We start from the raw sequence: 72,089 nt of genomic DNA on the forward strand, positions 1-72,089 counted from the left end.
TAGTGAAATAAGCAGACAGCGAAAATAGGATGGAGGAAAAAAAGGAAACGTTTATTGAACACTTTTCAAAACTATGTACAAGGGAAAAACATTAATCAAGCAAACGGCAACATATCAGCTGTTCACATGAACACATGAACGACCCTTCTTTAGGCCAACGGACCAGCAGCCGACATGCCGTCTTGCCCCGCCTGGTCTTCCTTTGCAGGCAGTCCTCTGCCTCGTCGACGTCCCACAGCTCTCCCGTGCCTGAACCGCCACTCTCGTCTGCAGGATGGATGGATTCAAGAAAGCTGTCGACGCTCACCTTCAGGTCAAACGCCGACTGGAGAAAGTGGTCCTCTATTGCGTCCGCGACGTTGAAGATGCCGCCAAGTCCGGCGGCGCGCAGGTACGAGGACAGCGCCGAGCTGGTCAGCGACATGCAATGTTTCCCCCTGGCAGTCAATAAGACGGCCTTTCCCGCAAAAGACGGGCAAAACGACAGGGCCCCCTGCTTGAGCCTGCAACCCTCGCACCTGTGCATCACGGACCTCTCCAGGAACTGCATCTGTACGAAGCGGCAGCTTGAGCAGTTCCGCACTGTGCGCACCTCGATGCCCTTTACGGTGGCGCTGAAAAGCGCCGCTGAGGTGTCGTTCTGCTCGCCCCCTCCTTCCCCCGGGACGGCCAAGTCCGCGATCTCCTCGATGGAGCTTGTTGGACCGGTGCACAAGCTAATGAAGCCCTCTCTGTCCCGTGTAGAAAGGTTCGTGAATTCGTAGGACAAGCCTTCCTCGACCTGGCCGATGAAGCTGTCCCAGAGCGTCACCTTGACCTCGCCCGTCCCATCGGAGATCCTCAGCTCGCAGTCGGCCTGGTTAGCCTGAACCACTCTGCACTTGAGACGCACTTGTCCGCGAACCTCTCCCACCTACGGAAAACAAGCACAAACGGCCCGTCATTTCTCCGCAAACACACAGGAAAAGCAACCGCAACAAGTGAGCCGCGACTCGCACCTTGTGCTTGGGACCCAGCGCCTTCACCTCCGCCACGGTCATTCGTCGGCAGCTCGCCGGCGTGCTCCGCAAAAACGCCAGCGTGGTCACGTGCACCTTAGTCCCCCGGGAGCACAGCACGTCGGAGCCATCGGGATCAGCAAAGCCTAAGAGAACACGCAGACGTCCGTCAATCAGGACGGTGCCACCTGAGATAAGCAATGATGAGTAAATCAGCTGACTGGCATACTTATGCTCCCCCGGACGTTCCACAGCCGGACCGCGTTGCCGTTCTTCTCGGCTTCGGTGAACGTCGCTTGCTGATCCATCGAGAATACGACAACTCGGTGGAAGGACTGCCAGTCGCTCTGCAGGACCACCGTAAAATACGGCGAGTTGTTCTTAGACTGCCTTCTGGGCGAAACGTTGTGGATAAACCCCTCAACAGCGTCTTCCCCCTCTTTCCGTACTTTCGCTGGACTGGCCATGTCTTCTTCCTGGTGAATTCGGACGAGTAAACCGTATATGCGACCTCGGGGCCATACTTATACCCTCCATATGCAAATCAGGTGTAGGCTGGCAACTGTGCATTTGCTCGGGCACTTTGAAAAGAAAAAAAACATCACGGCCAATCACAAAAATCAAACAATGTCCGAGTTTAAAAATAACAAGTAGGAGATGGACGGAACGTAAAAAAAGGGTCGGAATAGCATGTACACTGGCCCTTGTCTGGACTTTCCGAGATTTCTGTGCTGCGCAACAATTCCTTTAAAAGAGTATTTTAAACAGTATTAAGCGCCGTCTTAAACACAGCGCAAAAAGACAAAACAATGTGTAGACAAACATTCCTCACATGCATTTTTAAGGAGGCGTCTTTTGTGCTTATGTGCCGAAATGGTCGGAAGCCGTTACAAAATAATTTTAAAGCCTTTAAACGGGCAAAGGTCTGTGGTTTCTGTGTTCCGCAACAATTCTTTGTGCTTGAGAAGCCTATTTTAAAGAGTCTCAAACGCCGTCTTAAACTTAACGTAGAAAGACAAAAGAATCCGTTGACAAATATGCTTCACATTTTTAAGAAAGGCGTATGAACTTTTGTGCCGAAATGGTCGAAAGCCGTTGCAATAAAATAACGAAGGCTTGAAACGGGCAAAGTTCTGTGATTTCTGTGTTTCCAAACAATTATTTTCGTCTTAAGTAGAGTATTTTAAACAGTCTTGAACGCCGTCTTAAATTTTACATAAAAAGACAAAAGAATCCATAGACAAATATGCTTAGCATTAGTAAGAAAGTCTCTGAACTTGTGTGCTTATGTGCCGAAATGGACGGAGGTCCTTATAATAAAATAATAAAGAAATGGGCATTTGCAGTGATACAGCCTGTTGTAGGCTAATTTAATGAATAACACAATAGTTTTCTTTACTGCTCAAACATGCTAGCTCTTCTACTTGAGAAACCTTTACATACGGTAAACTCAATTATTCAATAACAGTTTGTCTTTTCTAAAAGTTTGTCTAAAAGAAAGAAACATAAGCCTATGCTACCATCTAGTGGTCATTTCACAAAACAGCAACTTACATAAAGCCATTCGCTCACTTACGATTTTTCCTGAACTGCTTGCACACGTTATCAAAACTAAACCTTTTTTCAAGACTCTACACACAATTCCCAAAACTGCACACACAAAATGCAAAATGCCTCTCCTTGAAAATGTAACACTGTATTGAAAATGCCAAAAATACATGTCGTTATGAAGCATTTGCATCAAATGGCAAACACTTCTTTCATAATAGTAAATGTTACTATTATAAGGAGTAGGAGGCCTCCACCTCTGCCTCCTACTCCCCTTACTCTGTGTGCATTGTTCCCATCCATTGTTCAAAACCAATAACTTGACCGTTGACCTATTTATTGGCCTCCTCTAAAATTATGATTTGGTTGGGGTTGAGTAAATTCAATTCAATTCAAGTTTTTTTATATCTTGCTTTTCACAATGTGTATAGTTTCAAAGCAGCTTTACGGGGCAAACAGGAAAAACAGAAAAATTAAAACACAGCACAGTGCATAGTATTTATAAAAAGAGTAAGATCATTCTAATGCATAATATGTTATTTCTTAATAAATTAACAAATGCAGTCTCCCGGTGACCTGGCCAACACTGCCCTGCTGAGCAGATCCCATCTGATGTGTCATAGCTGCACTCAAACTGCTGACATGTGATTTAAGTTAAGCATTTAATACCAAATATTGTAACTTCAGCATTAATGTGACAAGTAGTCCGTCTTTGCTCTTGGTTGGGGGTGTAGTGGTCTGAGCTGGGATGGTCCCCCAATGGTCTCTTTGGTGGTGGTGGAATTGCCTTAGATGGAGCTGGGATGGTCAGTCAGTCTGCAGCTGTAGCTGGTGTAATCTCTAGGTGGAGATGGGCATCTGTCGGTCGTCTGCACAAGGTGGAACTTCTTCCTACCTCGGGATGGACTAACTAACGTTAGTGTGATGCACTGATGACTTAGTGCGGCATTTTGATTAGTTATGTTTGAAAAAGGAAATCAATAAAGTTAAAGGTTGAAAATTAGTGTTTGGTTTTGTCGATTGGGTATGTGGTACTGGCGTTTAAATGTCAGGTTTCAGAAATTGTGTGACATTTAAACATTTTGTGTTTAGCAATTGAAAAAAACTGTAAACTAAAACACAAGGTTAACATCAATAATCATTTTAGTAAACAGTGTTTCCTTTTTTTTACCAACATAGCCAACTCAGCCAAAAAGAAACATATATGAGGCTAATCTAGAATGCTTGATAAATAAAGAGCATCATCTATTTTTCTCCACAATGTTAATTTACAGTTTAGGCATTCAATCGCGAACCAACCTTAGAATCTGACTTACAATGTTCTTACTATTATCCAAATTATTTTCATCTTTATTATAAGAATGTGGTTGCACTGTGTACTTTTGAGTATCATGTGTGAATGGCTTCTTCCAGCAAACATGAATGTGAATCAATGTATCCATTCAAGATTAATTCTTCAGAACACAAAAAAAGCTATTTTGAAGAATGTGCATTGCATTGAAAATATCTCTGCACTAGGATGTGATAAAGACACAGGACTTGCTTTTTTTTACTAATGGCTTCGTTTATTATCAATTAACAGCTGCCAAGCCACGCCCATAGCAACCAAACAGATTATTTTAGCAACCTTCAACCAAACCAACGCTGATGAATTCTATGGAGTGTAAATGTAAATAATTATCGAACAAAAGTTGAAATTTCGATTCATGGTTGCGATGAGGCGCAAATACATCAAACCCGGAAGTAGCATTTTTTAATGACATAGCTATATCTCGAGAACTATTTGAGATATGTTCGTGGGGCGTGGAATATATGCGTAGGAACATAACTCCGAGATCACGTTTAAAAGTTGCCGGCGTTTGGACACTAGGTGGCGCTATAACAGTAAAAATGGCAAATTGAGATGTCTTTTTGTTGCCTGAAAAATTGTGTATAACGTGACATTTGACATTTACGCAAACTATTGATATCGTATGATAGCTCTCCTCATTCCAAACAACTTTGCTCCTACAAACAATGCTTTCAATAAAAATAAAGTTTTCTCATTTTGGAATTAAACTCTTCATACATAAAATTGTATATCATTGTATTGTCACTAAACACATATAAGCAATAATAGGTGTAAGCTCAATCATTGTTCATCATGGATTATTTAATAATTCAAAATAACTCAAGTATGACTTTTATTTTAAAACTGGCGCTTGTTTGACGTCACTGATTTGAGATGGACGTTTGCCGGGAAGCAGGTGATTTCTTTCAGCAAAGCGGATTAAAAGGCAAATATAACTACCATCCTCTTGATGTAGATCAATAAAGAAGGGAAGTTTACGTCGGGAGGGCTGTGTGTTATGCTTGAGACCTCGCTCATCCATTTTACTCACAGGACGAGTGTTTGGTTTATCTTGTGGCCAGTCTATTGTCAGTTGAGCTACCGCCGCTGTCATGACTTCCACTACATCGGCGTGAACCGTTGCAGTAAGAGGGGGAACATAATCTAATCATCCTGCTTCGATACCTGTTATATCTACATCCTCAGATGCAGAACATTGCCGAACCGGACTCACTCTCTAAGCAGGAGAAATCGCAGTGCGTGCTCCCAACTCAGCAGAGAGAGAAGTAGAACCAACGGAGGGCAAAGAGAAGCCGGAGCATGTCTCTTCAGCCTCCGTGACGTCCATCTGCGAGCCCCACGAGCGAAGTTTCCGCTCTGCCTCGGCAGAAGCGGGACCATCACCCCGCGGAGCTTGCACCTGGCCGTGCTTACAAAAAATTGCCATGCTGGAACGGAGCTTACGCTTACGCTGTGGTAAAAGTCCACAGGGCACATAGTCAGCTCCCTCGAGAGCTGACTTTGCATGCTCCGCTCCCAGACAGACAACACAGAGATCATGTGTGTCCTTGCTCGTGATAAAACGCGAACAAGGAGCAAAAGGTCTGTAATTCTTATCTGACATGTTAGCAAACTGGCTAACCAAACAAGCTTCTTTCACGCAACACAATTCTTTTAGCTAGACACCACACACACAGAGCCACTTTGCTGAGAAGAAAAGTGCTGAAGTTGACTGTTTCGGATGTGGTTTTGACCTCCTGGTCCATACGTCATTCATGACGTATCGTTTCACTACTGGACGATGTTGACACACGTTCTCAGAGCTGGTCACGCTGAGGCGTTCCCCAAAGTGTTGCTGTGGCGACGCAGTGCGAGTTCCCTCGAAAGGGAACCTCTGTTAAGTAGACTTTTTAGTTCCTAACAAAAGCAGATGACATTGTGGAGCATATGATACCTAAAATTCTTCCAAACAAACCAGAGTTTGTATATATCAAATCGGATATCCAATAACTATGTAACTTTTCAGTTTATTTGGACTTTTTAGGACTCTTGATTGACAATACCAAAAATCATGGTTATTAAAGGTTTACTCCAACGAAACATTAATATTCGGCCATTAATTAATCCCCCTCAAGTAGTTTAACATCTGAATGACCTAAATTTTTCCAAAAAACACAAATTAAGGTAGTTGTGGAAGCTTTTGGACCACTTGGTCTCATGTGCACTCTGACCACACAGGTTCTACATCAGAACATGCATTCATCGAGCGATGATGACACAGGATGCAATGTTGTGTGGCTCTCCAGAAACTAAGACTCAAATCAGTATGTTTTTGTATATAGTCGTTAGTTTTGTTTGTTTGCATACAAAAAGTATCCTCGTCGCATTATAATAAATTATACTGAACCACTGGAGTAGAATGGACAATTTTATAATGTCTTTAAACACTTTCATCACTCTTAAGATTGGTAGCGTTGCAATATGCGGAGGAGTCAGACAGCTTCCAAAACTCATTTGCACTTTGGGTAAAAATGGAGGTCATACAGAGGTTAAGCTTTAATTCGTCTTGATTAATGACGATACTGTTATGACACAGCTATTTGGCAGCCATGGCAGCCTTGCAACATCAGTACGGGCACGAAGTGAAATCACAGCTTTGTTGAACATGGCAGATATTCAATCAGGTAATGAAAAGGCTTTCCAGAGTTTTGCACTCAATGTTGACCTGTTAGTAGGCATGCTGATGTCACTCGAAGTTCCACAGGGATGAGAACTCACAATATGTTCACTTGGGGTTCTCCATTCCCTTCACAACTCAGGCCAAGGTCTTCGTCCAAAAGCTCTGGAGCTCTGCATTAAGCTCTGTTCCAGCTTTAAGTTAAAAGCATCTGTTCATGAGGTCGCTGATTAGCCTCATTAGGGGTTTTATCAGAGTTGGGGCTAAACTCTGCAGGAAAATGGATCTCGCGGGGCGGGGAGTTGAGAACCTGTTCTAGAACGCTGTTCTAAGGTGTTGCATCAGAGGCTTTGCTTTTGGCAACATTATTTGAAGGATCTCTGAATTTTTTTCTAAATAGAACTTTATTTCAACGTTATAAGTGATTGAAAAACGTTAGCATTAAAACATTATTCTTACAACATTAGAGGAACGTTATCAAAACATTACTTCATTAAAATGTTTATTTATTATTTTAAATCGGTCATATTTTTTTTGCAAATTCAACTTCTGAAACACATTGCAATGCAATTAAATACTATTTTATATATTTCATGCCTCTAGTGGAACTCATACATTCAGCTTGATAGGATGGGTGTTTTTTGGAGCGCATGCTCAGTGGCACAAATCAATCAAACAACGCGGGATCAACATAAAGACTCATTTGAGACGGCGCGCCTTTTAGGTGAGTGATAGTTTTGAAAAGGAAGATTAGTTCGTTTTGGAGCAGACGATAATAACGGTTTAATGAAATAACTGTAACCATCAACGGAATGAACTTTCTCTAGAGTTAAACTGCTGCTGCGCTTCACAGATGAGCCGTTACAAAAGGAACAACTAACACGAATGTGTAAAGGCAAAATACATTTATAGTAGTAATTATTTGGACAGACTATCAGTATTGAAATTTAGAACACATTTTTGGCTACTCCAGTAAAACTGACAAGAAAGTTTTAGAGGTTCCTGTAATAATGATAAATCCATTCTTCTGTCTTTGATTTTATATAAAGAACGTTTCTTTTAATGGACTCACGGCATACATTTTCAATATCTCCAGCAGGCAGTTGTTTCGGGGTTGCTTGAAATGATATCTGTTTGAATTTGAAAATTCTGAGAAAAGACATGATACACGTTATTGCTGATACGATGTCACATTAAATGTTTTCTCAAATTGTGCCTAAAAGCATATTTTTAGCTTGATCCACCCAGAGCTTTTGAAAGAGAGGGTTGCTATGAGCTTTGACCTCGTGGTCACATGGTTCATGCAACTCTAAACTGTCAATCTGTTTGAATGGGACTAAGCGGGAAAGACAGTGGAAGCAGCTGTATGATCTGCAGCAATATTCACAAAAAGACAACATCATATGCGCTGTTGATTACATTTATATTAAATGTCTGATGTTAAATAAACAGTGTTCATCGGTTCTGGGTTTAATTTGACTAGGAATGATCTATATTGTGCAATACATCAACAGTATGTATGCATGCCTATGAAGATTTTGTTCCAAAATGAGAATTCCATGTTTAAAAAAACATGTTAAAATTGTAAAAAAATATATGTTTTTAATGTGTTGTATTGTGTAAGTTAGCTTAGTTATTTTTTGTTATTTTTGTTATTTTATAAATAAACCAACTACAGTTAATTGATGTTAATTGGATTGCACAATGAAATTATCTCATTTTGGAACCAAACTCTTCATATGTCTCTCATGCTCCATGATCGGTACATCCCAATGTTGAATTATGTAAGCTCCAATCTAATTTTACTCTTTTATGTAAAAAAACTGTGGTTAAAATGTATGTTGATATGAGCTATTTCTATTAAGTTAGGGTTACCAAGCTAACATAGGACCCACCTCTGGAAAAAGGTCATTAATAACAAACTTGACTGCATCACTGTGAAGTGAGGTGATGAAGACGTCATCTATTTAGTCCTTATCTTCAAGGTTTACAGGTACAAGCATGGTCTTGGCAGAAGGATAGGAAAACATTTCGAGCCACTTTGACTTCTTTTGGCCATTTATGATGGACTGTGTAGAGAAAATTGAGAATGTCATTAAAACATTGTCACTGTAAGTCATATATTAAATATGTTAAATGCATTCGTGAACCATGTACCTGAATGTGGTTATCTGTTCCTCTGGTTGCTACAATGAAGTCCACCAACGGTTGGTTGCATGACTTGCGGTTCCTCTCAACAACAACATGATGTGGCTGATCATAAAAATATCCCGGTAAAGAGGTTGTAATGTCCCTTCAGTCAGGCACCATGGATCCTCGTTCCAGTGGGCAAACCTTTTCCCATACCTAAAAAAAATCTGATTTTTTCCCCAGTAAGGTACGGCAAGGCAAGTGTATATATATAGCACATTTCATTCACAATGGTAATGTAATTTTGTCTGAAATCCTAGACCACTTCGGTGTATTGTATAATCTGAAAAAAAGGGTTAGGTTAGGTATTGATGGAATTTCCTTACCTGAAGAGAGAATACAATTTACATGAGATAGAAAGAGAAAATTGGCATTTATAATTCAGACAAGTTCAGAGAGATTTTTTTTTCTAAAACTTTTTGAAATAAGACAGTACAACTGCATGGTCATTTATATATTTTTTTTAATTATTTCCAAGTATTATTACAAATGAGATCAATGACATCACAACATAATAGCCCGAATTAGCCAGCCAACAACTACTATTAAGAAAACAAGATACAATATTAATTGAGCACTAACAATCACAAACGTGATAAAACCCACATGAGGTGCACACACATTTTAATCCAGATTTTTTTATTTAAATATTCAATGGAAAATATCAAAAAGGTATACTGTATGTACAATAAATAATTGGATCATCTCTTTAACAACTCAAATCAAGATCCATATGGGACTTATGTTTTCAATATGAGTTTGAACATGTTTGTGGTTGTTGTTGCTCAATTATAGATTTTTTTATAAAACCTTGAGTACGTGTGCAGCTAAACTGAAATGGTTTATATATAATATATAATGCAAGTTAACAGGGCCAGAATAATATCTTACCAGGACAGGCCATCTCGCATTGACTACGGAGACAATATGAGAATAAATTATACAACAAAGTGTTCATGAATGAAGACACCCTTTGATAACTCAAAATGAACAATTCAGCAGACCTCTTGTGCTTTCTCAAGTGGGCTGAAAGATTTTTCCAGACAATAAACCCATCCCTGCTTAGTGTCCTTAACTTTGTTACTAAGCAGGCGGCAACAAAAGCACATCATTTTTTTCATTGTACGTGAGCCACGACATCATTATTTTTTCTTCGTTCTTGATTTAAAGGCTGTTTGTAAATCTTCACCCCTTATGATTTTTATGGATAATCTGTGTCCTTTATCTAAACTGGGCCTCTCTGCACTATTGAGCAGCACTCTTTGTCTGAAAGATGTTTTGGCCAGAGTCCTGGGTCATCTTCAAGTGTAACTAAACAAAACAAAATAACACACATAGACCTACACAGGTAAACTCTATTAAAACTATTTTGATACTTTAGAGTGTATGTATACTTTTTTAGTTCACCCAAAAATGAAAATTCTGTCATTATTAACTCACCCTCAGATTTTTCCAAACCTGTAGAAATATCTTTGTTCGGTTAAACACAAAGGATATTAGGATAATCTCAGTATAGTGGAGTAGTCGGGGCGAGATCATGAGTCTAGGCCGGTGAGCAAGTGTTAATGTGTGCAGCTGTTCGTGCACCGGTCTCGTATCACATAGATCGGGAGCATAAGAGAACGAGCAACCGGGCCGTCGATGAGAGTGCATACGCCAGCATTCATGCTCACGGTCGGATGTACTAACAGTGAAAATGACGTGAGAATGTGCGTTCATCCACGTCAACTTTATGCCACATTGCCAATGGCAGAATCCGAGGAGTACACAAACCAAGTTTTTAGGGACCATACTGATTTTCTGGCCCACGATGATTACTGGTTTATCAGCCGTTTCAGATTTCCAAGGGCTATCCTCTTGGTACTTTGTGCTGAGTTGGGTCTGAATTTGGAGAGAGAGACAGCGAGGAGCCACGCATTGCCCGTTACCTTAAAGGTGCTGACAACACTTGGTTTCCTTGCAACTGGGTCTTTCCAAAGGGAACTGGCAGACCGCTCAGCAATAAGCCAGTCGTCTTTGAGCCGCGCAATGCCAGCTGTATGGGACGGGATCATCTGCATGTCTGCATGTCCAGGTATATAAGGTTCCCATACGATGCAGTTGACCAGCCAAACATTAAAGCGCAATTTGCAGCGATAGCCGGTTTTCCTAATGTAATCGGAGCGATCGACTGCACACACATTGCTATAAAGGCGCCATCTGAGGAAGAATTTGCATATGTGAATCGGAAACATTTCCATTCAATAAATGTGCAGTTAATATGTTAGGCACAAATGCGCCTAACAAATATTGTGGCAAGGTGCCCTGGGTCAACCCATGATTCATTCATACTTAAAAACAGCATGGTTGGTGTCATGATCCCGTTCTTGTCTTTGTGTTGTCTGGCTTGGGAGTTGTTAAGTTTGATTTGTCGAGCACGTGCGATCCGTGTTTAGCGGCTAGCACGCGCTCGGTGTCTACGTCATTTACCACGCCCTCGTGTTTTTCCCGTCAGGGCTTTCCCCTCACCAGTGACTTGTTTGTAATTATCACATTCACCTGCTTTCTATTACCTCCCCTTAGAATTACCTTCATAACCCCTCTGTTTTCTCCCGTTCCTTGACTGACCATTGCGTGTTTTTCCCAGCTCAGACTGCCTACGTTCTAACGTGTACTTGACGTCCTAGCCTTAGCCTTAGCCTTGCTTTAGCCCTTGTCTTAAGCCTAAGCCTTAGCCTTGTCACGTCCTAGCCTTAGCTCTGTGAGATAACAACCCTACTTCTCCGTTTTCTGCTGCCCTGCCTTGTAACCTCTCCCGCTACACTTACAACAGATCCCATTGGCGTTCCGGACTGCGATCTCCTGCTTCACCAAGCTCCACCATTGCTCCTGGATTCCACCCGTTACCAGGGGATACCACAATGGATGTTTTCTCCGATGGCCTGAACGATTTGCTGTTGTGACTCCAGAAAAGCATGCGTCAAGACGGAAACGCCGGAGACGTCAGACACAAAGGGCTCTGGCTGCTCCGGAAGGGCGGGCTCTGAGTGCGTGCCAGTGGACGTTCCTGCTATTGCACCACACAAGTCTAAATAAACACAGGCACATGTTAACTGTGATTTCAGTTTGTTGATTATTAATGGGTACACATATTTGGCATAAATGCAAATGATACGTAAAATATGAAGTGTAATTGAGCTAGATTGCATGCATTTTTAAATAAATTGCAGGTTGCTGTGTACCAACGTTAAGCAAATAAATCATAAATTACATTTGTGGCAGTCCTGTAGTGCATCCGAGTCTCCCACAGCAACGGATACTACTCCAGAGAGTGAAGTGTCGCCCATAATAGAGGCAACTCTATGCTCAAACGGTGTGAGTTCATTGACCCCTGTACCACCACCTGTTCTGCCCAAACTTTGTCGGTGTGCAGTAGTTCTCCGCTTGACTTCCACTTTGAAATCCGACCATTTCTTTTTAATTTCATTTAAAGTGCTATTTTCCGATCCCACCACGTTGACGGCATCAGCCAAACTCTCCCACTATTTTTTTCCTTTTGTTATTAATTCCAGAGGATAAAGTTCCAAATAAAATATTTTTTTCTAGCTTCTACCTCTGACAGAAGCACCTTCAATTCACATTCCGTAAATTTTCGTTTCTTGGTTCTTGATTTTGCCAAAGTGGACATATTACCATATTCAAATTCATTTGATTGAGGGAGGAGACAGAGTGCTGTGCATGTCCGCTCAATTTCACGTTAATTGTGATGTTCTAAGAGAATATGCATGGGATCCTGTGTACGAAGATTAATACATCTGAGATTTTTTGTGCGTACACACATTGACAGCTTTGTCCGTACGCAATGTTTTAGTATGAATTCAACGCAACTATTTGTACATAAGACCCTAGTCCTGGGTCATTAAAAAAAATAATTTGTGCTGCTTTAATTGTCTTAATATTAGACATTGAATTATTGGCGATGACATCACCAGCCCCCCGACATGCTCCGAAATAGCCTTAATCGTTTGTGCCTTAAAACCTGAAGTTTGCGCTTCTTTTTTTGTGCTTCTGTGTGTGTTTTTTTATGATAAAAAATAGAATTGGTCATTCCGAGGTCACTCAGTCCAACTGCCGACTTTCTGTCAATACTAATATATTTATTCAATAAATATTTGTCTTCTCTTCATGGGTTCTCTTGTCTTTTTCTTTATTTACACGGAGTAGCCTATCATCTGCTACGCTTCACTGCCACCACTGCACATGACACAATGTTAAACAAGATCCGGTGGTAAATAGTGTTAGTAGAGGAAAAATCCATTATTAAGTTACTATATCAAATTTCTGGCAAATGTAAGTACACCATTTTCACACTGACAGCTGCAATATTATTAGACCTCCTTAAAAATGAAGGGAAGGACATTCAAGAAAGCTTCGATTGTCAATATTTATTCAACCAAAGACTCCTTGCTAATATCAGTATCCGTTATAAAATGCTAATTACAGCTGCACATCTCTAAAATTGTGACCCCAGGCTCAAGTCACATAGCCTATGAGATCATGAGCAACAAAGTTTGATTTCAACCAATAATTTTCACTATGATTTCAATTTGTGATATGGTATTACTTAGTCGATTTTAAAGATATGAAGGTATTTTCACACACTGTTCTTTACATTATGTAGGATAATTTCATGTTAAAAACAGCAAATCACATACAAAACACTTCAGCTGGGTTTTCACAGAAAGGGTCACATAATATTCTTATGTGTAACCCCGCCAGTGAAAACAGAGTTAAAGGTTTTTTTTAGTCATTGTCATTTTAGTCATTTTTGGATTGTTAGCCAACATAATGTAAAGAACAGTGTGTGAAAATATCTTCATATCTTTAAATAAACATTCTGTGAAAATATAACATTGATATATTTAATTAACCAGTTCACAATTTCCATATCACAATTTGAAAATCATAGTTAAAATCTATTTTTTTGCTCATGACCTCATTGTTTATGAGACTTTAGCCTGGTTTTCAAAAGGAGGTTTACATTTATTGTTAGTACATTATATAATCCTAATATTCTGACCAATACAGTTATCCATGAAAATACGTCTATGCTATGAATGACCTTATAGTCAGGATATGTGGGTAATTTCATTTTGCTTATACCAGATGCCCAAGAAACCAGCAGTTGACAGGGATTCCATGTTCACAGTCCTGTGTTCATCAAGAGAGGCAATAGTACAAAATGGCAACATAGCTACTCCAAATCAGAGAATCTGGACAGAGCTTAGTGAGCAGCTAGAAAACAAGATCACCCCAAAGGCTCTATACACTTTTGTGAAATTAAACAGACACAACATCTGGACTGCTTTAGGGCTTACTTGTGAAAGTGAGCATGAAACAAGTGACAGTAGTGATGACACTGACTTTGAGCCAGGGTCTTTTTCCCCCTGACCAAAAGACTGCTGGACTTTTGATCTTCAAGTTCCATTTCAGAAATGGATTGAATTCATGCCTGAAACAGTTGAGTACAAAAACAAGTTCTCTAAAACACAAAAAAAAGAACATACAATTTTGAAGCGTGGCATCTGAACGCATGTGATAAATTCTCATATCTGGCAAGAAGTAAAGAGCTCTTGCACATTTGCCTTTAAAAGAGCTAAGGTCTACCCATCAGACAGAGAGAAATACATTGAAATCAGAGGCAACTGTAGGGAGTGTCATGCCAACATTCTAATAAAATGTGACCGAGAGCCTGAAATGAACACCCCGATGGTGCTCAAGTGTTTTGTCACAAACACTGATGACACCGTGCACACTGGCTGTCCCAAGCGTGCAATTTCTGGGCAATTGCGTGTGCAGATATCCAAAGAACTATGTGAGGGTAGAATGGAACCCCATGTATGGAGGGGATCGGAGCACAAAACTGATGGACTTTGGAGATCCCGAGCCGAGCCATCTGCCTATGATGACAAGGATCCTATTTTGTCACTGCAGATGCTAAAATACAGTGCACCTCACAGTGTTAGCATTAAAGACATTGGACTGAACAAGTTTTTCTGTCACTTTTGGAGTCAAACACAAATTTATCTCTACAAGACATTATCAAAGACATCTACTAACCCCACTGTGAGTTTTGATGCAACTGGCTCAGTAGTGATGAAACTATAGAAACCAAATGGTATGTCTGGTCATATCCTTTTATATCAGGGCATTCTGGCAGTTGACGAAAGCAGAGGTTTCCCAGTGGTGCAAATGCTCTCAGAGAGACATGATGTTAATGCAGTAACAAATTGGATGACAGAATGGTTACGTGCAGGTGCACCAACTCCAAAAGAGGTTGTGAGTGACTTTTCTCTGGCTTTGCTCGGAGCTCTGGTCAAAGCATTTACTATTCATCGGGATCTCAAGACCTACATCAATGAGTGCTGTGGTGTCTTAATTGGGAAACAGTCAGCAAAAGTGCCATCTTGCTTTGTACGAGGTTGATGTGGCACACTGCATCAAGATGATCTCCCACTGGGACTGTTTGCGGAAAAAAACACATCGCATCAAAGATTTCTATGTGAGGTCAATGGCACAGCTTCTGAAGTCACAATCCATGGCCGATGCAAGGGAGATACTACGCAGTATAACTGTTGTTGCTCTCAGTGAAGCAGAGGGCAATGACAGCTCTGGAGGCCCCCTCATATCTGAAAGGTGCAAGAAATACCTAAAAGCCAGAATTGCAGAAGAGTGTGTGATCATTCCAGATGTAGAGGGTGAGGACCTGGACGAACTGGATCCATGTAGACAAACACAGACAGACATAAGGCAGTGGGTGACAGACATATGTGAGGAGAGCAGGTCACTTGCTGTGGCTAATGGTGATCATGATAATATGCACTTCCTCCCTGAGATTATTCCTAATATAATCTGGTTTGCGTGATAATATTGATTTCCTCCCTGAGATTATTCCTAATATAATCTGTTTTGCAAATTACTTACCACTCTGGACAGGGGTAATGATCCCTCACTTCCGTAGCACCAACCTGACTGCAAGTTCAGCTAATGTTGAAGCAGAGTTCAAAAACATCAAACACGGCCATTTCAACCATGAAAACCTGCCTATGCGTGTGGATCGATTCATTGCTCGACATTTGTCCTTCGTTGAAGGCAACATGCGGATTTGTGCCGCAAAACAAAAAGGTGAAAAAAAGGTCAAGAAGATGCAGATCCTGCCACAGTCATCATCACAGCAGCAAATACACCACCCACCACAACTTGTAATATAGAATGAAAACCAGAAATGGATGCGGCCTCTTCTGCAAAGTCAGATACTGTCACAAACATCCATCCAAAAGATGAAGACATGGTGGAAAACTGGAGAGGCTTAGCAGTTCCGCCCAAAAAGAGGAAGTGAAATTCGTACCTCTCTCCTTGTCCTGAATGGCTACAAGCAGATCAATCTGTAAAGGGGAAAAAATTGAAAGTGGAAATGTTAAAAAACTGAAATAATCAACAGTTTGTTAAATTCAGGAACTCAAGAATCTCTGCGCTAAACACCTTTGCTTTTGTAGCTTTTGTCAATGTTTGTGTTGTGCTTTCTGCGATAGTGGCACTTTCAGAAATATAGTTCAAAGTGAAAACGCCAGTAACGTCCTCCAGCTTGTGAAAACTATCACCACAAATGGTCTGAATGCTCAGGTCTACACACAGAGGGCAGAGCTGCTGAGTGAAATATTCAAAGCCGTCAATTTGAAGTCAGGTGCTCTTCAGATCAATGCACAGTGCCACATCTCTACAATCATTGAAAAGTCAATGATTCTCAAAACATTGACTCAAAACATTGCTCCTCTCAGTACTGCGCTCTCAACAAACAGGTAACAAGGGAAATTCCATTTGTTTCTACTTCTGTTGCTGTACTGCAGGCTTGGTATGGCTCATCTTCAGACCGCAGTGGAAGAAGGCCTTAAGCATCCAAAATCCAACACAGTGTCCATCTGAATTCTAGACAGAGTCTACCTCAGAAACAATGCTCTGTGCTGGGAGAGTTTCCCACAGTTACAGTCTAAGAGAACTTCTGTGGATTGACACTGACCGGGGAAAAAGGCAACTCCACAGAATTTCCTTTGTGTGAATTTCCTTCCAGTCTGATGCTCCAAGGAAAGAGATTTACCTTAAGGGCAGTCATTGCTTTCAAAGAAGGCATAACCCAGGATGCTCTTGGACATTATGTGGCCTACTGTAGGAGTCCTCCATGTTTCTGGGAGTTGTATGACGACCTGAAGAGTGGAGTGACAGGAGTGTCAGAAAAAAAAAATATGCCCACATGCTGTGTTATACACAAAAGAATGCTTGCATTGTTTAAAAGTAATTTTACAAGTACAGTATTTTTGCTGTATGCCACCAACCTTTGTGTTCTTAGTCCTGTTTGGAGAGTCTAAATGATGATGAAAGTGTTAGAAATGCAATGTGTTCACTTCTTTGAGCATCACTGTTTAAATGTTTGTGGCTAATATAGTAAGCGCTGGATAGGGGACAATTATGCAGGACCTGTATGATCGTTTTGACTATCAGTGGACAGTCCAGGCCAATCAAGCTCAGGACAAAATTAGAAAAACAACCCTTTGTTTTCAAAATTCTTTCCTTTCTTAAATGTTCAACATTTTCCAGATTCTGCAGTGTATGTAATGACCACCATATATTTGTACAGTATATACAACCAGACTATGTGTTAAAAATGTAGAAAGTGTAATAATATTCTAAAACCTATCTTCTGGTGTGTCTGTAAGATCACTGGATCGCAGCATTCAGAATCAGTTCAAGGGTTTATTGTGAAAAGGTAGATTAACAGGTGAGGGTGGATCTACAATAATAAAGAAACAATTAGAACATGTATTGACAGTTATGGACTAACAAACTACAACATACAATACTATACAATTGCAATATTTTCATATACAGAAGTATATTAATATCTAATAACTTATCATCAGCCTTACAGCAACATGATGTCTAAAAAAAATCAAGGGTACACGCATGGACATACTACAGCAAAACTTCACTGCAATTTCAATAATATAAACTGAGGTGAATGCGCCGAGTGCACTCTCTTAACCCAACGAGTTTAGGTCTTAACGCCCCACAACCATGGAAACATGACATTAACTTATAAAATATAGCTGATTCAATTAATAAATATCTTTGAAGAAACGGGTACTCACTATCATTTCCAAGACGAACACTACACACACATTCATTTGTTATTGCTCACGTTTAAACATGTGCCTCACCTCGCGCCTCTCTAATGATTGACATGCGCGTCTTTATAGTGCGTGTACTTTCACATACATTCATTTTACCACGGCTTTTCACACAACAATGTAAAGTACTAAGTGTTGGACTTTAAGGCGTCCTGCATGTTCAAAAATTGAAGGAAGGCAATCTCTAACAAGTATTGAAGTTTATTGGTCAGAAAGTATCAAAATACAGCGCGCTGGGTTGCTGGACAACACTCCTCTGTCCTTCCCAGGAACAACAACCCCCACAGCACATATTCACAGCATTTATTGTTATTTCACGCCGATCTCTCTTCTGCCGGGGTGCCAGGATCTTCCTTGTTTCCACCAATCACCAACTTCTGCCTTATCTCGTTCCTGTAAAACACTTCTGAAACAACATTCCACATACCTCCCCCAACCCCCTAAACAACTGCAGCCGAAGATGCCCCTTCTCCCCCACAAACTCACATTCCTCTGCTGCAAGCACTTCATTATCAGCACATAGCTTGGGTATCAAATGTATGTATTAAAACTAGTGGTGGGCCGTTAACGGCGTTAACGGGGTTAACGCAGTGAAATTATTATCGCACGTTAAAAAAAATGTCGCCGTTAATCTATTCTCAAAGTTGGCTTGACACGCCATTCGCGTTTGGTCTGAACACAACATAACGTTACTGTGAAATTACCGCATCAAACGTGACGTGCTAACATGGATGCAGCTATGAAGCCGCCGGGTTTGCTTCGGGGAATATTAATTTTTAAGAAGCTTCCCAATAGAAACATCGACAAGACTAAGGTTGTTTGCACCTTATGCAATGCGGAATTGGTTTAAAAAAAAAACTCTCTCAACAGGTAGTGGTCTAGCTTTAGTTGAAACCAGTAACTTTGTATTGAGATCTAATGTATTATGGCTCCTGTATGACATATCGCTTGTTGCTCCCTCACTCTTTGTAAATAGCTTTGTATAAAAGCGTCTGCTAAATGACTAAATGTAAATGTACTGTAGGAGCTCTTCCAGTCTCAAGTACCACCTAAACGGAAATCATCCCTTAGCTAACGCGGAAGTAAACACAAGTTCATCTTATTGAACATAATTTAATTTTCATCACCAATTATCATAGTAGAACAGCTTTCTCAAGCAGTTTGTGATGCATTTTGGAAACAGGAGATGAGCCCTTGGTCTAATGCGCCACCTGGCTTGAGAAACCCGTTCTCAAAGACTTACTTTTAGTCATTATTTGGGTAGCACACATATTCTGAATGCCTTCGGCAGAATTCAAATGAGCCATTTTAATCTAGATTAATCTAGATTAATTTTGGAATTAATCTAGATTAATCTAGATTAAAAAAATTAATCTATGCCCACCACTATTAGAAAGTGTAAGTAAATGATTAATAAACTCTTTGAATGCACATTTATACATCTTATTATTCTGACATATAGTAACAGTTACTTAATTTGTTAATAAATGCTTTTTTAACAAACATTCCTGCTGTAATGATTAATTAAGGTAGTTATAAAACATTTACTAGTTGTTAGAGAACTATTTTTTGTGAGCTCATCTAAAGTGAGGACTATATATGCCTTGTAAAGCATTTACAAATGAGAGTTAAAGGCTCAGTTATCTTCTAAACAGAAAAAGGGGAAAAACACAACACAGAGGGATACAGAACATAGAAATATTTATTTCAAGATGCAAAAGAAATTAAACTATACAACTGTACATATTAATGAATATAAAACGATTTAATATAAAATAAAAAATAAACCTCTGCAAAATTAAAATTATACAACCGAACAAATTAATTGATATAAAATGAAAAATAAACTTCTGAAAAAAAATGTAATTCCTGCACACCTCCAGAAAAAATATAGCTGAGAAGTGATATGCAACTCTCATTTGTAGATGCTTTACAAGACATACATAGTCCTCACTTTAGATGAGCTCACAAAAAATAGTTATCTAACAACTAGTAAATGTTTTGCAACTACCATAATTAATCATGAATTACAGCAGGAATGTGTGTTAAAAAAGCATTTATTAACAAATTACGTGACTGTTACTACATGTCAGAATAATAAGATGTATAAATGTGCATTCAAAGAGTTTATTAATCATTTACTTACACTTTCTAAATGATCTCATGAACCACTGACAACTCCTAACTAACTGGTTTGTAAGTAATGTCATCCTTAATTTAGAAATGATGAATTCATCCTTAATAAAGTATGAAAATTTGATTATTAGGCATATTATATACATGCTTATAAATCAACAATAAAGCATCTATAGCTGTGTTTATAAACTGCTTACTAATGTCTATTAATGTGGGGCCAATGCTTCATAAATGATTAATTAACTATGTAATGATGCTTAACTAGTTCGATTCCCGCTTCCGACTTGTGTGTGTGGAGTTTGCATGTTCTCCCCGTGCCTCGGGGGTTTCCTCCGGGTACTCCGGTTTCCTCCCCTGGTCCAAAGACATGCATGGTAGGTTGATTGGCATCTCTGGAAAAATTGTCCGTAGGGTGTGAGTGCGTGAGTGAATGCGTGAGTGTGTGTGCCCTGCGATGGGTTGGCACTCCATCCAGGGTGTATCCTGCCTTGATGCCCGATGACTCCTGAGATAGGCGCAGGCTCCCCGTGACCCGAGGTAGTTCGGATAAGCGGTAGAAAATGGAATGTAATGATGCTTAACTAATGATTCATAGTGTGCAGTTATTATAAAGTCTTACCCAAAAATCTTAAAATATAAACTGTCAAACAAGACTGACAGATCATAAAAAAACAGCTTATTTGATTGACTGGTCAAAAGACTTGCTTGGGATAGTAGGGGGACAGTCACACTTTGATAAGATTCCAAACCTCAAGTCTCAATTCACCCATTTGCATGATAAAAGCCATAAAGCAAGGAAATAACACTCTTAGAAGAAAACTCCACATACAACATCTATATTATCTCACTCTATTTTAAAACAGCTTTCACAAATAGCATATAGTAAAAGCAAACAAGATGAAAACACATCTTTTCTTATTAGGTAGTGATGAGGGGGGTGTAGGTATTTAGACCCACTGAAGGAAGAGTTGGGGTCAGATGAGACCACAACAACAGTCATAAAATATAACTGTCATCAGGGTTCAGAGGTCATAAAAGTCTCTGCTTGAGTGACTGGTTGACAGAAACTTTGACAGGTGACCATAAATCAATCAAACTTTTGACACACAGTATATGATAACACTACTCACGACACACATGCGCACATGCAGATACACAAGCCAAGAAAAAACTGTTTTTTAACAGACTCAAAAACGTAAAGAAGAGTTATTCCCGTGAATAAGAAACCGGAAAAGCGGATGCTTCGGAAAGCTTCAATAAGAAAATGCGAATAAGAAGCTGGATTAAGCCTCGTCGTCTGGTAGATATAATATGGCGAAGTGCAGCTTGTCTCTTCAAGGTAGGACTCATATTAGAATGGTGAAATGTGCAAATATAGATGTGTAACATGAATCGTAAATTACATTAGATTAATAATAAATGAAACGCGAATAGTGAATTATTGGAAAGGTAAGAAGAAATTAAACGTCACATGCTTTTGTTTATGAGTGTCTGAAGTTAGGCAACAACGATCGTTTCTCTTATGTGACGTCCTCGTCTACACACTTTTTTGTTACCAAGTCAAAAGTATCTACTTTTCCATAACAAAAACAGTTCATACTTTTAGTACGTAATATAACAAGGCCAATTGGGACGTAACAACAGTCTCTCTCATTGGGCAGACGAGAGCATAAGCCCCGCCCCTCTTGATAAAGTACGAGTGGTAGCGGAACAGGTAGAATATATGAGCACCGCAGTTTAAATCATCTAACAATAGATTCACGAAACAAGCGGAAAACTCGAGAAATAAAACTGCTTTTAATGAAGACTGTGAGAAAGTTAAACTTTATAAACCGCGTTAGGAGACGAGATGATGAGAGACTGAATCTTTACCTCAGAGGAACATTTATTTCTTTGTTCTTTAATGTAAATTTCTCCTCGGTGAGTATCACTGTTTTTATGATAATTGTGTTTATTTAAATCCAATGTTGAAATTGACTATTTAACGGGTATTGAACAGAAACCGATTTAAATTCAATGTATGATGATGCAGTATAGTGAGATGTGCTAATATGTGCTGTGGGGTATCCACCATGTGACGCTAGCTTTGCTAGCTCTGTGCATAGACTCCATTGTAAAATCAAATTGGCGATTAGCACGTTTGATATATGTGTGCTAGTAACGTTAAATTGCGCATGTTTGAAATGTTGTGAATTCATTCTTGATTTAAACTTATTTCACATAATAACTGTAAAAATATTTATATAAATTATAAAACGATACCCAGATAAGTGACTGTTACGTAACGTCAACGTAAAATTTAAATCAAATTTATGTCGTGGCGACGTAATCTTGTGACGTAATCTGCCGGTCTTGGTCACGTCGTGACAACGTAAAAGATATAAAAAATGTAATTATTTTAATATTTTATCTAATATTCTATTGGCGGACATGCAGCAAAACTAATTTAACTTGTCCTTATTTGCTCATAACTATTTTAGAGAATTTAAAAATAACATGTAACGACACAGACTCACTCCTTTCATTTCTATAGATAAAACGATATTAACAGCAACATATCAAATCGCGTTTAAAACATTAAAAACATTAAAATGAACATCAAGTGTTTGTTCAAATACATAACTTCATATAACAGATACTTTATTTAAAACAGGATAGAGCATGATTAAGACAGATCAATAATTACAGAATCATAAATATAACAAAAAACACCTCAAATATACTTCATATGATTGCTGGTCTTTTATGCAGTTATCATTCAGGGGTCTCGACCTTTCTCAACGGTGCGACTAAAAATAATCAGACTAAAAATAATCAGACTAAAAATAATCAGAGCCGTTCAAGAGAAATAAAGTCTCCTCAACACTGAAAGTCTCCCTGTGATTCAACAACAGACACACATTAGGCCCATATTGTAGTCTAAACCAATCAGAGATAGTGAAGAGCGGACCCCCCTCTGATTGGCTGTGGTCCTGATATTCCTTCACGTGTGTGTACCAGAGGTCACATTAACCCAAAATTCTGTGACATTGACAGAATGTTTGTTAGTTTCCTTGTGTAGTGATGATGACAGAGCTCTTGTTCTTTAAGTGTGTCCTGAACCATTTTCCTTACTTTCCTTTTGTTCAAACGGTTTTGTTCAGTATTTTTATAGACTTCAACATTACGAAATGTCATTTATATTAAATTATTATACGAGTAAATCTCTTACCACTATAAAGTGACTTTAACTTGTGATACTGGACTGTTGTGCTTTTATTTTCATCACTTAACTTTAAACACGTTTCTCTCCAAATCCGTTACTGAACATCTTAGCGCTTCAGCCGACCTCAGCCATAACTTTAGTGAAATCAACCATTTTACTAATAAAAAATGAAATGTATTTCAAACTCTATATTGGACTTAAAAATCTGTCCAAATATTAGCCTTTGAACATTCACTGCATTTATTAGCCGTCTCACACTCTCACATTCACATGTGTGTGTACTGATGAAAGTCCTGTTTGTTCCCGAAAGTCACATTTTTTAATAATCAAATATATTGATTTGTGTGTTGGAGAAAGAAGTGAACTCCACTTTTAAATGTTACTATGGTTGATATGGGATTTTCATATAGCTGAATTGTATTTCAAAAAATGTCCATCTATTATAATGATGACATCATTTCATGTCTCTTTGTGTTTAAGACCGTTCTCCAGACGTGGACAACTATTCTGAAGAAGACGATGACAGTTATTCTTCAGAGCAGGAGGTCAGTGATGATGCCGTTCAGGGTCAGGTCAGCACTTCTCATTATGTCAATCATCACAACAAAAATCCACTGCAGTTTATTATTGTATTGTATGTTTCTGGCAGAATAAATACTGTCTTGTGTGTTAACAGTGGATATGAACAGAAGTTCAGATGCGTCTATAGCGCTTCACTCTACAGCTGTTGTAAGTATAAATGTGACTATTACACTTTACTAATAGTACAGAAACACAACATATAGATATAAATGACACAATGATTATGATCACTGAACTGAATCCACTGTACTGTGACTCTCTGTCACACATCAGTTCACATGTGTTATCGGTAGCTTGTTTCTGATGTGTCTAAGTGGTCTTTATCACGGCTACATGTCGGTTTCTGTGGCTGTGTGCTAGTGTTTATTTGTGTGTGCAGGAGCAGACGGCTGGGGGGGATGTCACATGTGACGGGGATGTGAACGCAGACAAATCAACAGCAAACATCGGCAAACTCTGCAAGGCCGAGTCTCAGACTCTCATGTCGTGGAGACGCTGTGTCTTTCGTTAAAAAAAGTAAGACCCTTTGTTTAGCCCGGCTAAATTGAGACAACTGAAAACGAATGGTTCAATTATATTTACAACACTGTTCAAGTTTGTGCGGCTCATTTCCAGACGACTGCTTCACGAACGCTTTGGTTAAAAGTGGGGCTATTCCAACCATTAAAACTTTACAAGGACAGTCTGGCGCTTCTGATTTGCAGCCTGTAAGTATATTTTCATTGTAAAACACTTTGTTAGGGACTAACTTGAGTTGACTTTGTCGTATGTTTGTGATCTGCAAATGCAGACATGCGCGCAACGTGAAAAAAGACAACATGAGTCCTAATAATGAGTAATAATGTTCCACTAGAGGCAACAAATGTTGTGTTTATATTGTCTTTTATTGAGTATTTATTTAGGGTTTATTGTCTTTGTTGAGTTGCGATGAGATGTGGCCTAACACTGGTTGATCAAGAAGGGCAAAAGCGCTCGCGTAATTTTATTATGTTGCTCGCGTTGTTTTATAATGTAACCATTCCCTGCTGTAGTTTGAGCTTTTTAACATCGTATATAAAACAGGGTGTCTGCGGATCCTTAAAATGTCTTAAAAAGTCTTAAATTCCATAATGTCAAAACAAGGCATTAATTAGCATTACAGTTTTTCTCAAATGCTTTGGCTCATTTCTTGAAACAGAAATTACATTCTCAAAATTCTAAGATCATTTGGCAAAACAGTCTTACAGTTCAGCACAACACTATAGCTCACTTGCTAAAGCTAATATCTCTCCCAAAACTTTTCACTCATGCCTCAAAACTTAATTCCTTTCCCAAATAAAGAGTCAGTGCCACGAAAATGACAAAGATCCTTCTCAAATGCTTTGGCTCATTTCTTGAAACAGACCGGACGCTCTCAACACTCTTGGTGCTTTTGCCAAAATAACGTGGATGGTTCGGCACAACACCATGGTTCACCTGCAAAAACTCATACCTCTCTCAAAACGGTTCACTCATGTGTCAAAACTAAATTAACTTCTCATTTAAACAGTCAGTGCCCCCAAAATGCTTCACCCCTTTGGCATTATGTAAGCACTATATCAAAAAGTCAAAATATTCAGATGTTTTCTCACTATGGCAGAGGACCATTGAAACATCCCTCATGTCCACCTTTCAGTCTTGGCCCATTCCTTCATTGACAATAGTTACTGTTCTGTTTTTTGTGTAGCTAACAGAATGCAATTGTGTATAAAACTGAAAAAAAGAAATAGGATTTTAGAGTAAGAGTAGCCTCCAAGGTTTGACATCACACATTTTAATCATTATCTTTCACACATAGTTACGTCAATACATAAGAGTAAAAAGAAAATGTATACACCATAGTAAAGTGTAATATAAATACACAAATAAAAAACTATTCAAATTATATGCAGCCTAGAGTGCTGTAAATAAAGCTGGAGTTTCTTCACTGGTCGCTGTCCTCACCCTCCCGCTCCTGGGCATCATCCTCACCCTCCTGTCCATCATCCTCACCCTCCTGTCCATCATCCTCACCCTCCAGTCCATCATCCTCACCCTCCTGTCCATCATCCTCACCCTCCAGTCCATCATCCTCACCCTCCAGTCCATCATCCTCACCCTCCTGTCCATCATCCTCACCCTCCTGTCCATCATCCTCACCCTCCTGTCCATCCACACGCTGCTGTCTGTCTGGCCACAGATTCTCGTCCACATCACAGCGTATATTCTCTCTGGCGATGCAACGAGGGAAGAAACGGCGTGCATGTCGCAACCGTCCCCTACACTGATCTCCTGTAATATCCTCACACGCAGTGTCCATTGCATGGAGCAGTGACCTCTGATCTTGAGCCTGATGCTCATACACTCTCTACCTCAAAGCGGAGAAAAACTCCTCAATAGGATTAAGGAAAGGAGAGTAAGGTGGCAGAAACACCATGACCATCCTTGGATGAGTAGTGAACCAGGCCCTGATGAGTGGGCCACGATGGAAATTGACATTGTCCCATACAAATACAAATTGTGGTAGGTGAGGCCCTATGAGACCTCTCTCTTTTTGAGGGATCAAATGAATATGAAGGCGGTCCAAGAAGATGAGGAGCTTCTATTTATTGTATGGGCCAAGACTGGGGATGTGAGTGGCCACACCATTCTCAGATATTGCAGCACACATAGTTATATTGCCCTCTCGCTGTCCTGGGACATCCACCGTGGCCCGGTGGCCAATAATATCACGGCCAGGTCTTCGCTCATTGGCCTTGTTGAAGCCAGCTTCATCCACAAACATGAGGATGTGAGGGGTCTCGTTTCCTTACAATGCCATTTTTCTCTACAATAGCGTAAAAAAAGAAAACATCAAATCAGTCATACAGAAGAGTCATACACTACACCAGGGGTTCTCAACCTTTTGCAAGCTGGGCCCCCCAAAGCTGCTTCATTGCAGTTGGGGCCCCAGCGCCCCCCCCCCCCACACCACACAACCTTGGATGGATGGAAGGATGGATGGCCGGCCGGCTATTATCTTTAGGCCCACATTATTATTATTATTATCATCAGTAGCTGTAGGTAGGCCTATTATCATTACTAGGCTATTGTTATAATTGGCAGTAGAACCAGACTTCTAATGTGAGCTTGCAGACATTATTATTATTATTATGAGTAGTAGTACGCCTATCATCATTACTAGGCTATTGCTATATAATTATATGAGGTTAAATGCTTTATTGTTGTTGTTGTTGTTATTATTATTATTATCATCAGTATAGGCCTATTATCATTACTAGGCTATTGCTATAATTGGGAATTTGCACCAGACCTCTGATATTAATGTATGCTTTATTATGGTTATTATTACTAGGCCTAATAGTAGGTATCATCTGCATTTTGTAACAGAAGCTTGCAGGTACGTGATGTTAATGCGAGACCTGAGCCTGCTTTGCCTTGCAAAGATCCCCAATTCTTGGCTCAATGTTTGATAAACATAGTCTCAGATCATCCTCGATTTGTGCACGATTGCGGTATTTCGTTTTGAGTGCAGTCATTTTTGAGAATCCTGCCTCACACAGATATGTCGACGCGAAAGGAAGGAGAATCTTCATGGCGACGTCACAGAGTTCAGGATATTCCTGCATCAATGCTGCCCAGAATGACGAAAGAGGGCAGGAGTTAAAGAGTTCCTTCAGTCTACTGTCACTCTTCAGCTCAATAAGCTGTTCCTGCATATCAATTGATAGCTCGTTTGCTGTGCACACAAACGGATCTCGAACCCACGCAAAAGAGCGATAATCCTCTTTAAAGTACGTCGCAAATTGTTTTCTCATTGCTGACAGGTGCTCAGACGCTGATTGAAATAGGGATGAGAAATCGTGTGACGTGCCTGCATCAGTGATAAAGTCTGCAAGGCTGGGAAACATGTTGCAGTTCCCTTGACTGATGCGGCCATGCCAGAGGTCTAGTTTTTGTGTAAAGGCGTGCACTTTGTCTGCAAGGATCAAAATATGAGTTCCGCGGCCTTGCAAAGACAGGTTGAGGCCATTCAAGCGGTCAAATATATCGACCAAATAGGACAGAGACGCAAGCCACATAGTGTCATCCAGATGCTTCGCCAGATCTGATTTGATTTCTGTCAAAAACCACTTCACCTCCTCTCGAAGCTCATACAACCCCTGTAGCACCCGCCCCCTGGAGAGCCAGCGAACTTCAGTGTGCAGAAGCAGCTGTTCGTGCCCTGACCCCATCTCCTGGCAGAGGACCCCAAACAAGCAAGAGTTTAACGGCCGTGATTTGATAAGATTTATCATTTTCACGGATTGGTTCAGCACGGAGTCAAAAAGAACCGGCATTTTTTTAGCAGCTAGTGCTTCGCGATGGACCATGCAATGTGTCCATTTCACAAGTGGAGCTACTTGCTGAACTCGAGCAGCTAGGCCACGCTCACGCCCCGTCATTGCTTGCGCACCATCCGTGCATACGCCAACGCATCGGTCCCAAGCCAAACCATTTTCAAGGATAAAAATATTAAGGACATTGAAAATGGCTTCTCCTGTAGTGTGCAACTGAAGAGGCCGGCAAAACAGTACATCCTCCTCAATCGCCTTGTCCCGTAGATACCTGACATAGGTGAGGAGCTGTGCCTGCCCAGCAATATCAGTGGATTCGTCCAGCTGCAGCGCGTAGTAAGGACTCTTTTTTACAAACTCGATCAGTTGCTCTCTGATATCATTGGACATGTCTACAATTCTCCTAGCGACTGTGTCATTGGACAGTGGTACTGCACCGAGTTTGGCTGCTGCACTATCGCCTATCATTATTCTGCACATGTCTTGCGCTGCCGGCAAAATGAGAGTCTCTGCGATTGTATGCTGTTTACCCAGTTTACCGATTCTTTTGGCCACTACATACGATGCCTCCAAACACTGTTTAGACACAGTGCTGTGCACTGAAATGGTTGCCTGTTGCTGATGGAGGCCATCAAGCTTTCTTTTAAAATATTCAGCTGGCTTATTTTTAATGCCAGGATGCTTTGTTTCGAGGTGCCTTTTTAATTTGCAGGGCTTCATACTGTCGTTTGCCAGCACCTCGGCACACACGACACACTGAGGTCTCAGATCAGCCGTAACTGTAAACCCAAACTGCAGGTATGCTTCATCGTACCTTCTAAGCTTTTTTGCAGCTGGTGGTGCGTCGGTTGGCTTGTTGGTCCGCACAAGAAATTTCTCCATTTTTGTTATGTGTTTTAAATAAAGTTTAGGCAATATGTAACTGTGTGTGTGGCTGTGTTGAGAGACGTATCAGGGGCTAATCAATCGGGACTTAGGGACGATCTTTAATTAAACGAACAAAATAATTATTTTGCAGACAATTCAGATTTTATTTGAATACTTAAAGATTGTAGTGTGTGTGTGTGTGTCTTAGTCGTGTGGGTTGTTTTAGCTAAGTGTAGCTACTGCCTAGCAGTTAAAAAAAAATACTGGCAAGGGCTGAGATTTGATCTAATCTTTAACAAAAATGTTTGTGGGTTTAGTCTTTAAAAAGACTGTTGAGGTTTTGTAGTAAAGGCCTATGTAAATCGAGATTGATAACAGACTAGCGAGAGCTGGCACAAGTGAACTTGGCAAGAGACTAGACTAGAGTGAATGGAGAGCTATGTCTTGAGTCAATTTAAATCGCAGTTATTTATTTTTGTATTTTGAGTGAGTGAACATTTACATTTACAACCCGCTCTGCAAGCTAGGGCGGGAACGGCGGCGGCCATGCGCATGCGCGATTCATTTGCAGCCTGGACGCGGAGGGGTGTGTGTCTCCTCTCTGCTCTGAGTGCTGCGTGAGGCTACTGAGAGTCTGACCGCCTTGAAGTGCTTTTGGACGGGAGAGGGGCTAACGGCAGCACCCGCTGCTCGTTGTGAACAGTAGGCCTAACTGCAGAGTGACTCGTGCTTTCGAGTCTCCAAACACCACAAAAGTCTCCAAAAACAACAGTAAAATTCGCTGGATTTGTCACATTGACAAAAACAAGTCGCCAGGAGGATGATTTGTTTGTGTTATAAGCAGTGCTTGAAGTGGGGGAAAAGGTGGCGGTACTCTCTTTGCATTGGCAAATCATTACATTTTTACAGTGAAAAACAAAACTTGGAGATATTGCTGTTAAAACAATTTAGTGTTTTTTATTTATTAACAACATAAATGTATTTAAAAATGTTTTTTTGTGTGCGTGGCTGCGTGTATTTCACAAAAACTAAAGGAAAGCTTTAGCTGTAGCCTATATTCTGACTAGTTTATTCGTTTTATATATATATATAGGCTATATATATATAACTAAATAGGACCTCAGGTTTTATATGTTTGCAATCTCTGAAACTTCCACCCGTCATAAAAATTAATTCTGATGGTTCAATTTTCTGCATTTTTCGCATCCGAAGCAATTATTTTGAGGGTTGTTTTTGACAATTGAGAGCCACCAAATGACGAATATGAAAAAACGAATAAGACAGTTTCGGACTTTTGAGGCTTGCGCAGCTTCTCGAGGAGAAATCAAACAAATGAGCGTCGTTTTCTAAAGTCTATGAGCGCAGCACACACAAATAAACTAAATTGACATAGTGCAGTTAAATGTGGTGATTTTATATTTATAACTTTTGAATGCAGTTCAGCAACATGCATCACACGACCTGACGACCAAGAGAGCTGACAATTGACCGTCACTTAATTTACCATCACCTCACGATTGAAAATGTGACATTGATTTCATATGACAGTTCAACAAACAAGTTATTAATAGTAAGTCACTTACATTTTTGACGAAATAATGACTGTTTTGGTCTATTTTAGCAGCGAAAATAGATCCGATGAATCCAAACAAAGATCACAGCATAGCGCATCTCACAGCAACAATCAATCTTGTTTTGAATGATTCAGTGTTTTGAACGAATCGATTGAGTCATGGATTCAATGACCCATGCACAAACATCTGTCTCATTCTTGATGAATCGGCCGTTTGAACGAATCGTTTGAATGAACGACTCAATGACTCGCTTAATAAAACCGCTTTTCACCTGCATTTGCGCTCACTATCCACAAACCAATCAAATTTGTTCAAAACTCTTTTTTTTTAAATCAGTCCCAACACATTTAAATTTTTATTCAGGAGTTATGTATATACACAACTATAACTTTTTATGAAAGTAGTTTAGTGATAAAAAAAATGTTAAAAAAAATATTTTTTCAGTTTTTTTTTTCTCTCCCATCCTGTAGTCTACTCGCGCCCCCCCGGGAGAGTGTCCGGGGCGCGCCCCACCGGTTGAGAACCAGTGCACTACACTTACAGACAATTACATAGGCACTAATTTCAGGTCTTTGACCCTTTTTCTTATAGTATGTTATATTCTTCAAAATCAGGATTATAATGATAATTTCATCATACAGTAAACTGCAGTTTTTAGGCGAATGTTGAAGTCAGATACGTGCGGCAAATGTGTCAAAATGCAAAGTTAATAGCCAGATAAACAAACTGTAACACCCAAGAAATAACGCTACATGCTAATTACCTTGAATTGAAATGAGGAAGAACCGATTACATTTTATCACCTGTCAGTACAATTGCTTGTGAACATGATGTTCGAATAAATAGGAGGCGTTACATTTCCGTCAAACACTTGCAGTTCAACCAATCACTACGCACTGGTTGATCACAAAACTAAATACCTTTATAAGGTTTCTTTTTAGTATGGGAATTTTGACATTATTTTGTGTTTATATGTCCGTTTCAGTATAAGAAGAGGTGAAGGAGAACTTTCAAGTTTAGTATTTTGTGCTCTGACTCTCTTGGCACGTGCATCTCTACAACCTGTGACACCTGAAGGCTTTTAGTTATTATTCTTCATGAAAGCTGATTTGATGCACGTTTGGCTTCTATCAATATAAACTGACAAATAAATAGCATTTATCGTGATGTATAACATTTTGTATGCTTTGCAGTATTGTTGGAGAGCTTTATACAATAGTTCAGTGCTTAAAGTTTAAACACATGTTTCCTTCATAAGTTTCACAGATATTCAGATGAGTCTACAGCACTGGACTCAACAGTTGTGGTACGTACACATTTTTAATTATGACACATGTATAAATTTGACTTACTAATACGTTACTAATAGTACAGAAACACAACATATAGATATAAATGACACAATGATGATGATCACTGAACTGAATCCACTGTACTGTGATTCTCTGTCACACATCAGTTCACATGTGTTATCGGTAGCTTGTTTCTGATGTGTCTAAGTGGTCTTTATCACGGCTACATGTCGGTTTCTGTGGCTGTGTGCTAGTGTTTATTTGTGTGTGCAGGAGCAGACGGCTGGGGGGGGTGTCACATTTGACGGAGATGTGAACGCAGACAAATCAGCAGCAAACATCAGCAAACTCTGCAAGGCCGATTCTCAGACTCTCATGTCACTTAGGTAGCACGTCCATCCTTCTTCTCCAATCCTCTTGTTATCACTATCTCTCCGAAAGCTGTTTCATCCAATAATAATCATAACTGTTTGATCAGAATAAGGATGATTAGTATTTTTCTATGTTAAACATTCACATTTAAACATGTCTCTTGCTTTTTTATGTTCGCTATGGTCAAATACTTTTGTGTACACATTTGATAGTTTTACCCTTGTCTCAGTTCCAAACTGTCAGAAAATATGAATCCCTATACGACATTTTGAAATCTAATATAATTTTGAGGAATTTTACACTCCACATTAATATTAACTATGGCGAAAAAGACTTAAATTTTGACTTTCCCTCAATACCACAACAAACTAGTTGGGTTTTTCCAAACATTGCTTAGCATTTCTCATCGCTTTAAACAGTGGTTCTTAACTTTGTCCCGCGAGATCCATTTTCCTGCAGAGTTTAGCCCCAACTCTGATATAAAACACCTGAAAAGGCTAATCAGTGACTTCAGAAACAGACGCGCACAACTTAATGCGGGGCTGCACAGATTTCTTGACATGTCGCATTAAAGTACCGCGAGATCGATTCAAATGCGCACGGAGCAATCTGCACTTGAATCACTGTCGCAGTACTTCAATGTCACAAGCTGGTAGATTTTCGCAGCGCCGCATTAAGTTGAACGCATCTATTCCTAAAGACGCCGATTAGCTTGTTCAGGTGTTTTATATCAGAGCTGGGGGTAAACTCGCAGGAAAATGGATATTGTGGCCGGCGAGATCCCATGCATCCCTGGGAGATCCCTGGTCCTCTTTGACACCCACTGGCTCCAGTGCCCTCCACTCAGGCGGCCACTTGGAAGAAGACGTCGAAGAGGAGACCACGACCCCGTCAGCAGCTGCGGCAGAAGCGGCACTCTTGGGAAGATCCCATGGAGACCGAGAATACCTTTAGGCCACCCAGCCATTCCGTCGCGGGCCCTGCCCCGTCCCAACAGCCCACTTCAAGGAGTTTTCCTCTCCCTCTGGGTGTTTTTCACAGCTGCTCTCACCCTCTTCACGACGGTGTTTGGAAACCAGACGTTTCGTCATTGCGAGACGCAACGTTGAGTATACTCCGCAGCCCTCAGCACTCTCAAATCGAAGGTGCGTAGAGCTGAATCGCCAGGCAGGTATGTCAGCAGAGCCGATCTTCTCCCTGGGGGCCTCCCCAACACCTTTGCCCAACACCTTCTCTACAACCTCCGCTTTGAACCGGTGTCAGTCCACGTCTTGCATTGCAACATGTAGGCCATAGGGTGTATGCCTGCGAAAGCACCTTTCCATAGGTGTGTCAGTGTGCTGCTTAGCCTCCATTCTTTCCCCCACGGTGCGAAGAAAAAAGGCATTCCATACATGAATAAGCAAGCACCCCCTGCGGGCGGGCTGGGCAGAGCAGCCCTTCCCCTTAGGAGGGGTACCTTCTGAGTTGTCCACACATAGCTCTAACCGGACACTGTGCTACCGGACGTTGTACCTACCCCACTCGGACAGTTCCGTCTGATGTATTCTCATGATTTGTTCCCACCTTAGTAACTCAAGACCTCCCTAGGTGGACCTCCACCTCGCGGCTAACTACTTCAGTCTGCTTAGTTTTTCCCATGACATATACCCTGACAGTGCGACCGTGTGGGTGTCTCCAAAAGAACTCCTTCCGATGGTAGGAAGTGCTCTCTGTAGTGCATTCCCCATTCGAGGAGTGCACTTACCCATTGGACTTACGGCACAGTGAGGACAGAAGGTAGAGGCTTCCCACCTTTTCTAAATGCTCTGGGACCCTCTGCCTACCTATCCACTGGAAGATTGCAAATTTAACACAAGCGCTCCCGTCTGACACGCCCGGGCCAGTCACCATTGCTTCGCTGAGATTGTGATACGGCACAGCATTGTGGCGGGTTTTAATAGGAACCCCATCTGTCGGTTCGACACAACGCCGAAGAAACAACAGAAAGGGAACATCTTGGTTATCGATGTAACCTCAGTTCCCTGATGGAGGGAACGAGACGTTGTGTCCTTCTTGCTACAAACACGTGCCAGCCGTTGCAGTAGTTGTGGGAGGCTCTCAGGCTCCTCAGAATTAAAGGTGAACGAATGCAGCACGCCGTCTCCCTTTTATTCCCGGATATCCGGGGACGGAGTCCATCCATCCATCCATTTTCTTCGGCTTATCCGGGGCCGGGTCGTGGGGGCAGCAGTCTAAGCAGGGATGCCCAGACTTCCCTCTCCCTAGACACTTCCTCCAGTTCTTCTGGTGGGAAACCGATGCGTTCCCAGGCCAGCCGGGAGACATAGTCCCTCCAGCGTGTCCTTGGTCTTCCCCGGGGTCTTCTCCCGGTGGGACATGCCCAGAACACCTTCCCGGGAAGGCGTCCAGGGGGCATCCGGAAAAGATGCCAGAGCCACCTCAGCTGGCCCCTCTCGATGTGGAGGAGCAGCGGATCTAATCTGAGCTCCTCCCGAGTGACAGAGCTTCTCACCCTATCTCTAAGGGATCGCCCGGCTACCCTGCAGTGAAAGCTCATTTCGGCCGCCTGTATCCGGGATCTTGTCCTTTTGGTCATGATCCACAGCTCATGACCATAGGTGAGGGTAGGAACGTAGATTGACCGGTAAATCGAGAGCTTCGCCTTGCGGCTCAGCTCCTTCTTCACCACGACAGACCGGTACAGCGACTGCATTACTGCAGAAGCTGCCCCGATCCGTCTGTCAATCTCCCGTTCCATCCTTCCCTCACTCGTGAACAAGACCCCCAGATACTGAGAACCATGGCCTCAGATTTGGAGGTGCTGATTCTCATCCCAGCCGCTTCACACTCAGCTGCAAACCGTCCCAGTGCATACTGGAGGTCCTGGTCTGATGGGGCCAGCATGACGACATCATCCGCAAAGAGCAGAGATGAAATCGTGTGGTCCTCAAACCCGGAGACAAATGGTTGCCCTGCCGGAGTCCAACATGCACCAGAATAAGTCTGATTTACTGCCGGCAATGCGAACCAAGCTCCTGCTCCGGTCATACAGGGACTGGATGGCCCTTAGCAAAGGGTCCCGAATCCCATACTCCCGGAGCACCCTCCACAAGATGCCGCGAGGGACACAGTCGAATGCCTTCTCCAAATCCACAAAACACATGTGGATTGGTTGGGCAAACTCCCATGAACCCTCCAGCACCCTGGAGAGGGTACAGAGCTGGTCCAGTGTTCCACGACCGGGACAGAAACCACACTGTTCCTCCTGAATCCGAGGTTCTACCATAGGCCGGATTCTCCTCTCGTGTACCCTAGGACGCATTCAAAGGCTAAACCATGTGGTGCACGAGAATGCGCTTTTGGTATGTTGTCGCACGCCCCTCGCATACACAGTAAGCGAAAAAAACGGCTTCCTACGGCTTTCCTACGAAAAACCTGCATGCAGTTTATGCGCATTCATATTTTTGTGGCTTTTGTGGAAATTTGGGCAAAAACCAGATGCTGTTAAAAGAGAAAAGTGAGATAGCAAAAACATATTCTGTCATGTGTTGTCATGTGACATGTTCATGTCATTCTGCTGTAGGCTTTACGTACATACGAGATCATTTTGACCTCTGACCTCTGCACACAGCAATAGGTTTGTGGTTTTTGCATGTATTGTATGCATTGTAGACAAATGAACCACAGTGATTATTGAATTAATCTTTATTCATTAATAATATCTTTTTATTGAGTATATTTAGTCTGCAATTGATTCATTTTGCATCCATTGGCTGTAATAGTCCACATGCGGCGTGGAAAATCTGCATAGTCCAGAAATGTCGTAGGTGAGCAATCCATAAACTGCATGGAAATTGCGCGTAATCCACAAACTTCGGAGGTGAGCGACTCCCTTCTTTCCAATGCCCGGGGCATAAAAAAACCCCTAATAGGTTGGTTTCACGTGACGTCACGATGCTGCATCGTGAGAGCGCGAAATTCAGATGGAGGGCAGGAAGTAAAATAGTTGAGGATCTGCCAGTGCCGTCTGAAAAAATGCCAATGTTTTGTGTAGTTTACGGCTGCTCCAATCGTTCAAACAGAGAAAAGGATTTTACAGAGTACCAAAGATTGTCACTCATAAATGTGAGAAATGTAAAAAGTTCACAGAACAACGCCGTAAAAAGTGGATTTTTAACGAACTTCTGCGGTCGGGAGGAGCAGAGTCTGTTAATGCCCGTGTGTGCAGCGACCACTTCGTCGGAGGTTATGTTATATAGCCAAATTGTTTTTTGTGTCTGTGTTTATATAGCATTCGGTTTTCGTTAAATGCTCTTTACTTAGTAATTATTATAAAGTTAACGGTAGTCTAATATGCAGTTCATTTGGGCTTTTTTGACTGCCCTAGCGCTTTGGGTGACGTTGAGTCGGTAGATTGGGCTCCGACGGTCAACCTAAGGTCCCCAAAAACTAAACCCAAATCAGAGGCATCTCTCAAACGAGAGCAGAGGATGACGCTCAAGGAAGACCAACAAAGACGGTCGAAATGTACAGAGGCTATGTTGGATCTCCAACAGACAGATGAGAGCCAGGATCTGACACAGACAGCCGAAAGTTCCGAACCGAAGCAGCGTGACTAGTGACCAGTGGATGAAAGTATTACACTTGTGTAAAACTAGTGACGAGGGCTAGTGACTAGTCCAATTGTACTGGCTATATGTATTATATGTAATGAAATGGAATCTAATCTGTTATTGCACACCATGTTCTTATTATAACAATTGTTGAAAAATCTAATATTGTAAATAAACCACCATTTATAATTCTGTCTTCTCAATGGCATTTAATGTTTGCATTTATATTAAACAACAGCCAGAACTTACAAAGACCACACTTATAACAATAGTCAAAATGATAGATAGTTGGTGATGTCAACAGCATCCACTGTTGGCAAATCTTCAAGTTCGACATAAAAGCTCAATCATCTTCACGAGTAACGGGTCACGACCAACATATCTGTTTACTAACTCCTTGTATATTTTGCTTGAAACTGGTCCTAATTTCATACAATACGGACTCTCCGCAACGGTTTCCTCCATAGACGTATTCTCCATATTTACTTCCTGCCCTCCATCTGAAATCGCCCCGCCTTCGAGCGTCATCATAATCACGTGACTGAAACCCAGCTATTCCCACTTCTCTTTTCCCCCATTTCTTCAACATACCGATCGACACGTGTACCATTTGCAAGCGGGATTACGCCCAGCTGAGCCAACACCTCTGGGTGTCGCATGGGGTCAAAAACATGGAAGAGTGGAGGCTGCTCCTGGCACTGCAGTCCGGCAGGGTCAGGGCTGCAATAAAGAGTCGGCAAGGCTGGACCGGCATCTGAAGGCCCACACTGAGCTTACGGTGGCAACGCGCAGGCAGCACGTTAGTTAGATGAAGAGGCTTCTTTGTCTAAAGCAATTGGCTGCACTGCGGGCCTCAGACCTGCAGGTGCCAATGGTGTCGACGCTGGACTTCATGGAAGAGGAGGAGGGAGAGGTTGCTCTGGACCAAGCAGAAGAGTAGGGATCGGAGGAGCAGGAAGAGACAGAGGAGAGTGGGTGTCCAAAAAGAGCTTGCGTCATGGCGAGGGAAACCGTGGCCCAGCTCAACTCCCAGGTGGACACCCTCACGTCCACCCTGAAGGAGCTTTCCAGGCTCTTCTGCATTATGCAACGCCGCTCACACCGAAGGCCTTCGGACTTCAGGCGTCAGGCGAAGCAACTCCTCTCCTCATTTGCGATCGAGGAAGACAACGTGGAGGAAGATGCAGTGCCGCCTCAGCATTCCTCCTCCAAGGCGTCAACCAGCAAGTCCTCTGCGACGCCTGGGGAGCATGGGCTTCCCCAGTTCCCGGACCACGACGCGGTCTTGAGTGAGTGTGACTCTCCGCCTGTGGCCCCTTGAAGGTTATGTGCTGTTTTGTGTGTCTTTGAGTTAACCTGTCTCTTTTTTGCTGTCTCTCTTTCCAGAGACACTGATGGAGCAATACAGGGCCCACCAGGAGGGCCCCGACCCCTCCACTAAGCTGTGGGACAATGTCGCCAGCAATTGTATCGCATCAAGCGATTTGTTGCGTACATGGCCCAGGCAGGGGGCAAGCTCCAGACCCTGGACTTCCTCAATGATACGGAGAGGATGCGAAGGCAAGACCAGTTGCAAGCGCTTTTTGTGACAAAACAGTGTTTTGCGTTTCCCCACTGACTGTCATTCTGTCTCTTTTTATTTTTTTTGTCTATCTGTCTGCAGGTGGGTAAAGACTCTCAGAACCATGGCGATTCGGGAGACAACAATCAATCATTACTTGAAGAACATAGCACAGTTTATGGACTATGTGGCCGCAACACCCCCTCTGAGCTGCCGCCTCTCCAAGAGGGTCTTGTTGTCGATCAGAAGGGAAGTGAGGATGATGCTGCAGTGCATGAATCGCCCCGCCACTTTGCACCAAATGACGGTGAAGCGGGCCAAAGACGGGCAGCTCATCTCCAAGGCCCTCTTGGAGAAGTGCAGGGAGGAGGCCAGACAGAAAATTGCCCAAATTATCGGTAAGTCGATGTCTTCAGTGGTTAGTTGCAGTTCACTATCCTTTACTAAAGCTCCTGTTATTTTGTGTTCCTCCAGATGAGCTGGAAAATACCAAGGCTCAGAAGACCCAGTTCAGATTTTATGGGTATTTGACAGCGTTCCTGGCCTCGATCTATGGTCACCGCTGCGGGCTCTTCCAAAATATGACCATAGAGGGTCAGGAACGCGACCAAGACATCAAATACTTACCTCATCAATGTAAGGGATCTGCCTATGTGTGTGTGTGTGTGTGTCTCTTCTCTTGCTCATTTCTGGACGTTTTCTTGGATTTTGTTCGCAGGTCAACTTGCACAAGACCAACCAGGCCTTCGGAACGGCAGAAATTGCGCTCTCCGCAGAGGAGTACAGCTGGTTCGAGCGGTTCCGGGCGATGAGGAAGGAATTGGTGGGCGGGGTCGAGGCCAAGCTAGTTTTTTTTTACATCTAGTACAAATCCGTGCAAAAATCTGAACAGCCACTTCCAGGCAGCTTGGAAGGAGATGGGGCTTCCAAAATACCCCACATTCACAGACCTCCGGTCGGCCATCGCCACTCATGTAAGTTTGAGATTTTGTCCTTTTTGGTGTGGATATTGTGTCTAAATCCTCTTTTCGTCTCTCTCTCTACAGGCCAGGAACAATGGCACCATTGAGGACCGATCAAAACTGTCCCGTTTCATGTGTCACGACACAAGGACTGCGGACAAGTTCTACGCGTGTAACCTAAATACCAAGGAGGCATGGGAGCACAGGCAGCTCTTCGAGAAGGTGCTGGAGAGGGGCCTGACGTGCCGGACGAGCCCATCGGCAAGGCCGGCAAGAGGTCTTGCAAGCGAAAGCGAAGTGACAATGCGTCTCCGCTCACCTCACAGACCACAACTGAGGATGAAGTGTAGCAGGTCTACCAGGAGTTGGGAGTGTCCTCGGTGGATTCGGAAGAGATAGGTTTGTCTCCTGTCACAGTCATGTCTTCTGTCACAGTCATGTCTCCTGCCTATTGCTAACCTTTGTCTCTCTTTTTTCACGCAGAACTCATCTGATTGCGACCCATCTAAGGCCCAGCCGTCCGTGGCCAGGCCCATGAGCCATTGTCCTGACGCCTCTGAAAATTAGATGGTCCCCGGCAGAGTCACCTTACAAGCTTTCCAAAGAATACCCCTTCAGCGCCTGATCCAGTGCCTGTCCTGCTCCAGTGATCCTTTGCTCCGCACCTGACCCGCGTTTCCCCCGCCCCAGAGTTCCCCGACTACTCCACCCCTACCCAGCTCCAGCTGTTCCCTGTTCTGCCATCCCCGTTGTTTGTTGTTTTTGTTCCTGACCTTCCCAGCTCCTGCCTCACCTCCCCAATACCCCTTTAAGGGGTTTTCCTGTAAATAGTTCCATTTCATGTTTTTACTTGTTTGTTATTGTTCTGATGTTCCAATGTGTTTTTTATTATGTTCAATAAATGTTCCACCTTATGTTTCAAATGTCCATTTGCCTCCGACTCACTTGATTCAACTACGGTGCTAGCTAAAGTTGCTTAATTTAACGAATAGACAAAAATCTTAACTTGAGGTTAACTTAAAGTAAATTGCGGTTACTTGTTTTTTCACACAAAACACTCATCCACAAATGATTCATTTGATTCTGAATTTTTGGCATAACTTAATAATAAAATAACATAACAATAACCACAAAACACCTACCTGCGATGGGAAGACTCAAGCGTCGTCTCCAGCGTTGTCTCCATCTGATTCTTCAAATGGTGCTTACAAATTCTGTAACAGAAACAATAACTTATATAAAAGATGTTAAGTGACAAAAGACTCTATAATTTGTCTCACCTAAGCAAAATGTGCATGCACGGCCTGCATCAAAAGCTTTAACATTCATACTCTGTAAAAAAGGTTTAAGCATGTACATAATCAACAAAAGTATAATACATTATTGAGCAAGTGTTTGCATTCTCATTTGTATCATTCACTACATTCTACACTAATATGTGGTGAATGTATGCAAAAGGCCCAAAAACATTAAATTGTGAAGAGGTCACAGGTTAAACTGAGCTCATATGGATACGTAAAAAGACACAAATGAAAATGCAAACACATGATCTTTAATGTATTATAGTGTAGACTGTGGTGAATGTATGCAAAAGGTAATAATAATTTATGGCATTGTGCAGTGTGTTCACTGTGAGAGGTCAAAGAATGCTCAGGGCATACACCAGAGGCTGAAACATTCAGAACTTAAAGAAACAAAGTAATCAAACCATTTAAAATCATGTAGGCCATAAGTTTTCTCTGTGAACAATTGAACATGCTTTGAAGCTCAGGTGAGAGTGTCTGGAGAGCAAGATGTTTGTCAACAAACTTACCCTAACCACCATCTTATTTTTCAGCGCAACCACACGGTTTTGACCAGACAAGCAAGCATGACACATGTGAGTATATCTTTGCTTTCTTTTAAATGTAATTTTCTTTAAAAAAGTATTTTAATTCAGCAATAATTGTAGCCCAGTTTGCAATGCAATGTATATGTTCATTTTGCATATGCTCATCACACTCTGCACTGTATTACATTAAAGATAATGTGTATGCTTTCTAACATGTGTCTTTAACAGCATCTGAGGAAGGCCCTTTGTGTGTATGAGCTCAGTTTGACCTGTGACCTCTTAACAATGGAATTACATTAAAGATCATGTGTATGCTTTCTAACCTGTGTCTTTTACAGCATATAATGTCTGCCCTGCATGCATGTCTGCTTATTTGAACCTTTATTTTGTCTTCCAGGTTCCAAGGTCTGAATGCCCCCTGTGCCACAAGGACATTACTAATTTTAAGCAGCACCTTAGGTTGATGCATAAAATCACAAATGTTCAGGCGCCAGTTATGGCAGAAGTTGGGAAGGGGCAGAGTCTTCCTTGGAGGACAGATCTGCCCCTTGTGCAATGTGTTTTTTAAACAGTTCGAAAAGCACTTAGAAACTGGCCATCCAGACATCTCTGTAAGTCATTGATAAAACACATTTAATTGTTGCTTTTTTGGTTAGTTTTCTACACACTTAGATGTCAATTTGTCTTTTTCAGTCAGTCAAGAAGAGCAAAATTGTTAAAAGAATGGAGAGAGAGGTCCCCATGGGGAAGTTGCGAGAGCTGGAGGCCAGCAACCCTGCCATCCCCATGGTGACCCTAAAGGATGAGGCGCAAGGCAATTCAGGTAGGTGGTAGGTTGTCAATTAAAAGTGTGTATACTACTCAACTACTCTCTCATGACATAATAAATCTCAAGTGTTGTGTGACTCTCGTGTTCTCCCAGGAAACCCCATCGCTCCTGAGACCCTAAACATAAACACCCACCTTTCTTCCCCTGATGTGCCTGCCTCCCCTTCCTTCAGCTCCTCTCTCACTCCTGAATATTCAAGCCCTCACATCAGCCCTCCTAGCCACGCCAGCCACTCCTTCATATGATAATCGTCCCTTCCTGTCCTGCCTCTACAGCCTACGGGGGAGGCTTATTCAGTCCCCTCCTATTTAGTGAGGAGGAACACAGTATGTTGGAGAACATGGGTGAGTCTTAAGCAGTCACTGACATCTTAGTTAGTCTAAAATGTGCATTCAAACTCTGAAAACTAAACCAATGCTTTATTTAACCACAGACATTCCCACCATCACTCTAGAGGAGGAGGAGGCCATTAGTAATCAAATGTGTAGGTGTTCAATTGTGTTTTCGATGCTTCTATGGTGGAAAAAAAATCAGCAATTTAACAGACTCTTCCTTCTTCTTTCAGACAACATGGAGATTGAAGAAATCAAGGATCTGGGTTTCAGGATGTTGATGGACCTGTAGTTTTTTTTAAATTGTAAATATGTTGTATGAATCTCTTAATATGTTTCTATGAATTTTTTTTCTAATAGGTTTTATGAATCTCTTATTTAATATGTTACTATGAATTTTTTTCTAATATGTTTTTTGAATCTCTTATTTAATATGTTCCTATGAATTTATTTTCTATGTTTTATGAATTTCTTGTTAATTGTAACTTATTTAATAAAATGTAATGTTTCTAAATGCATTTTCTCTTTTATAAGATTCCACACATATTGCTGAAGTAATAGTAACACGTTAGTATTTAAAAAAACATTTATTTATAACAATAAAGGGTCTCTGGTCACATTTGCTCATTAAATATAAAATTAATTGGGTAAGATGCCATATATTTCAAAATAATGGTCCTCTGGGCAGTTTTGCTTATTATAAAATATAAAATTAATTGGGTATGATGCCATATGTCAAAATAAAGGTCCTCAGGTCAGTTTTTGTTCATTTTTTTAATATAAAATTAATTGGGTATGATGCCATATGTCAAAATAAAGGTCCTCTGGTCAGTTTTTGTTCATTTTTTAGTATAAAATGAATTGGGTATGATGCCATATGTCAAAATAAAGGTTGTCTTGTTAGTTTTCGTTCATTTTTAAATATAAAAAAAAATTGGATATTAATAAATTTCCTTGTCGTCTCAGTAAATTGCCATCGGGCACAATAGTGGTTTCGTGGGCATGTTTCCTTGAAATCAATAGAGCGTCTGTGTAAATTGCAAACGGGCACAATAGTGGTTTCGGGGCATGTTTCCTTGTAATCAATAGAGCGTCTGTGTAAATTGCCATCGGGCACAATAGTGGTTTCGTGGGCATGTTTCCTTGTAATCAATAGAGCGTCTGTGTAAATTGCCATCGGGCACAATAGTGGTTTCGTGGGCATGTTTCCTTGTAGTCAATATAGCGTCTGTGTAAATTGCAAACGGGCAGAATAGTGGTTTCGTGGGCATGTTTCCTTGTAATCAATAGAGCGTCTGTGTAAACTGCAAACGGGCACAATAGTGGTTTCATGGGCATGTTTCCTTGTAGTCAATAGAGCGTCTGTGTAAATTGCAAACGGGCACAATAGTGGTTTCATGGGCATGCTTTCCTTGTCATCTACAGAGCTTCTGTGTAAATTGCCATCGGGCACAATAGTGGTTTCGTGGGCAAGTGTCTGTGTAATCAATAGAGCGTCTGTGTAAATTGCAAACGGGCACAATAGTGGTTTCGTGGGCAAGCTTTCCTTGTAATCAATAGAGCGTGTTTGTAAATTGCAAATGGGCACAGTAGTGGTTTCATGGGCATGTTTCCCTGTAATCAATAGAGCGTCTGTGTAAATTGCAAACTGGCACAATACTGGTTTCATGGGCAAGTGTCTATGTAAATTGCCATCGGGCACAATAGTGGTTTCGTGGCCAGAGCAAACATGGTGGCTCAATGGGCAGAATGGTGGTTTCGCGGACATCGTTACCGAAAGGTCCAGCGGCATAAAACTTGCTTTACGGCGCTCATGGCGAAGCCTCCTGGAGGGCCCAAGCAACCTCTGCCTTTCCCGGGCGGAGTTTGGCAAAGTAGTTAGTTAGCGGGCATAATAGTGGGTCTGCGGGCCGGGGGGTGCGTGGGGGTGGCCCATCTTGACCCTGCTCCTCATTGGTGGAGTTTGACAAAATAGTGAGTAAGCGGGCAAAATAGTGGGTCTGCGGGCCGGGGGGGCATGGGTGTGGCCCCGCTTTACCTTGCCCCTCATTGGTGGAGTTTGACAAAATAGTGAGTAAGTGGGCAAAATAGTTGTTCCGCGGGCCATGGGGGGGGCTTGTGTTTCGCGGGGCTCGGCGCGGAGGGGGGAAGCAAGACCTACAGGCCAAACTGGACGGCCTATGCACGGCTCTGTCAAGCTGCGGCATGAGCTTGAATGCCAAAAAGTCTGCTGCGATGACGATCGAGAAGGACGGCAGGTCGAAGTCAATGATTCTCTCCCCGACATCTTACACCTCGACTGGAGGGCCGATTGAGCCGATGGGTATGAAGGACTCTCAGAGGTATCTTGGCATCCACTTTAACTGGAAGGGAAAAGTAATACCGAAGAGGACCCAAGACCTGGAACGGATGCTAGCAGAGGTCAAGGCGGCCCCCCTAAAGCCTCATCAGCGCCTGATGATTGTGAGAGATTTCCTGTTCCCGAGACTGATTCATGGGCTGGTCCTGGGACAGGCACATCGGAATACGCTGAACAAAATGGACATCATGATGATAAGAGCAATAAGGGAATGGCTGCGCCTCCCAAGGGCTATTCCACGCTCCCTTCAACAAAGGAGGCCTTAACATTCCACGCTTAGGATCCATACTCCCCATCATGCAGAAGTAACGCTTCTCTAAACTTCTTGATGGGACGAACGGCCTAATTCAGGTGGTTACAGCTACCAAGGCATTGAGAGTGGTCCTTAAGAGAACAGAGATCCCGATCAGGGTCGGAGGAGCTCTGGTGTCTACACCTGCTGAGGTGAACGAGGAATGGGCAAATAAGCTCTGGTCGTCATGGGATGGTAAGGAGCTATCTGAGCCGGATGTGGACGAAGGGAGCCATTTATGGCTAATGAAGCCACACAGAGTCTTCCCGAGACTATATCTGAGGGGAATTCAACTTCGCGGGGGAACTCTATCAACAAAGGCGAGAGCTTCAGGTGAGAGAGTTACCCCGGGAGAGGATAGACGGTGCAGGGGAGGATGCCCTGACACGGAAAAGTTGAACCACATCTTGCAGCGCTGCGCAAGAACCCACGATGTTCGGTGTGCAAGACATAACAGAGTGGTGCGTCTTGGATGCAAGAAGCTGCACCGGGGGGATTATACCACTTCCATCGAGCCCATCGTCCCATGCTTAAAGTCATACATCAAGCCGGACATTATCATCCATCGCACAGAAAGGTTGACAGTGATGGATATTACGGTGGTATCGGGGCACAGGTTAAAGGAATCCCGGGACTTGAAGATCAAGAAGTATGGGGACGTAGACAGCCTAGAGGCGATGAAGAGCTGGTGGGGGTCCCGAATGGTGTTTGACCACCTGCCGGTGGTGATCTCCGGTAGGGGGCTGATGTTCGGGCCATCGGGAAGAGGGCTAAGACGCCTGGGATTTTCGTCGAGGGACGTCATGGATATATGCTTATGTGCAGTACAAGGATCATTGAACACCTACGATATATATATGAGAGGCAATTAAAGATACAAGCAGCATGAAACCATTCGAGAGAACGGCGAGATTCACATTCAAATCAACGCATTAGCGCTTTGAAAAGGCAGCGCCTCAGCTGAACGGCCGTTCAACTGATAACATGATATAAATAGCCAAATGCCTCGTCATCTAATTAGTGACGCGCATGAATGGATGAACAAGATTCCCACTGTCCCTACCTGCCATCTAGCGAAACCACAGCCAAGGGAACGGGCTTGGCGGAATCAGCGGGGAAAGAAGACCCTGTTGAGCTTGACTCTAGTCTGGCACCGTGGACGGAAAAAGGAGCAGAAGGGGAAAAGCTTGCTTGATCTTGATTTTCAGTATGAGTACGGACCGCGGAAGAGGGGCCTCACCGTCCTTCTGGCATTTTGGGTTTAAGCAGGAGGTGTCAAAAAAGTTACCACATGGATAACTGGCTTATGGCAGCCAAGCGTTCACAGCAACGTCGCTTTTTGATCCATCGATATCGGCTCTTCCTATCATTCCAAAGCAGAATTCGCCATGTGTTGGATTGTTCACCCACTTCGATCAAAGGCAGACAATTCGCGCCCGGATTAAACTGTCCTGTTCCCGGATGCACCGTGACAGAGTTGGCAGACATTTGTGCCGCATACACAAAGTGGATAAACACGAGAAGCAGCGTCTCATCAACACGGCCCGCCGACAGGTGATCTTGTACGAGCTGAGTGCGCTCATGGAGACTTTCCCGGACCCACCGATGGTGAGTGATCTCGATATGTGCGACACATCTTCCGCCTCATCCGCGGATCACATGCACAACGTCACCCGCATGTTAAGCACTTTCGAGCGGGAGAGCTGCAGGCCTCTCCCTTCTGCGAAGCGGCATGACAACGCGCAAAAGGTACCGAAAACTTGTTTGAATTCTGCAGACGGACCTATGGGGCACACTTCTTTGACACCATGCCACCCGCCGATGAGTTGCTCGGCTCTCTCACTGAACTTTACGGTAGAAACTTGATGGTGTCCACCGTGAGACATTATCTGATCGACGTACTTATTTTCTGCTCATATGCAGCCGACAGCTCAGAGAGAGAGCCCTCGGTGACCGAAGCAAAACTCGGTCACCTGAAAAGAGCCTGTCTGTACTAGATGAAGCAGATGAGGGGAGAGTTACAAACTCATCGTGCAGAGAACAGGGCAGTAAAATTGGCAAGGTTCATCTCACGTGAGTCCCGGTGCAAATTTTTGAAAGGAGCTCGAAGTAAGATCCCAAACTGATCAAAGCCTTTGCCAGAGAACAGACTCTAGGAATAATGTTGCTTTTGCAAGGCATGATATCGGGCTTCATGTCTATATTGACAGGACACCCCTGTTGTGTCTTTGTCAACATGGAGTGGAGGTGAGGAGAGCAGGCACCTCACAGGACGGATTTGGGGTCATTTCGGTTGAGCACCACAAGACCGCAGCTTTTTTGACAAGGCAAAGGTGGTTCTCAGCCCGCTCGAACACTCCTGGATCACAGATACTATCAGCCACAGATCCGTTGTATCGGATTACGTTTTTTGCCCTTCCATGGTCATTGCTCCTGCAGCCCATATAGGAGCTACTGGGCTGGTGATCCGAATGCCTTGTGAGGCCCATAGTTGCGCACTATGTGGAGTATCGATGACACAACTGTGGAGGCAAACCTCGGCAGTGCACAAAAGTGTTTCGGTAAGATATATGTGCATCACAGCGGGAAAACATCTCCCGCCCCTCATCCGATCACATGCCACGTCCCAAAGTGCAGGGGCGACCCCGTGGCGAGGCCTCCGGGCCCCATCGTTGTGAAGCATGCGATGCCACGTTTGAGACAAGGAGGGGATGCAGTATCCATGAGATGCACGTCCACCCTGTTGTGCGGAACCGGAAGCAGATCGCATCGCTAATGCCGAAACTCGGCCCCATTGGGGAGACGGTGGAAGCAAGAGCCAATTGGCAAAAATTGGAAAGCTGTGAGGCCAACTTCAAGATTTTGCATGTGAATTCTTATTTTATCATGACAAACATTATATCTGAGTCTGAGTCTGAGACTCTAGAATACATATTTCATCACTGTTTCATAAAGTCTTTTATGCAGAAAGAGTCAAAAATCTGTATTTGACGAAACTAACATCAAACAATGGAAAGCCATGAGGCCAACTTCAAGATTTTGTATGTAATTCTTATTTTATCATGACAAACATTGTGTCTTTGGAAAGGTGTGAGGCACTAGAATACATTTCCCTTTCTGTCGGTCTCTCGACGTTGTGACCTTTATCCAGCTCTATCATCTCAGCTCTTGTCAGGTCACCGCTTCCCTTTCTCAGCTCTGCCATCAGGTCTGGGCATGAACTGCGTCCTGCGGTAACCTTGGAACAAAAAGACAAGACTGGCTGAGAGTAGAGTACTATTTACAAGAGAGTACTGTCAACAAACACAGACTCTGTGCCAGGCCCATCTATAAATTGTCCTCCATTTATAATTTAGAGCCATGAAAAACTATAATTGTGCTATATTTTTATCTCAGGTTATGTGCAGGTGTTTTGTCACTCACTGATGCACAAAAGATCAAACACTGAGTAGTCCATTAAGTTAAAATGTTACTATATGAGAAAATTATACCGGTCTCAATCATTTGTAGTCAGAGCAGCATTACTGTAAATTCATATATACATGTTACACTGTGAACAAAGCATGGTGCACAAGATGACAGGACACGGTGCTGCTGCATAGGACACTTTGCCTCAAATGTCAATTTTTTTTACACAGAGATCCTATAGAGGTCTCAACTGGGCATACTAATCGTAGACATTTAAATTTTCTAGCAACATTTTCTACCATAAATATGTAGTTTTTTCTTTCTTAGAAGTGTCGTTTGGCCGAGTACATGTTTCACATACTCAGAATTTGTGCTCTGCATTTCACCCATCCAAGAGCTCAAGTTAAACCGGAAGAACCCTCATCCGTTTCCGGTTTGCAAGACTTAAAGCAGGGAGAAATGGGAAACTGAGAAAATGTATAAATTTTCCAGATGTCTTACACTGCAGCACACCGCAGTGGTGTATAGAAGTGCTGTTCTGATTTAACTAATTTCTTATTATCCCATTTCACTCTGCTGTAAGTCTTCCCAACTAGAAACTGCAGTGGGTGCTTGCGTTAAACGCAGAAGTCACACATGCTCAAGGGCTCCTTTGGTTGTTGGAACGAGAGTGGAGAGAGTGGTGTTTATTCACTCCCCAATTACATTTTCTGGGGGCCCTAAGACTCACAACTTTCGGGTTACAAGTCCAACTCTTTAACCAATGTCTATCACCTACATTTATCACCTACAAATAACATCAAAACAACGTTCTAAACACATTGTTCTTTGAACATTTCTCTTAATATTATGAAGACCTTCATCTAGAGCAAAAAACCATCAAAACAATGTTACAAGAACGTTGTTCTAAGAACATTTTCCTTTAACATTATCAGAACATTTATCACCTACAAATAACATCAACACAACGTTCTGAAAACAATGTTCTTGGAACGTTTTCTCTTAATATTATAAAAACCTTCATCAAGTATAGAAAAACATCAAAACAACATTACAAGAACGTTGTTCTAAGAACAATTTCCTTCAGCTTTACAAGCGCATTCGTTGAGTAAAAATAACATAAATAGAACGTTTCTAGAATGTTGTTCTAAAGACATTTTTTCTTAACATTAAAGGAACATTACTCATACATTGAAAACATTATAAAAACATCACATAAACATTATTTTAAGAATGTTTTCCCCTAACCTTTAAATACCTTCAAAACAACATTAGTGAAAGTTGTGGGAACGTTCCCTGTTAGCTGGGTCATAGATGAGTTATAAAGTCTTTGTGGTGCCTAAAAATACAGAGCATAGAGCTGACGTCTGTAGTCATAAGACATATGTGACACTGAATCACAAAACTTAAATAGTCTTAAATAGCACGGGAAAAAATACATTGTATGGGTCAAAATTATAGTTTTTTCTTTTATGGCAAAAATAATTTGGATATTAAGTAAAGATCATCTTCCATGAAGATATTTTGTAAATTTCCACTTTAAATATATAAAAACTTTCTCAGCCAGATATTGTTCTATGCTTACAACTCATACATCCATAGAAATCAGATTTATTCTTCTTTCAGATTATGTAAAAACCTCAATTTCAAAACACTAAACCATAAGACTAGTTTTATTGTCCATGGTCACAAATGTGAGCCAGTCTATGAAACCCATGCAATTGAGAAGCTACAAGTTCAAAGTAAAATATTCATTCAGTGAATATCAACAATATCAAGACTATATTATATATGATTATATAATGACTAGAAGGGGAATATAAGTGTTGAGTCAGTGTATTTAAGTGTTGAGTCAGTGTATTTAAGTGCTAAAGTACAAGAGCTTTTGATTGTGTACAGGTGCTGCTCATCATCATCATACTCAGATCTTATGTGTTCTCATTGGTGGAGGAAGAACTGATGACATCACACATCAATTTACTCATTAAACTAGACATTGAAGAGCAGCTGTGTCTCATACAAACACTATTAGATTGAAGCTTTATAAGGACACCTCATAGCACATGTCTGGTTCTTCTGTGATTACATTATTCAACCAGAATTTATAAGTTGTTCCTCTGTCTCAGAACACTCACAACTTTAGAAAGTAAACTGTGGAAAATATGTGATTTCAGTGGTGTCACAAAACACCTGGGCAGGCAATGAGAGTTGCAATTTTGAAGTTTTCCCAAAATGAGTATCTCACGTAGGTATATTTTCCTATTTCAGTACATCCCAATATATATTAATATATGAGTCCTTTTTAAATTTGGATTAAATGGTAACTCCGTTCATTTGGAATAAAGAAACTCTGAGAATTAAGAAGATATACTTGCAGAGAACTAAAGCAGAAGGTGGGATGGGTCTACCAGCCAACAAATTCACAAATGGATCACTATTTTTAAAGAGTCCATGTATTAAAGGAGGAATATCCATATATGTCATAAACTATCACAGTTAGAGTCTAATGTCTCACTACAGCATAAGAGAGCCGTGGCAAGAAGATCTTGAAATAAATATACCTGATATACAATGGGAGGGAGCACAAGAACAGGTTCATTCCTCACTTCTGTGTATAAGACATGGATTAATACCATTTAAAGTCCTGCACAGACTTCATTTATCTGACCACCACGGGAGATGGTGGTCTAGTGGGTTAAACCACTGAACTGGTAAATCAAAGGTTGCTGGTTCGATCCCAGCAGCCACAACCAGTGTGTCCTTGAGCAAGACACTTTACTCCATGCTGCTCCAGGGGGATTGTCCCTGTAATAAGTCCACTGTAAGTCGCTTTGGATAAAAGCGTCTGCTAAATGTAAATGTAAACTAAAGCTCTCGAAGATGTTTTCTTCTGTGGACCCCTCATGTGAAAGATGTGGTATATCCCCAGCATCATTAGGACATATGTTTTGGAAGTGTCATAAAATTTATAACTATTGTAATTCTGTCTTTCAACTATTGGAACATGCAGGAAAAATCAGTGACCCCAGCATGGGATCATATGTGTTGAGGAGCTGGCTAAAACATACATAATGAATGATTGTCCTTTCTCAATAAACCATGGTACACCAATATCTGGCTCCTGTGGTGTTCACAAGTATGACAAACATGTGCGTAATGTGTACTTGTCTCTAGATAAAGTACTGACTCGAGCTTTTGATGCCTGTTTGTTGAATATTAAATCTAACATATGTGCAGCGATCAGACACGGCTCCTGGTATGCAGTGTTTGATCCACATGATCGAAACTCTGACGGGACCATATCATCTGAGGATAAGAATGTAGTGGTTTTCCATCGGGACATCAGGTCTCTGTGCGCGCCAATGAAAGCACATGAGACTGCCTTTGAGGTAACCAGGGTGAATGCAAACATGACTCCTCTCTCTGTGGGCAATCCAGCAATCCTGAAACCTGATGAACCTGCGAAATTTACTTAAGCTGTAAAATCTGAAATGGAAACTGATGTTGATAGGGTGAGAAGCTCGGTCACTCAGGAGGAGCTCAGAGTAGATCCGTTGCTCATCCACTTGAGGATCCATTCATCCTCAATTGTCTCATCGAACAGACGTGGTTGTCAATACAATGTGATTTACCGGAAACATGTTAATAACTGTCATTATGAAGCCGTTGTGTGTGTAAAGAGAAAGATGGTAATTGTTTTTGCATTTGTAAATCATCATGGGAAGGTTCAGAGTTAAAACCTACATCACATCAACGTAGGCTATACAGACAGAAACTACAGGACTAATGATGATTTAAAACAGAGGACTAAAGACAATATAAACAAAAGATATCATGAGGATGAAACTTAAAAAGACAAAGTGATTAAATCTAGCACTAAAAAATATAAGCAATATCAAGAGCATCAAGAACAAGGCAAAAAATATAATATAGGTAAATAGAAATCAAATGATGAGCATCGGGACTCTCTGAAGGAGTATAGCTTACAGATGTATACTACCAATCCAGAACAGTCAGAATGAAATACACAGAAATATGGTGATTGACTACAACACACAGAAATATAAAAATGCTAAGATCAAAAGAAAAGAGATTGACTGTGTGATTGAACAGTTTAAAGAAAAAACCTCTACAGGTCCTGTATATGTTTGTTCAGTATGCCACCAGTGTTGGTAAATAATCTTGCTCTGGATCCTGATCCTGCTGAACTGAACTGTTTAAACTCTCTTGTTCATGGACCAATGACTTGTGTTCCATCTAATGTAACAGATGTGGTGAATGTCTTACCAAGATCAGAAAATGATCAAGATTTTTATGAGACTGGCAATGTGACAATGTGTGAGACGCTTGATTCAGTAAAAAGCATAATGGACACAAACGTGGCAAAATTTGAAAAAGAAGCAGACACGATACAAAGAACTCAAGATGATTTAGAGAGACTTGGACCAATGGAAGATGCAAATGTTCTAGATATTAAAATGCAATTAAACTATAACTGATATTACCGAGCTAGCAAAAAGTCAACGTCCAATTACGGTCCACTGAGGGTTGAAAATGAAAATTGAAAAGACGTCAAATTTGTCCAACTTTTCAACGTTGAAAACAGGTCGATCTTTGACGTTTATTAAATGACTATTGTCAATTCTCAAGTCCACATTAACATGCCAAATAACATTTTATATTAACATATGAATGAAACAAAGCATGTTTGTTTGGGTTAGCTTATAATAACTTTATTAAAACAGCACATTTTAAATAGTGCAAACAGTCATGAAAACCAACACAGATTTCAAATACGAGTCAGTGCAATAAACATAGGTCGGTCCAGTTACCACTTTCCAAGAGTCAACAAAACACAACTCTAAGAAAGAAAATGTACACTAAATTTTCACACTTTGCGACCTCCACCTCCAGCTCTCCCTGGAGCATGTTTAAGTGTCTCAGCCATGGCAGCCCTGATATCCACTTCTGTGGCTGTTTTACTCCACTTCATTACTGCGGCTGCTAAAGAAAATATATTAGATGGTGCATGAATAAACCACGTCTTACATCATTAAGGCACCTACTACACATTGTATTTACATTTTATCAATTAACAGTTGCATGGATTTGCATACCTTCTCAAAAGAAATACAATTGGTAAGCTAAATTAGATATATACAGGTGCTTCTCAAATTAGAATGTCATGAAAAAGTTAATTTCAGGAATTCAACTTAACTGGTGAAACTAATATATTATATAGACTCATTACATGCAAACGGAGATATTTCAAGCCTTTATTTGATTGGCTTACAGCTTATGAAACCCCCAATTTCAGAATCTCAGAAAATTAGATTATTACATAAAAAAAAGATTGAAAATACATAAATGTTGGCACTCTTAAAAGTACAATCATGCATATGTACTCGGCAGGGGCGATTCCAGGATTTAATAAATGGGGGGACCAAGAGAACTAGTAAGGAGGGGCCAGAAAATTCAACTGGAAATAAATAATTTATTTAGAATGATGGTGATTTCAAAAATATTTGAAATGCCCAGTGCCTTAATATAGACACCACAGTTTTGTTTGAATACATAAAAATAAAATAAATTCCGTTTAAAAAAAAAACAAGTACTGAGTACATATGCATGATCGTACTTTTCAGAGAGCCAACATTTCTGGATTTAAAATCCCTGTTTTTTATCTATTTTGATGTAAAATTGAAATTTTCTGAGATTTAGAATTTGTGGGTTTCATAAGCCATAATCAAAATTATAACAAATAAAGGCTTGAGATCTCTCACTTTGCATGTAATGAGTCTATATAATAAATTAGTTTCGCAGTAGATGACGGCGAGTGAACATCGCGCGGTGTTTTCGAGATGTCGAGAGCTCTACGTCCGAGACTAACTTCCACTTGACGCTGCTCTTACATGTACTTTAGTTTTACGTACATTTTCTTACCTGTGCAATAATCAATGTTATATAGTTTACATGATGAAATGTTAGAATAGGATCTGTATGTTACTCTAATGTTGAAATTCCTGCTAGTCTCATACGGACAAACTAACACATAGAATAACATTATATCTTACAATACACAAGTTTAGTTTGATCGTGTAACAGCGCTGCAAGTTTCATTCGTCTAATAAAATGACCTGCGAGTAGTAATTCAACAATTCCGTGTATTTCGGTAGAATTGTCAATTTTCCTTTATATTCGCGGGACTCGCGCCGCGTGTGTCTTGTAAGAGGTTAGCAACCCCCAGCGCCGAAGAAATTTACATATTGGACCTTTAAGTTGAATTCCTAAAATGAATTGACTTTTCCACTATTCTAATTTGAGAAGCACCTGTATAAACATGAAAAATGCAGTTACCTTTTACCACAGAGTAAAGAACGGTATCCTGGAAGGCTTTTTTCTCACTGGGACCCCGCCCCTTCATGTTGAAACAGCCATTAGGCTGTTGGTGAAAAGCCTGAGAAAACATGCAGAAAATCATATAGTGAGGTCAACGCCTACATTCTACAAATATTCATGCATGCTTGCATTATTCCTAATGAATCATCTCTTTCTGCATTTATGCTATCTATGTGCTAAGAGGAGGGCAAACAGAGCAGGCAATGAGTAAAAATTTAACTGCATAATTATATTCTATATTCGGAGCATGTGACAGTTGTTTAATACATGTCCATTACTTTATGGACGCAGTCTTTGTTATTTCTCCCTCCCACCTTTGAGAGCTGGGACACCTGTACATGACACATGAAAAGCCACTCAATACATTATGAATAAACCAATGGTGTCGTAAATATACTGATTGTTGCCAGATCGATCTTAAATGGGAACTAGTCATGTTGACTCATCCATACAGTACATCCTATAAAGCTGTGTGCATGTTAACAGATGCTGCGAAAAGCATATTTTTTGCACAATATAGATAATTTAGACTTTTTTTGAGACTTGGAGGTCTAGTCTTATTGACAGTTTAGTCCAATTTCTGTAGAAATCATACCCTTTGCTCCCAGAGCTTGCGTTCTTTGAGACGTGCCTCTTCTTCAGCAAAATCTTCAAAGGTTTCTAGCCTAGCAACATGGACAGCAGTATTCAGCGGCTCATAGTGCTTTACAATTAATATAGGTTAAGTGAATCGAATGGTGATTAATGACCACCAGTTAGCTCTATTGGATTAGATTCTCATGCATTGCAACTGTTCACATGCGCACAACTACAACACGCCAAAAAGTCTAAAACACAAGTCAAGGGACAAGAGCCCAACTCAGGGAAACATTTCCATGATGGTGACTCGTTAGCTGGGAACTGAAAACATTCAGAAACTAGACATACTTTATTATCAGCTCATCCCTTAGTGGTTTTAAAAACTTGTTAGCTGGAAAGAGTCTCATTTTTAATTAAATTCACCAAATTAAAATTGAGTTTGAATAATTCAATGATATTCCTTGCAAATCTGTTGCCAGTTTTATTGAGTAGGTTCAGTAAATTTGCATACAGTTTACTTTGCTACCTCTATTTATGTAAAATGTAACTTTGCATGGGTAGTATTTACGAAACCTTAAGAAAAAATTTACAGTATACTGGCACGCATGCATTACAAACATTAATGGATGTCTTTGAATAAAAAAATAATTTTGAATGGCATATTTTAACCAGTTTTCTGTTGTTCAGACTTTCAGGTGAAAAGCAGTATTACAAGAAAAACAAAACTTTATTAGGCCTCACCCTCTAGTCAAAACATCTCCACTTCAAAATGATTCTTACACACGAGACAAGGTACCGTTGACGGAGAAGACTCCTCGAACAACAAAACATTAAGACATGCAGAGAGGTTCTACTAAGATCTGAACTTTATTGCAATACAAACATACAAAATGTTTAACGCACCAGCAAGAAACATGAACAGAAACATTCAGCAAAACTTCAACAAAAATACGTACTAAATAAAGCATTTAAAGTACGGGCATTTCAAACCGGACATTTGTGGCAAAGTCATTTGCCAAACATGAACGAACTAAACGGAATCTTGTGAACAAACACTGTACCTCACTCAACGTCTCTTCAGGTGCTGGAAGTAACAATGGCTGTGTGTGAAGAGGGAGGTGGTTCTGCAACCTCAGCAAGTTCCAGCATCTCCTGAAGGAATTCATCGGAGTTGTTTAAAGTCTCCTCCGAAGGGGCAGGTGGCTCAACAGCTCGTTGGATAGACAAAAGGAACCAATCAGCATTGATGGTCAGGTCTAGGCCGGGTAACACCAGAAGGTGATTTTCGATGGCCTCTGCGTCGTTCAACATACTGCACAGGCCGGCCCACCGCAAGTAGATGGACAGCGCCGAGCTGATGAGGACCACATTGACTTCGCCGTTGTCCGTCTCGACTATGGCCTTTCCCGAGAAGGAGGCAACGAAGGCCAGCGGCGACTGCTTCAGCCTGCAGCCCTGCCTCCGTTGCAACATGGACTTTTCAATGAACGTCATCTGTCTGGCTCGGCAACTGGGACACCGGTGTTGGATGGTGATTTCGACGCCCTTCACTTTGGCACTCAAAAGCGCCGTTGACCTCGATTCCTTCTGGCTAGTTTCGTTCTCGTCTTCCGCCTCGGTAAAATCGGTAATCGGCTCGACGACGCTGGACGGGCCTGTGCGCAGGTATATGAACTCGCCTATGTCCCGGGTGCACAGATTTTTGAAGGCGTAAGATTTTATGGCCTTAGTTGCATTCGCAAAAGGGTCCCACAGGGTCACCTTCATGTCGCCAGTCCCGTCGTTGATAACAATTTCCTTAAGCTCACAATCTGAGCAGTTGATGGGCACTACCTTGCTCACAGAACCGTTGAGTTTGACTTTGCCAAAAACTTCTCCCACCTGCAAAAAAGAAAGAAAGTGTGAGGCTCTGTCCATTTCGGTCAATGGACGCACAGAAACATTAACATTTAAGCATTATAACATTTTAAGTTTTAACATTCTCACCTTCTGTTTCGGTCCGAGGGCTTTCACCTCCGCTATAGTGAGCGCCTCTTGGAGCTCGGCGGCGAGAAACGGCAGGCTCGTCACTTCCATGCTGGTAGAACGGGAGCACAAGATGTCGCAACCATCCGGATCAGAAAAGCCTGAGGAACAAGCAAAAGATTTTAGTTAAGCCCTTCGGGTGAGCGCAATTAAAGGAACCACGTAGGCTATAAGACAACAGATCTTACTCAAACTCCGCTTGACATTCCGCAGTCTCACAACGTTGCCGTTCTTTGCCACCTGCATGAACAACGCTGGCTTTTCCATAGAAAAAAAAACACGACTCCGTGGTACTCCTGCCTGGCAGATTGAATTACGGCTCTGAAAAATGGGTTCCCGTTCTTCGATTCTCTCCTGGGAGACACGCTGAAGAGGAACCCTTCCAGTGTGTTCTCGTCTGCCTTTTGAACCTTGGCAGGACTAGCCATCCTTGTTTGGGCAAACTCAGGTTAAACGTCACTTCTTGCCGGGATTTTTTTTTATTTCGGTCAATGATGGGGAATATGCCTCGCCACGTCAATCAATTGGCAAATTCAGAACTCAAACGAGACACAGGTGACGACAGAGAGAATACGACGAGCAGAGCAGGTGAATGTATTAAAGAAAAAGAGAAACAGGTGATGAGAGAGAGAGAAGACAACGAGTAGAGCAGGTGAACATCTTAAAGATAGTTATTGTTTCATTGTCTTCTTGTTTCATACTCAATGTTCGTTTTACTTTCTGTTACTTTAAACGTTGTGCATGTCTATGTTTGTAATAAAGTTCAGATCTTAGTCGAACCTCTCTGCATGTTTTATTGTTTTGTTCAAGGAGACTTCTCCGGTACCTTGTGTTGTGTAAGAATCATTTTGAATTTTTGAGTAGAGGGTGAGGCCTAATAAATGTGTTTTTCTTGTAATACTGCTTATTTCACTTGAAAGTCTGAACTGAAAAACGAAAAATAATTGAAAGGCATATTTTTAGCCGTTTTCTGCAAAGACATCCATTAATGTTTGTAATGCATGCGTCCCAGTATCCTGTAAAGATCAGTGAAGTAAAATTTAACTTATTTGCATGCGTTGCAAAGTAAACTAAGCAAACTTATTGAATATGCTAAAAAAAACTGGGCAACAGATTACAAGGAATATCATTATAAATTCAAATAGTTCGAATTATTTAGTTTCTTTATAGTAACCCATTCAAAATTATTAACCGCATTAAAAAAAGATATGCTTTCCACCTAAAAGTTTATCAGAACATTCCTTGGTTTTTAAAAACGTGTGTCTAGTTGAATATTTTAAGAACGTTCCCAGCTAACAAGAGTCACCATCATCGTAATGTTTCCCTGAGTTGGGCTCTTGTCCCTTGACTTGTGTTAGACTTTTTGACGTGTTGTAATTGTGCATGTGAACATATGGCAATGCATAAGACTCTAATCAAGTGGTGGTCTCTAAAATCACCATTTAATTCACTGAACATATATTAATTGTAAACTGTGCTCTTGATCATGTTATATCACGGAACTTTAGACAAACAGACTAATTCCTTAACTTCTGCACGTGTCTCGTTAACATTGCCTCTGCAACCTGGGCGCTGTCTTTTAGCGGCACCTGGTAGGCATTAACAGCGTTTACATCATAAACTAATTTCAAACTCGAGTTAACTGTTCTATTGTCAGATCGTTGCCTGTTTTCTATCCCAGCACGTCTACGGTCCAAGTTTGCTGTGCATGTCCGTTATTCTTGCGGGTGTCGATTAATTACCGGACTTCAGGAAAATCTATCAGAGGCGGATTTAATTTTGTTCAAGCAGTGCTCTAGTCACGGAGGATCATAGCTGGGGAACTACCACTAGTTTGATCACTTTTCACACTTGTCACTGCAAATAAACTATTCACCTGCTACTAAATCCTTGTTTTCCTCCCGTGACAACGGAAGTTTTGCAACAAAAAGTAAACATTCCATGCATTTATACCGTGTATTTCATAAATTTGCCCTTTTCAAGTTTACTTATTCTTCCGTAATTTTAATCTTATTTTGATTATGATTTTGCTTATTTTTTTTTCCGAAGATGCTATAGAAATGAACTGGAAATTAACGTGGTTACACTATGCGCCATTTAGAAACGTTTATTTTTGCAGAATTTTTCAAATATGCTGAAAATGTTTAACAAATGCTAACACGCACAGAAGTCTTAAGACATCTGAAAATATATATGTACAATTTGCAGGACTTGACCAGAAACTGGCTGCCACCGGCTTACAGAGACTCGACTTTCACCCGACCATTTGGATATCAGTGTTTTCCTCAGAAACATCTTCAACAATATAAACATCATGATCATATACTGACTTGAATGTTTGTGTTGTTTCTTATATTAAGTATTATGTGTGGTCTGATTTAAAATCCTTTTTTTTAGTCCTCCTAAAAAACTCTCATTGCATATTTTAGATGGAACCTCGACAAGACCTACTATAAGCTTGTTCTGGATATAGCATTATTATAAGCTTGTTCTGAAACGGTGCCACTGGAATAGTTTAATAATATAGAATAATAGTATTGAATATGACATGATGTTATATTCAGTGCCATTTGCAATGCATTTTTTTGCCACGTCCACACGAGACGTGACATGCACTTTTTCTTATAAAAAAACAGTGAAGCTCTGAATGCATATCGGCAGTTTAAAAGTCGTATATAGTTCAATCTGTACAGTTTAAAAAGTTGTTGATTGTCTGTGGTGTAAAAGATGGACTTTCAGATTCACTTAATATGGGAGGCTGACAATGTCGTCCGACTGAAAGAGTTGTAAGTGCGAGCGTCGAGACCAGTAGCGGTTCTAGACCATTTCAACTGGGGGGGGCCAGGCTGGGGCAAGGTGAACTGTTAGAGGGGCCATTTACATTTAGACCTTATCGTTGTCATATCATTTTCTGCAGTGCAGGCATTAACAGGCAAAATACCATAGATATAATCATTCAACAATGAATTTGCATTTGGATTTAATTTTTTTCATTTGCAATACATATTCAGTATTAGTCACAGTAAATTGCATTTGAATTGTTTTTACATTTGCATTACATATTCAATATCAGTCACATTAACTGTATTCTACGATTTTTGTGTTTTTTTTTTTTGCAAAAAGATCAGCAAATTCATCTAGATTTAAGGCCTTTGCCCTCCTTGACTCAATACTTAGAACACCTAAATTACTTAATCTGACATTGTGGGCCTGAGATAGGTTTTCACCAGCTTTAGTACAGAAAAACTCTGTTCACAAGATGCAGTACTAACAGGGATTGAAACAGCTATTTTGCATAGTTTAAAGAGCTCAAAGAAAACTTCTTTATACGGTTCAATGAATAATTGCAGCTCTACTACACTGGAAGGTTTCTGCATGCCACTCTGTATTTTCCTTTCTAAAATTCTTCTGAACTGATGGAGTTCATACCCCAAGTCCTCAATATTTCATTCATACATTCTAGCAAATGGAAACAGGGACTATTGTTTGAGAAACACATCACTTGTAGGGTTTAGAGTTTGGATACAAGTTATTATTTCACAGTTTTTACTAGAAAACCTTCTGTTAAGCTCATTAAGCATCTGATCTAAAACCGGGTAGAAAAGGGTTGTACGAAAAATATATTTTACTCGTTCTGAATCTGACTGGCTGTATTGCAGTATCACGTTGCTCAGCTGTGTTCAACACTTCATTCCATAGGTCATCAAAAAATGACTCATCCCTGTAGTCATTCAAAGTCTGAACTACACCTCACTTTCTGCATTTGGTTTGGACAAGTATCCCTTCAGTTTTCCTACTATTGCCTCTTTTAGAGATGAGGAAGATGATGTTGTGGCTGCAGATGCACTTCCAACACCTGGGGCCCGTTTCAATAAGGAAGTTCAACCAACACCGAGTTAAAATCTGAACTCTGAGTTGATTTACTCAGAGAATCGCTACTCTGAGTTTTCAGTTTCAGAACAGCTGATTTGAGTTAGTTCAATCAACCCTGAGTAAGTTCACTCTAGGTTACGCGCGTTCAGCATGGCGATGAAAAGCCATTATCAATTGAGTGAAGATAGCACGATTCACCATGGCAACGGCACGTGACAAAAAGCGCTCTGCTCATTTCTCGCCAATCGAATTGAAGGTACTGTTACAAGCGTAAGGTGAATATTAAGAAAAAAAGAGCAACACAGCCGCAGCAGCAAAAGAAAGAGAGTTGGTATGGGAGAAAAGTGCTTCACTTGTTAATGCGCCAGTTTATATGTCAATCACTTTTATATTTATTTTGTTGAAACTGTGAAAATGCGAATTATATTTAACTCTCTCGCTCTCATGTAGGTGCTATCCTTTTGCAATAAAAAGATCTTGGCAGCAGCTGAATATGAAATATACGACGGCGTCGTAAAAAAAAAAAAACATTTCGAGAATAAAGTCGAAATGTTACGAGAATAAAGTCGAAATATAAAGTCAAAATGTTACGAGAATAAAGTCGAAATATAAAGTCAAAATGTTACGAGAATAAAGTCGAAATGTTACGAGAATAAAGTCGAAATGTTACGAGAATAAAGTCGTAATATTTTGAGAAAAATAACAGAATTTCTAGAAACAATGGATGTGGAGGATTTGGTTAAATCCTACTTTAGATTATGATTTAGCAATAAGGAAATTCTTTGTATTTTGGCGCATCATCACTGAGTTATAATTAGTAAAAGGACACTGCAGCCGTTATGTAGGAAACTGAATTTATTCAGAAGAAAAAATCTGACATGAACTACGAATTAACTCACTGATTCAGATGACGTGCTCAAACATAACTTCAACTCTTAAACTACAACCTTCACGAAAATAAAATACGTATTACGACGAGTTTATTCTCGTAACATTTCGACTTTAATCTCGTAACATTTCGACTTTAATCTCGTAATCTTGAATTTATTTTATTTTTAACGTGCCACTAAAACGCCGTCGTAGAAATACAATAACATCATTTATTCAGGAAACTTTAAAGAAGTAAAATGGTCTTGCTAGTAAGATGCCTGATTGGGAAATGTTAAATATACTTCTTAAACTGGCCTTAAAAGTTAAGATAAAACGTCCAAACGGGGCCTCACAATTCTCTCCCGACATAAATATAATTCTCTGCGAATTAATGCAGCTTCCTCTTCTATGGGTTCCTAAATAAACGGACATGCCATTTTAAGTTCTGTGTGACTAAATTGAGCGCGATTAGGAACACGAATCAATAAACAAATGATGTATGTAATTTCAACACCGCTCGCTTTCACTTCGAAAAGGGGGAGGAGATTGTAACAAACCCTAGGTTTGCGGAATAAAACCTGCTCCCGACCAGGTTAGGTTCACGGAGTAGGTTACTCTGGTTCCTCACTCTGAGTATAAAATACCTCGATTTCTGAAATGGGCTTGACTTACTCCGTGGTCGCGGGTTTGACATACCTCGCGTTCTGAAACCAAAAACCCTGAGTATTCCGTTTTCTGGGGTTGACTTACTCTGAGTTTGCACTTACCCTGCTTTCTGAAACGGGCCCCTGAGGCTTTAAAAAAGCTGGCAAGGGATTGTTTTGCTTTCTTGGGTGGTGCCTGACCCTCATCAGGGCTCTGTGATGTGGAGGTTGAGGTACTAGAGGTAGGCTGCTGATCTGATGTTGGATACTGTATGGTCAGCAAAGACTCCAGCTCAGACAAAGCTCTGGTTTGTATTCCCTCTATCTTGTCTTTGTCGATGTATTGTGTTGTAACCCTGGGATCGACAAGCGAAGCCATATCCAGCAGATCATCAGTGGTGGGGTCCTGATATTTGTCAGTGAGGTATGCGAGAATGCTTGTCTTCATTGTTTTTGTTAGTTCAGTGTCTTCATCATTCAGGCACAAAATGTTGACTTTCAACAGGTGAAGCACTGGCTTTACATAAGATATACTCACATAGTCCTCACCGGAGAATGCATCAGTAAAGTCTTTCAGTGGACTAAATGCCTTTTTCACAGACTCCATCACGTCAACATCTTGCCATGAAGGGACCAAATGCCTCGTCTTCTTGTCTGCCTTCAGGACCTGAGAAATTGCCTTTTCCTGGTCGAGCACTCTCTCGATCATGTTGAGTCTCGAACCCCATCGTGTTGGGGACTCGGTGATGAGCTTCTTTTGAGGTAGCTTTAGCTCAGTTTGAGCATTACTTAAGTCCCTCTTTTTCTTCCAGCTGAAGGAGAATGTATTGACGACTTTCTTGCAGACCGATGTTACACGTTCAACACGAGGGTCTTTGGCACTTTTTTCTAATAAAAAAGAATAATGTATTAATTATATTTAACCTAATGCACAATGTAAAATTGTATTTACAAATGTTTATAGGCTATTATAAAATTATATTATTTTATTGAAACCAAACAGATGTTCAACAAATATATTTATATACATAATTAAAAACAGTTACATATAACAGTACAGTGCAATTATTATTATTAACTAATCTCATAATTTTAATGTTCAATGTTCCTAATGTAATTTTCAATTATTTCTTATTACCAACAATCTCCTGAATGACAGAGAAAATATATTTATTTTTAGTTGCACTGTCCGATGGCCAGGTGGAGTCTGTGACCAAAAAACTGCAGACGAGTCCAGCTATTGAGCTCCAATGCCTTCACCATATTGGCCCTGCTATCTGTCGTCATACATGTCATATTTGCTTCTTTCAGTCCCCAACATTCAAGCGCGTCCCTGAGGCCTTGCGCTATGAGCTCGCCCGTGTGGTCTTGAGGGAAATATGTTGTTTCTAGACACGCACTGCACAACTTCCAGTCATGAATAAAGTGAATCGTCAGACAGTCACTCAGACTTAAGTAAGGCTCTGACGTACGACTAGACCATAAATCAGCTGTTGTAGCCAAAAACTTTTACGTTTTGAATTTTTTTTGCATCTTGCTGCGGCACTCGGAATAAAGCTGTGGAATGGCCGTGGAAGAAAAATATTTGCGGCTGGGTATTTCGTACCGTGGATCCACGACTTTGAGCAGTCTTTTTAAGCCCTCATTTTCCACAGTCTTTATGGGAATCATGTCTTTGGCCAGGTAAAATGTCAACGCATCAGTTACGTCTTTCCAGCGCTTGCTCGTTCTGACATACGGTCTTCCTTTCTCAAATGTGTCTTTTGTCAAAGTCGTTTGTTTAAGCCTTGTAGTTTCTGGCTGCTTGGTTGTACCTGATGCTCTCGCATGGGGTCCCTTTATAATTTGGCTGTCGGCATACTCTTTCGGGTGCTTTCTTTTAAGGTGCATAAAAAGGTTCGTAGTGTTGCCATCCGACGTGCGAATCTTATCCTTGCAACACTTGCAAATAACTGCGGTTTGCACCCTGTCTGTTTGGGAAAAACCAAACCATTTCCATATTACAGATGTTGAATTTTTTTTGGGGACCAACTCCTCCGCATTTCCTCCATTGTCACTGACTGCGTCGCTTAATCTCACAAAATTTACGAGCAACGCACACGAGTTTGTTAACTTGATGCCATCTATCGCACGGATGTTGACGAAATCAATAGACAGCAATAGACAACGTGTCGTGCACTATATAGGACGATATAACGATTTTGCCGATAAAGTGGATTGTGCAGTCATTTTAATCGTTCGCGATCTAATATAGTCATATCGCACACCCCTACACCACTGTATTCTTGGACTATGTCTTGCAAGACTCGCTTAATGGCAGGCAGTCTATCCATAATAGTATGTAGAGCCATATATCGACATGCCCAGCGAGTGTCACTTAGCCTCTGAAGCTCTCTAGCCGGTGCACCTGGATACATTTCTTTCTGTATGCCAATAACGCCATTTTATGGCATATGACCCAGATTTGAAGACATAGTCTTTTTGGTTACACAAAATCCTGTTTGAAACACTACTGTAACGATAATAATTATCATGTTCAAATGTATTCTTACCTCTTTATTATTGAAAACTTGGTCATCTTCACTCCAATCAGAATGAGAGCTGCACAGATATTGTTTCTTGTGTTTTTTTATCTCCAACAGATACATAAACAGGACTTCACTTTACATCTATATTTTCTTACCTCTCATCATCATCAAGGGTATCTGAAATGAAGTGAATAATATTAGGTGTCTTGTAATTTAAAACTTAGTAACTAGGTATTTTAAAGTACAAATAAAATATGGCAAAACATAAAGTCAGAAGCACATTTTCGGTGGACTTAATGAATATCTATTTTTTGCTACCTTCATTTTATACATATATAAGTGATCAGACAGATATACCTATAAGACAGAAACGTCTAACGTTAGTTTTCGTAAGCTGACTCATACATTTCGCATATAATGATTTGAATAAGGAATGTAAAAATTAAATAACTTTGTAAAATCATTTATTACATTGACAATAGTTTTTCATCGTTTTGATATCGACTCAGTAGTATTTACGTGGAACTCGGGAAAACTGTAACGTTATTTTCAATTTCATTTGTTGACAGCAACATGGCGCTGTTGACGTAGCTGCAAAGGGCTAAATCGACATTTGGTTCTATGCTAGCTGTCCAGGACAGCCTATCTTAAGTATTTTAAGATGGCCACATTATTGTTTTCACTCTCACTAAACTAGAGATATTCTTTAGTATTTACGCTTAATAGTTAATTAAAGTTCATTCGCATGCGTGCTTCAAATACATTTAAAAGTCGCTCGTGTGGAGTCCTCGCGTTATATGATGTTTTATTAACAAAGTTCGGGAGGAACCTAAGCATATAATCAGCACGGCGTTTCATCACCAGCAAATACCTATCAGCCGAGCATGCAATCTCTGCACAACCATCTCGGCTGGTACATCATTAGCAATCACAGCACCTACCCTATCAGCTCAAGCAAGCTCTACTATAAATAGACAAACAGTCTTACCTGATGCTTCTCGCCAGATAAACATCGAAACGTTCCGTTTGATGTCGTGTCCGAGGAGTCTCTACAAGTTTTAATCATGCCTCGGACGTTTTGCAACAAGCGCCGCTAATAGACGCACAAGCAAAACAGCAGCTTGTTTATAACGCACGTTTCTTCTGGCTTTTCATCAAGCTTATTACGTATGGAACCCAAACTCTTAAGGATTTCATCAACACAGGAAGGACACTATGTATTCGATGGATCTTACGGATCTCTAAATCGTTGCAGCCCGCGACAGGCCCGATCCGTTAAGCATCTCTCAATACATACATACATCTTCCCCCGCAGCTGCGGGACGTGATTCTGTATCTCCGTTGGTTTACATACAGCTCATCACTTCTTTACTCCCAAATACAAGAGCCGCCTGCACCTTAGCTCGCCGCCCAGGCATATGAGTTTGACACGCCAGTGCTGCTAGTGCAAGCTCCCTACTATTGGGACAGGTGTCTTCATAAGATCGACGCATTTCGACCTGATCATATGATACGCCAGCCAATGTGATTATGTTTCAACGGAAGGCAAAATTTTCTGCCAAGAGTTACAATCATCGGGGAATTACTTATTTCTGTTGGTCCATGCAGTCACGCGATCTATTCAACCCAAATTCATGGTCTCATTTCCGAATAATTCAATTATATGATGTATTGTTTATACTGTGTTTGCTTGTGTTTGAAATGAAGAACTTGCCGTCGCGCAAGAAGCGGGGTGAGTACAATCTTTTTACTCCATATACAGTTTCATCCGCTGTAATGCTGTTGCCACGGCTGCCCTCAAGAATGGGATGTCGCTGGTTAGCCCGAGCAGACTTTTCCGGCACCCGTGCCGTACAGAGAACCTGTATTGCCTAACTTTTACATTTGGAAGTAGCTACAGCCTGCACGAAAAGTCGTTTAATGTCGCCTTATGACGTCGAGTGCTATCTTGCTCATCGGTGGATGGGTACTGGCGAGCTAAGAACTTTAGTTCTGATTCATACCTACACTCCTTCAGCTGGCGTATACAGCGTTTATTTTATTGAGCAGATTAATGTTTCCGTGTTCCCGTGCATAAGCAAGCATCATGCACACTCTGGTTTACTTCCATCTGCAAACAGTTATATTATAACGGTGACTGCATCACTTTTGATGTAAACTCGAAACGGTAGGTCTAACCTTCGCTAACAGACCCGTGCGTTCATTAATGTTGCAGAAAGAACGTACGTTCACTAACCTTGCCATGTGACACTCAACATGATCTTATACCTGCCAGACATATGGGTCCCAGGTAGTCCTGGGCCAAAAGCGAGCATTTTATCTATCTTTTCAGTTTCAGATTCCGACTACACAAGCAGCCGACACAGTTAGCTGCCCAGGCCAGGCTGGCCGACAACCATCAGGAACCCCGGCTCACCAACTTGTCTCTCGTGTGAAGCTGCCTCAGCCAGAGACACAAGCACTGGTCTCCGGACCACATTTCTTTGGCGCCGCTGCTAGCGTGAGCCTGTCTCCGTTAGATGCACAAGCGGCAGCCGTTGGATTCACCTTTCCCCTCCTAGGCTCCTGGCCCATGGCGCCGGAATCAATTTCCAGCATGAGGCTGCCCCCGCTAGAGTCATAGTTTCCGGTCTCTGGACATCATTTCTTCGTCATCATATACTCTCCATTTTCTCTCTCTCTCTCCAACAGGCAAGCCATGCAGTTTTACTTGGGACGGCGATTGCGATGCCCGTGCCTCAACTTGCGCTTGCGTCTGAACCTCCACAAGTCTCCAGCGGAGTCAGAGCACAGATTTTGGCAGAAGTTCAAGCTGCTGGCGCCCGAGGCGGACCCCATGTCTACTCCTGTACCATCTGATTCGGAGTTGATCTGTATTGAGCTGAGCTGATCACCTATAAATTGCACAGTTTGCACTGCACTTCATTCGCATTTATTTGGACCCCCACACAGATCAAATTTTTGACATCGTCTAAATTTACCGTCTGCGTTATGCCACGCGGGTCTACAGTGTGCGTAACTTCGTTAGCAATTCTTGTGAGAAAATGTTTTCCTCTACTGTCTCTTGACTGACAGCCTTTAGGTTTAAGGTGTGTCGTTATTGGCAGTGCCACCCTTTGGTTACATGAACGCGTTAAGCGTGAAACACAGCGATTTTTTTTTAAGATCGCAGACACTATTCGAAATTCTATAATTAAATAAATGAATCGAATATTCGAAATTCGTGACTCATCCCTAGTAATTAGGTGTGTGTGCCCTTTTCTGATTCAAAAAGACTGGAATCAGTTCCGAAATTTAGACGGTAAAATAATAGAAGATAACCAGTCGATCAAAATATTGATGTCGACTAATTATCAGCTTCGAAGCAGTCAATTATATCAACCAATCAATACAGCACTAATTGATTTAAGTAAAAGACACAGTGTTCAAACAAGAAGAACGTGCGGTTTGGTTTAATTATTGTAAATATAATCTTGTGTTAATAATTAGGCATATTTATGTTTTAATTTATGACTAATATTAAATGGTTGAACATATCTAGAGCATTCCAGATTGCTGTGTAATAAACTGTGATAAACCATCTTACCATCACAGACACATCTATGGGATTCCTTTTGTGCCAATAAGTACGAACGCGAAATAAAAAAACCCAAACAAAAATAAACAACACGAAAGAAGAAATACACTTTGAAAACGAAAACAATGAACTCCAATTGCAAACTTTTAACATACTTTCAAACAAACTGCATTCATCATCAAATGTTTTCTAATGATCCTTTTCGAAAATCATTGTTTATGAATACGATGCCCGAGATTTCGTTTGCGCTTCATTATTTTTCGTTTACGCTGCAAAAAGTTACGTTCGGACTTTTGGCACAAACCTCTCGCGTGGGCGGGAGTTAACAGTGCTTTACTCTCATTGGCTAGTCAGATTTTGATCGACAGGTCCGTGACCTGGAAGTGGAAGAAGTCTTAGTGGCGGCGCGCAACTTTAGAAAGCGATCTGGAGGTGGACGGTGAAGTTACTTGTGATTAGTTACCTTTGTTATTAAACGGGTTTTCTTGCTACAGTTTGGATTGAAATGTACGGAGCCCGGCTAGTCTTTTTGCATAACCTTACATTTTTAGAAACATCTACTATTCATTTACATTCTTAACAAGTAGTGCTGTTATTTTCCTCAAATGCGGTCAATTATGTAAATGAATAAAAGGAACCAGTGTTTAAATACATTGTACAGAGTACTGTCTAGTAACTCTGTCTTTCTGTCTCTCTGTTTACCCTTATGTGTTAAAACTGTTAAGCGCAGATTGTTTATTCCTTATCATATGGTATGATTTGATTTAATTCAATATTACTTTGGCTTGAGTCTACCTTATAAAGAGATCCTTTATATATTTAAGTGTCAAACACAGGATAACTATTAGTCTAAAGACACTCAAAAAAATCCTGTGTAGAAATGGACTATTTGGATTTATTGACAACACAAAAACAGCCCAATTAGGGATATCCAGCGACATTTACGACGTGGAGATGCTGACCCACTTGCTGGAGAGAGGAGCTTCATCTATGGCAAAAGCAAAGTTTCCAAATTTAGGGATATATGACAGAAGTCATTCACCTGATGTTTTATATGTCCCAAAATAATCTGAAAAGTGTTTAACAGGAATACAGACCCTCATGTCATTTAATTTCTGTTATACAAAATATATACATTTTGAGAAATGTGTGGTGTCCTTAACATGGAAGGCTACTATTACTTCTAAAACTAATAATAACCATATTAATTATTCTAATTATTATTATACAATAAGGGCAATGTATTCTGGTTATCAACATTCTTCAAAATATATTTTGTGTTCTGCAGAAGGAGGTCACATAAGTTTGAAACTATATCTACATGTTTGTTTTGATTTTATGACCAACATAATTTCACTTCGATTCATGCTGTCCTTCGTTAGGAATATTTTCATGTTAATCATATTGTCTGGCACAAAAGTATTTTTATGCTTTAATAAGATTTCCTGTGTCTCAGTGGTAAGAACATGGCGATTGGTTCGATCCAGTATATTGCACAACGTCAGAAACAAATGTATAATATAATGCAATGCTCGTCGCTTTCAAAGCATCAAAAATACTTAAATTATGTAAATGTTCTGTTTGAATTCTATTATGTATCGAGACAAAAACATGATCTCTATGTATGTTTCCTCACTGGTAACCGACTACCTTGCGAAGCTTATAGTTTTTTGTAATAAAAGTAATCACTTGTTTTTGGGTATTGATTATTGGCAAACCCATGGATTTTACTACGGTAACCATGTTCTAAACAGTAGTGAAATAAGGGCTGTATGCTTCGTGCAACATTTTAATAAATCCATGATTCTACGTTTAATAACAAAGGTAACTAATCACAAGTAACTTCACCGTCCACCTCCAGATCGCTTTCTAAAGTTGCGCGCCGCCACTAAGACTTCTTCCACTTCCAGGTCACGGACCTGTCGATCAAAATCTGACTAGCCAATGAGAGTAAAGCACTGTTAACTCCCGCCCACGCGAGAGGTTTGTGCCAAAAGTCCGAACGTAACTTTTTGCAGCGTAAACGAAAAATAATGAAGCGCAAACGAAATCTCGGGCATCGTATTCATAAACAATGATTTTCGAAAAGGATCATTAGAAAACATTTGATGATGAATGCAGTTTGTTTGAAAGTATGTTAAAAGTTTGCAATTTGTGTTCATTTTTTTCGTTTTCAAAGTGTATTTCTTCTTTCGTGTTGTTTATTTTTGTTTGGGTTTTTTTATTTCGCGTTCGTACTTATTGGCACAAAAGGAATCCCATACACATCCTGGGTTCTCAGATTGCTTCGGGGAACCAGGCATTATTCCCTGCAGAAAAACAAAACCTTAATTAAACAGAACAATATATTTATAAGTTACAGGCACACCTTGAATCATACTCCCGGAGCCAAAATCACACTAAATAAAAAACAAATAATTAAATTATAGTCTACAACACATACTAGAATTTTACTTCAGATAAAGTGTACCTCAATCTTTGTGGAAACTCATTAAAATATGAGAGCAATTTCACTTAGCGTCTATAACATAGGACACTTAACCTAGTGCTTCTAATAGAGAGTGAAGAGCGATGAAGACCTACACCACAGACTTATTTTTACACCAGCTTATAACCAAATAAAATTGAGTTAGAATTATTAAATAATCTATTAAAATGATTTCCTGGTCCACGCAGCTAATATAACTGGGAGATCCAGGTGACCCACGTTAGGACCTCTTAAACCATGAGTTCACATAATAAACATCCACAAGAGTTATTAATATTACAGATCACTGCCAAGTCCTTATATCCCAAATCATGACCTCCTAAACCATGATTATACACACACAATAAACATACACAACGCTGGATCACACACAGTAACTGAATGAGAATTTCATTTCAGATTAAGAATCAGAAGACAAATGTTTGACAAACCTCTTTAAGATGTGCATGAGTAGACTCGATGTGATTCTGTTCAGTAGTCACAGATAAGGGCTGATGAAGAGACAGAAAACAGAAACAGAGTCATAAGAATCTTGGTTTTTGATTCACAACCACAGTTTAAAACAACAACAAGTGATCCATCCTCCCTTG

At 41.0% G+C, this 72,089-nt stretch overlaps 3 long non-coding RNA genes across 4 annotated transcripts; all 3 read left to right on the plus strand.

The window, feature by feature from the left end:
* The first annotated feature begins 21,820 nt into the window (after positions 1 to 21,820).
* Positions 21,821 to 38,498, plus strand: LOC130430810 (uncharacterized). Of its 2 annotated transcripts, none has more exons than XR_008907929.1 (8): positions 21,821 to 22,020; positions 23,786 to 23,877; positions 23,982 to 24,034; positions 24,267 to 24,403; positions 24,503 to 24,594; positions 31,921 to 31,968; positions 32,228 to 38,231; positions 38,329 to 38,498. It is a non-coding gene; the product is annotated as an uncharacterized LOC130430810 (long non-coding RNA). The 2 variants fall into 2 exon arrangements; XR_008907930.1 differs by having other exon boundaries at positions 23,786 to 23,850.
* A 108-nt stretch (positions 38,499 to 38,606) lies between these two features.
* Positions 38,607 to 40,392, plus strand: LOC130430809 (uncharacterized). The gene is made up of 5 exons (XR_008907928.1): positions 38,607 to 38,901; positions 38,978 to 39,139; positions 39,222 to 39,477; positions 39,550 to 39,864; positions 39,949 to 40,392. It is a non-coding gene; the product is annotated as an uncharacterized LOC130430809 (long non-coding RNA).
* A 1,307-nt stretch (positions 40,393 to 41,699) lies between these two features.
* Positions 41,700 to 42,799, plus strand: LOC130430572 (uncharacterized). The gene is made up of 5 exons (XR_008907861.1): positions 41,700 to 41,907; positions 41,990 to 42,119; positions 42,219 to 42,469; positions 42,559 to 42,609; positions 42,691 to 42,799. It is a non-coding gene; the product is annotated as an uncharacterized LOC130430572 (long non-coding RNA).
* Positions 42,800 to 72,089: the final 29,290 nt, after the last annotated feature.

This window comes from Triplophysa dalaica, chromosome 10 (genome assembly GCF_015846415.1).
Source record: "Triplophysa dalaica isolate WHDGS20190420 chromosome 10, ASM1584641v1, whole genome shotgun sequence".
Classification (NCBI taxonomy): domain Eukaryota; kingdom Metazoa; phylum Chordata; class Actinopteri; order Cypriniformes; family Nemacheilidae; genus Triplophysa; species Triplophysa dalaica.